Source organism: Sorex fumeus, unplaced genomic scaffold, assembly GCF_029834395.1.
Source record: "Sorex fumeus unplaced genomic scaffold, SorFum_2.1 ptg000095l, whole genome shotgun sequence".
Classification (NCBI taxonomy): domain Eukaryota; kingdom Metazoa; phylum Chordata; class Mammalia; order Eulipotyphla; family Soricidae; genus Sorex; species Sorex fumeus.
The window spans coordinates 19,490,338-19,562,426 of record NW_026606152.1 but is presented as its reverse complement, the minus strand read 5'-3'; the positions used below and the strand labels follow the sequence as shown (position 1 = coordinate 19,562,426).

The window sequence follows — 72,089 nt, the reverse complement described above, 5'->3', positions numbered from 1 at the left end:
TACCTTTTCATATGTTCCAGCACTAGCTCCTCCCACATTAATTACTATATATATGACCTCCTAAGGAGTCATTTGCTTTTTTCACTTTGTTTTAGTCCTTCTCTCTCTATTTTCAAATGTGAGTTATCTGTATCAAATCAAGGTGCATGTATTTGGTGTGGCAGTTTTAATCTTTATTAGTGATTTATATTTTATTCATTTATTTTTTAATTGAATCACCATAAGATGGGCCATTACAAAGCTTTTTTTATGCAATTTAATTTTTAATCCTCTCAGTTAAGCCAGGGAAAATCTCTTACTCGGGAAATTCAGAATTTCCATATTTCAAGTGAATCAAAACTGATTGTTTTTGTATTTTTTTTATTTTTTATTATTTTTTTGATAGAAACGGGACCACCAAATAATGGGTGTTGGGAGGATCCTCCCAGGATGCATGCTGTTCTTTCAAGAAGCCAGAGAGACGTCTTCAGGCAGGAAGAGAGCTCAGCAGCAGGGTCTCTTGGATGGGTTTGGTGCCATCTTATTTCAGAAATTGATTTAGGGTTTCTTACCAATCTGAAAATGCCTTGGGATTTAAAATGAAGGTCACATAAAGAACTGAGTGCTGAAAGGAGGAAAAGGATAAGCATGATAATCTTTCAGTACCTGTATTACAAACCATAATGTGCAAAAGGAAAGAATGGGGGGGGCAGGAGAAAGAGACAGACAGCGAGACATACAGACACAGAGACAGACAGAGAGAGATAGACAGAGTCAGAGAGAGAAGAAAAGAGTCTGCCATAGAGCACAGAGGCTGGCTGTGGGTGGGTGGCAGGAGGGAAAATGGGGACATTATAGGTTGGAAATGTACACTATCATGAAGGAATGGGTGTTGGAACACTATGATGGAAACTCAATCACAACTTTGTAGCTGTGTATCTGTGTAATTGTGCATTTAATTTAAAAATTTTAAGGAAAAAAATAAGATTTCAAATGAAAAATTTGAGAGATTTCTGACGAAACAGGCATTCTGGCAGAAACCTCACTGCTTGAGCAACAATACTTTCAGAGAGGTCAATTTCAAAATTTCAAAAATTCCCATATTGAAGCAGTCAGAAGCAAAACCCCTGTTGTGTCCCCAGCCATAAGAGTGAGCTGCACACACTCTTTACGATAGCCAGAATCTGGGAATAACCTGAGTGCCCCATAAATGAAGACTGGTTAAAGAAACATTGGTACATTGCCACAATGGAGTACTATGTAGGGGTTAGAAAAGATGAAGTCATGAAATTTACATACAATTGGTACTACATGGAGAGTATCATGTTAAGCAAAACGAGTCAGAAAGAGAGGAACAGACAGGGCAAGATTGCATTCACCAGGAGAACATAAAATAACAAAATAGGAGACCAACTCCAAGGGTGGCCGAGGTTAGTGTCAGGAATTTTTCTTCATAGCTTGGAGACCAACCACACTCGCTAGCAGAAAAGGCAGCTCAGATAGAGAACGGAGCACCAAATAAAGGGTGTTGGGAGGATCCTCCCAGGATGGGAGAGCATGCTGAACATAGACTATTAGACCAAACCTGATTGTCACTCAATGCCTCTTTTGCAAACCACAACACCTAAAAAGGAGAGAGAGAACCAAGGGGAATGCCCTGCCACAGAGTCAGGGTGGGATGAGGGGATGGGGGATTGAAGCTATACTGGGACCCATTGGTGGTGGGAAATGGGCACTGGGGGAGGGATGGGTATTTTATCATTGTATAATTGAAACCCATGCACAAAAATTTGTAAGTCTACAACTGTACCTCATGGTGTCTCAGAAATAAAAATTTAGAAATTAAAAATAAAAAAAATTGGAACATAAAGTAAAAATAAAACAAGAGAAAGATCTAACAATAGCAAAGAGGACTATAGTACTCAAAACGTTGAGAAACAGGTACTTTGGCAAGAATTTTTAAATAAGTATCCAGGAGAGAATATAGCATTGTGAGTGAACAAATCTACTCTATGGATTCCTCTCATCCTTGAAATGGAAAAGGACAATGTGTTAAAGTTACCAATTTGCAAATAAGATATATGCCACCTATTGCTTGCTAGTTTTCTATGCTTTACCAAGTATTATTCTAATTTTTAAATTTAATGATTAAAACCGTATTTGCCTGCATTAAACTTTTAAATTAAAAGTTTTATTAGAAATGATTTTTAATTATTAAAAATGCTTTATTCACATGTAATTTTCTAAAAGAAACATATAGGCCAAAGAGCTAGTGCAGCATGTAGAGGGTGTTTACCTTGTATGCAGCTAACCTGAGTTCAAGTCCCAGAACCCTGAGCCCACCAGGGGTGATCTCTGGATACAGAGTCAGAAGTGAGCCCGGAGCTCATCTGGGTGCGGTCCTCTCCCCACATAAAAGGAAGAATAGAAAAGAAAAACATATAACTGATTCTTGAGCAACTCAGATCTTAAGGGTGCTAACTCCTCTATAACGTTTGAAAACCCCCAAATTTAATAGATAGTCAACTATTGACCAAGAAGATGGTTTTCTAATAGTATTTAATTCCATTGTCTGCAAGTACTGATATGTGTGGCCTGTCAATCTGTGAATTTTGATACATTTAAAAACTTATAATGGATTTTATAATAGACTTTAAAATAAATTTGTATTTTATGATAGTAAGTGATAATTTATAATTCTATTTTTGTGGGGTATTTCGGCCAAAGTATGTGTTGCTTGGGACTTCAGACTCTGTGCTCAAGGGTCATTCCTGGTGGTGCCAGCCATTAATTTGGTTGACTGTGTGCATGGTAAGTGCTTTAACCCCTATAATAAATCTGGGTTTCAATCAAATAAACTATCTGAATATATTTTATACATGCATGGCATAATTTTCCTTAGACTTTTTATATTTCTAGGATATATCGAGAAGTTCTACATGGAGCTAGAGAAGTTCTATAAAGAAGACCACACCTTCTACAAGATCATTGTGGGTGATTTTAATGCCAAGATAGAACCGAGAAGATCAGCTGAAGAACTTCACATTGGGACCCATGGCCTAGAATGGAACGAACAGGGTGAGAGACTGTCTGAGTTCATCATGTCGACCAAGACCATTCATGGTAACTCACAGTTCCAGAAGGCAGAGTCTAAACGATGGACATGGGAGTCTCCCGGTGGACGATTCCACAATGAAATAGACCACATCATATTCAATCGACGGTTTTGCCTGACTGATGTCGCTGTTGTCCCAAAATTTCGAACGGGATCGGACCACCATCTCCTTCGTGCAAAATTCTACTTCACAGAGCAGGGAGAAAGGACTGCAAAGTTCAAAAAGAGAACTCCCAGAATGACCACGAACTGGGAACTCTTTGGTACTATTGCGGCAACATGGGAAGATGCCATTGTTGACAACATTGACGAGGAATACGATCGATTGGTTCAGCACCTCCATGAATGTGCGAGGAACGCCAAGAGAGAGATAGCCACAAAAAGTCGCCTATCTTCGAAAACTCTAGAGCTAATTCGCCAGCGTGGTTTGGCGCATGCCTCAGGCAACCGCAAGCTAACGTCCGAGCTTGCAAAGCAGTGCAGAGATGTGATCAAGGAAGACCTCAAAGAGAGAAGAGCAGAAGTACTGGTAGATGCGGCAGGAGCCGGGAAAAGTATTCGTAAGGCCCGCCTGTCCTTCGCCAACTATAAGACCAAGATGACTGCCCTCCGACGTCCTGATGGATCCATCACATCCTCCAGAACGGCAATGGAGAAGATTATCCATGACTTCTACTCAAATCTCTTCGATAGCCATGTCCACTTGCCGACATACCAAATTCCACAGGATGGGTATGTCATTCCTAACGTTCTCCCTTCCGAAATCCGACAAGCCATTTCGTTGGTAAAGAAGCAAACAGCACCCGGCCCAGACAAGGTCAGACCTGAACACCTGAAGAACCTGCCGTCAGTACTCATCAATACACTGGCTCGGCTCTTCACTCGCTACCTGTCTGAATGCAAGGTTCCGTCCCAATGGAAAACCAGCAGGACCGTACTACTGTTCAAGAAGGGAGACATCCATGACATTGGCAACTATCGCCCGATCTGCCTATTGTCTGTCACCTACAAGCTGTTCACTCGAGTCATCCTGAATAGGATTGGCAGAACACTAGATGAAGGGCAACCATGCGAGCAAGCCGGGTTCCGCAAAGGATTCAGCACCATCGACCATATCCACACGGTAACCAAGCTCATTGAGGTTTCTCGGGAGTTCAAGATGCCGCTCTGCTTAACGTTCATTGATTTAAAGAAGGCCTTTGCTTCTGTTGAGATGGAAGCGGTCATTGAAGCCCTAGCCAATCAGGGCATTCAAGCCCAATACATCAGGATCCTCCATGAGCTGTATTGCGGATTCACTACCAGGATCTCACCATTCTACAAAGAAGTGATCGTTGATGTCAAGAGAGGGGTGCGGCAGGGTGATACCATTTCACCGAAACTCTTCAGTGCCACCCTCGAGAACATCATGCGACGACTGGAATGGGAAGGAATGGGAGTGAAGTTAGATGGTCGGCAACTACACCACCTCCGCTTTGCTGATGACATTGTTTTAATAACACCAAACATCAGCCAAGCGGCACAAATACTGGCCGACTTTGACCGTGAGTGTGGAAAGGTAGGACTACAGCTGAATCTTACGAAGACAATGTTTATGAGAAACAGCCTTGTTCCTGACACCCCATTCGCTCTCAATGGAACGACCATCTCCGAATGCAACAGCTATGTCTACCTACGTCGAGAGGTCAACATGACAAATGACCTGGCACCCGAGCTGCGCAGGAGGAAGAGAACGGCTTGGAACGCCTTCAAGAACGTCGAAGAAATAGCTAAGAGGACGAAGAACCTCTGGCTCCGGGCACATCTCTTTGATTCCACTGTTCTTCCTGCATTAACATATGCCTCAGAGACCTGGGCCCTATGCAAACAAGATGAGAACGCCATTCAGGTCTCCCAAAGAAGAATAGAAAGAGCTGTGCTTGGAATATCACGTTTCACTCAAAGGAGAGAACGAATCCGGAGTTCTGACATCCGTGGACGATCAAGTATCAGGGACGCTGTCTCATAATCCAAGGTGTCGAAAATCAGATGGGCTGGTCATGTAATGAGATTTAAAGACGACCGTTGGACTAGAGCTGTTACTGATTGGATTCCACCGGATGTCAAGAGACCGCGTGGCCGCCCACCTACCAGATGGTCAGACTTCTTTGTCAAGATCATGAATGATCGGTTTGAGGCCCTCCATGTTCCCGGAGCGAAGAGATGCCATTGGGCTACACTAGCATGCGACAGGGACAAATGGAGACGTTACTGGTGCCCGCTCGAGCAAATCGAAGACTAACGGGAAGTTAAGTGATTAAGTGAAGTGAAGGATATATTGATCATCTTTAATTATTTCACATCCATACCAATGTCAAAAATTTTTTTTTTTTTTTTTTATTTTTTTTTTTATTTTTTTTCCCCTTTATTTTATTTTATTTTTTTTAAAGTTGTAGATTTACAATTTTTTGTGCTTTGGTTTCAATTATACAATGATCAGATACCCATCCCTCCACCAGTGCCCATTTTCCACCACCATGGATAATATCCCTCCCACCCCCATCCCCCCATCCCCCCATCTCTGTGGCAGGGCAATCCCCTGTGTTCTCTCTCTCCTTTTGGGTGTTGTGGTCTGCAAAAGAGGCATTGAGTGGCAAACATGTTCAGTCCATAGTCTACTTTCGACATGCATCTCCCCTCCTGGGAGGATCTTCCAAACATCCTTTATTTGGTGCTCCCTTCTCTATCTGAATAGCCCTTTCCTCTAGGATACCCGGCTGGCCTCTAAGTTATGGAGTAATCCTCCTGGTGCTGATCTCAGCTATTCTTGGGTATTAATCTCATACTTTGTTACTTTATATCCCCCAGATGAATGCAATCTTTCTATGTCTATCCCTCTCTTTCTGACTCATTTCGCTTAGCATGATACTTTCCATATTGTACCACTTGTTTGTAAATTTCATGACTTCATCTTTTCTAAGAGCTACATAGTACTCCATTGTGTAGATGTACCAAAGTTTCTTTAACCAGTCATCTGTTCTTGGGCATTCAGGTTTCTTCCAGTTTCTGGCTATTGTAAAGAGTGCTGCAATGAACAAACAAGTGCAGATGTCACTTCGACTATACATTTTTGCCTCTCTGGGATATATTCCCAGGAGTGGTATTGCTGGGTCAAATGGGAGCTCAATTTCTAATTTTTTGAGAATCGTCCATACTGTTTTCCAGAAGGGCTGAACCAGTGGACATTCCCACCAACAGTGAAGGAGTGTCCCTTTCTCGCCACATCCACGCCAGCATCGGTTGCTTTTGTTCTTTTGAATGTGGGCCAGTCTCTGAGGTGTGAGATGGTATCTCATTGTGGTTTTGATCTGCATCTCCCTGATGATTAATGATGTAGAGCATTTTCTCATGTGCTTTTTTGCCATTCGGATTTCTTCTTTGAGAAAGTTTCTGTTCATTTCATTGCCCCATTTTTGGATGGGGTTGGATGTTTTCTTCTTGTGGAGTTTAACCAGTATTTTGTATATCCTGGATATCAACCCCTTGTCAGATGTGTATTCGGTGAATATCCTTTCCCATTCTGTAGACTGTCTTTGTATTTTGGTCACTGTTTCTTTGGAGGTGCAGAAGCTTCTTAGTTTAAGATAGTCCCATTTATCTATCTCTGTTTTCACTTGCTCGGCCAGTGGCGTGGCATCTTTGAAGATACCATTAGCTTCAATGTCATGGAGGGTTTTGCCAACTTTATCTTCAATGTACCTTATGGTTTCTGGTCTGATGTTGAGGTCTTTAATCCATTTTGATCTTACTTTTGTACATGGTGTTAGGCAGAGTTCTGAGCCTATTTTTTTGCATGTAGCCATCCAGTGATGCCAACACAATTTATTAAAGAGGCTTTCCTTACTCCACTTCACATTACTTGCACCTTTATCAAAGATTAGATGAGCATATGATTGAGGAGAGATGTCAGTGTATTCAACCCTGTTCCATTGGTCTGCAGTTCTGCCTTTGTTCCAGTACCATGCTGTTTTAATTATTACTGCTTTGTAGTACAGTTTGAAGTTCGGGAGGTTGATTCCTCCCATTTTCTTTTTCCCAAGAATTGCTTTAGCTATTCGTGGGGGCTTATTGTTCCATATAAATTTCAAGAGTGTTTGCTCCATTTCTTTGAAGAATGTCATGGGTATCCTTATAGGGATTGCATTGAATTTATACAATGCTTTCGGTAGTATTGCCATTTTGACAATGTTAAGTCTCCCGACCCATGAGCAGGGGATATCTTTCCATTTCCTCATGTCCTCTTTTATTTCCTGAAGTAGCGTTTTGTAGTTTTCTTTGTACAGGTCCTTTACTTCCTTAGTTAAGCTGATTCCTAGGTACTTGATTTTCTGGGGCACAATTGTGAATGGGATTGTTTTTTTCATGTTGCTTTCTTCTCTCTCACTGTTTGCGTATAGGAAAGCCATGGACTTTTGAGTATTGATTTTATAACCTGCAACTTTACTATACGAGTCTATTGTTTCTAAGAGTTTTTTGGTGGAAGTTATTGGGTTCTCTAAGTAGAGTATCATATCATCTGCGAATAGTGAGAGCTTGATTTCTTCCTTTCCTACCTGAATGCCCTTAATATCTTTTTCCTGCCTAATCGCTATTGCAAGTACTTCCAGTACTATATTGAACAGCAGTGGAGAGAGTGGGCATCCCTGTCTCGTCCCTGATCTTAGAGGGAAGGCTCTCAGTTTTTCCCCATTGAGGATGATGCTTGCTGTAGGCTTGTGGTACATGGCTTTAATTATGTTGAGGAAGGTCCCCTCTATACCCATTTTGGCTAGGGTTTTCATCATAAAGGGGTGCTGGATCTTATCAAATGCTTTCTCTGCATCTATTGATATGATCATATGCTTTTTATCTTTTCTTTTGTTGATATGGTGGATTATGTTGATTGATTTCCGAATGTTGAACCATCCTTGCATCCCTGGGATGAATCCTACTTGGTCATGGTGTATGATCTTTTTGATGAGTAGTTGGATTCTATTTGCTAGTAGTTTGTTGAGGATCTTTGCATCTGTGTTCATCAGGGATATCGGCCTGTAATTCTCTTTCTTTGTGGTATCTCTGTCTGCTTTTGGTATCAGTGTGATATTTGCTTCGTAGAAACTGTTTGGAAGTGTTTTTGATATTTCAATTTCGTGGAAAAGCTTAAAGAGTATTGGGAGTAAATCCTCTTTAAAGATTTGGAAGAATTCACTAGTGAATCCATCCGGGCCAGGACTTTTGTGCTTGGGGAGACTTTTTATTACCATTTCAATTTCCTTGATGGTGATAGGTCTGTTCAGGTATTCCAGGTCTTCTTGGTTCAGCCTTGGGAGTCTGTAGGAGTCTAGGAATTTATCCATTTCCTCGAGGTTTTGATGTTCCGTGGCATAAAGCTTCTCAAAGTACTCCCTGAGGATCCTCTGAATTTCTGTGGTTTCTGTTGTAATGACCCCCTTTTCATTTCTGATTCGGTTTATTAGGGTTTTCTCTCTCCCTGTCTTTGTGAGTTTTGCTAGAGGCTTATCGATCTTGTTAATTTTCTCAAAGAACCAGCTCTTGGTTTCATTGATCTTTCGGATTGTTTTTTGGGTTTCCATCTCGTTAATCTCTGCTCTGAGTTTTATTATTTCCTTTCTCCTGTTCGGGTTTTGCTCCTTTTTTTGGTCCTTCTCCAAGCTCTTAAGCTGTGAGGTTAGGTTACTTATGTGTGCTCGCTCCTCCTTCCTTCTTTAATTATTATCTTTAATTATTTTACATCCATACCAATATCCAAAAATTTTTAAAATATAATTATTGAAAAAAAATCTCACAGAAGTGCAAATTTGTATTGTTCATGGGATAACTATATTAAGAAGAAAATAGAACCACAATAAACATATAAGTAAAATGGAGGTACATTTTTTGGAGTCTTTCAATTATGTATTTATATTAGTCTATATATAAATATGATTTTTAAATAATCAATGTAGTTAGTATAAAATGTTAATTGAGCTTTTATAATTGTAATGTTTTACTGAGAAGATAACATTGATGTGAACTCTATATCTATATCTATATGTGTACTTTTGTAATTGTTTAGTTAAGATCAATTATTAAAATATAACTTACTTGTGACGTGATATGTAGCTCAGGACAAAAGGACTTGGCTTGCATGTATGAAACTTTGGTTTCTATTCTTCGCACTATAGAAACAAAGGCAAAATCATGAACTGTGGTTGGAAATATGCCTCGGTGATAAAGTATTTGGCTCACATTTCTGAGGTTATGGGTTTGATCCCTGAATTTCCATAGACACACACAAAAGCTAACTTACAACAAAGTTTCACACTGGAGACCTAACTGGGCCCGCTCGAGAAAATCGATGAACAACGGGAGGACAGTGCCAGTGACAGTGACTTAAAGAACATTAAACTGCTTTAAACTATATATTGCCTAACTATTATACAGATTTAATTCTCAATAAAATAACTTTAAAAGGTCTATTTTCTAGCATCTTTGCTAGGGAAAGATAGCACCTGATTTTTCAATATTTGTAATTTGGGGGGACATTTTAATTTCTCATTTATTTTGTGCTCTTTGTCGACTAGTGAGCTTGAAAATTGCTCTTGTGTGGTACTACATGGAAAATATTATGCTATGGGAAATGAGTCAGAAAGAGAGGGACAGACATAGAAAGATTGCATTTTTCTGGGTAACATAAAGGAACAAAACAAGAGACTAACACCCAAGAACAGCTGTGATAAATACCAGGTTGTTCACTCCATGGCTTAGAGGTCAGCTGCACTGTCTAGGGGTAAAGGCAGCGCAGATAGAGAATGGAGTACACAATAAAGGGTGCTGGGAAGATCTGCCCAAGGTGGGAGATGCCTGCTGAATGTAGTCTATGGACCGAACAGGATTGCCACCCAATGTCTCTTCTGCAGACCACAGCACCCAAAGGGGGAGACAGAACAAAAGGGAGTTCCCTACCAAAGAGGCAGGCTGGGATGGGGGATGGGGGGTGGGACGGATACTGGGATTGGTGGGAATGGAGATTGGGCACTGGTGGTGGGATGCGTACTCGATCACTGTATAACTGAAACACAAGCAAAACAACTTGTAAGTCTATAACTGTACTTCATGGTTTTTCACTAATAAAACAAAACAAAACAAAAATAAAAAAAAAGAAAATTGCGCTTGTGTTTACTAGTCATTTACACTTTTTTCAATACAGATTATATGATCATGGTTTATGCTTATTTTTTCGATTCAAGTTTAATAGCTAAATACTGATTTTTTTAAAGCACAAATTTATTCAAAGCATTCATACTTGGCCCATCATATATCATATTAATTGCCAGTATTTGTTGGTTTTGCTTGTTTTTTGATTACTTAATTTGGTTTTTGTCCTTTTCTTTTAGATTGTAAAATTTTGAGACAAATGAGCGTATGTTTTTCTTTATCTTCTACAGTTTTAAACTGAGAACAACTGTTTGTTTTGTACAAATAAGATACCTGTGCATTTACTATTTCTTCTCATTTTATTTACTTTTTAACACATCTCGATTCATCTACAACTTATCCTAGTAAGTGTTGTCATATTGAAAGAAACCACCATTTTTTCAATCAGAGCACTGTAGCCCTGTCCTCCAGCGGTTCTTCCATTTGCTGAAGCAGGAACCAGTAATAACTTACAACAAATTGTGAGACTTGTTGTCACTGGTTTTGGCCTATCGAATAGGTCATGGGGAGCTTGCCAGGCTTTTGCTATGTGGACGAGATACTCTGGGTAGCTTGACCGACAGAGGAATCGGAATCAGGGCTGGCCTCCTTCAAGGCAAATGCCCGACCCGCTGTGCTGTGAACGTTATCTAAAATATACTAGTAATACCAAATTGTGTTTCTTTAGCAGTGCAATATAATCGATTATTTAGTAATTTTCTTGATTTGTTAATGAGATATTTAAGCTCTTGAGTATAATGGGAGTATTTTTCTAACAGAAGAGTCTGAGGAATGTGAAACTGTTATAACAGTCATGTAGGATTCCATCTCCCTAGCATGCTTCATTCTACCCCGCTCTCTATCCAATCCGGTCTTCTTGGGATTCTGACCTCCTGATTTGCTAGCCTCTACCTTTCAACTGCCTACTTTATGACATCATTTTTTCACCAAACCAACCACCAACTGGTAGAATCTTGGGGGTGCCATGCAGTTGTTTGTAAACAAATGTGAATCATCATGGCAAGAGATGAGTGACCAATGACCAATCACCAGTGAGCAGTCGTCTGTATTGAACTCTTGTGGTCTTAAGCCGCTTCAGTGCTCAGATGCACTCTCGTACCGTCTCCTCTTCTCGTCTACCTTTTATCGGTATTTCCTCTTCTCTGACCATGTCAGGTAAGGATTTATTATCCCTAAACTTAGCAGTCAAGTAAAAACAGCACGGAGTAATGAAAGAAAGTATTCAAGTAGAATTTTATAAGCCTCATTTTAGCTTCACTTTGACATTTGCTGTGTGATTTTAGACATTAGCTTACTTTCTCTCACATACAAAGTGTTTTTCCTCATTGATTACATTATATTTTAGACATACTTAGGAGCTCAAATACACACATTCATAAACACACACACACATATATATGAGTGTTGATTCTCTGTGTTTCTTTTTACTATTAATAGTAAATTTTACATGATATCCATTGAAAACAAGTAAATCAGAGACAGTATATTTACAGAAACAGAAAATATAGATGCTGTGGAAAACTGTCAATATATACTAGCATGAGTTCTCTGTAATGGTCTCTCCACTTGTATTTATACTTCAGTATTCTAAATATAGTGATATTACATAGTAATAATCATTGACCTTTGATTTTTCTATTTAAACCAGGTAATAAAAAATATGGGGCATTGGAAAGGTGTGGAGTGCTGAGTGGTAGGGAGGCAAGCCCTCAAAGGTAACAAAGTTTGGGATCACTTTCATCAAGAATTGACCAATAGTATCCAAGACGATATGAGGGACAATAAAATTGGAAAGAAAGAAAGAAAGAAAGAAAGAAAGAAAGAAAGAAAGAAAGAGAGAGAGAAAGAATAGGAACGTCAGGTATGAAGGAAAGGGAAAACGTTTGGAAAGTATGTTGAAGAGAACCAAAGATTTAAAATCAACAAAGAAAGAATATATATTAAATATTCTGATATAAATACACTGAGGGTAAGTCCAAGCAATATACTTCAATAAATGCCAGGACTAGAAAGGATACGATGCCTTGAATAGGGTAACATTAGGAAAAGCAGTTTATCAGAAAGCCATCCTTGCTGGTGTTTTCCCTTATTATCTCTTAGAACACAGTACTTGGTACTTGACAATTTGAGTACAAACATGCTTCAGAAATGATACTTCCCATGAATAGCTAATAGTGCTTCTCTAGGGTGGTGGAAGATACAGAATCTTCAATGTTTTTATTACTTTCTGGTTTTTAAGTACATGTACGCGCTGCCTGTTAAATAAAAAAATGGTATATTCTAACTTGAATCAGGAGATTTGATACATTTGTGTGGTAAGTAGGTTCCAGGTTAAAGCTGCTTGTCATATTTCCAAATATTATTTCATGTAATTTTTTCTTCCTAACATGAGAGTATTTTGATAATAGTCAACTTCTGTTTTTAGATCCTAAGAGGAAATAGAAAAATCAAGTCTCAAATATCTAATTACACATTTTTGTCATATTTGTTAATTATGATTTTTCCTACATTAAAGATATTTTATTAGATTTTGGTGCTCATTTATTAAACATTGAGAAGAACGTTTTCCTGGTTGATGAATATAATTCTAATCTAGGGGTTGAAAATAAATTTGCAATATTTTGTGATCACTTTTTAAATGGTCTTTTCTGTTTCTTGTGTGATCAAGTGAAATCCTCTGCTATGTTTAACACGTGTTGTTTGCTGGTTAATATTCAAAGGTTCTGATGAGAATAATTTTTCGTACTTTCGAAATTTCTTTCTGTATTTTACTCATTTCAAACATTTCTTGTCTCTGAAATACAATCACGATTACTCCTATTTTCTTTTTGTTATGTAGTTACTGGTAAATCCTTTCTCTTTAATGGAGTGCTAAAGTGTGCCCTCAAAAATCACCTTCTATCCCATTTTTTGGCTAGCAGTTTTTTCTAAAATAGAATACTGTCTTCATATTGTATATGTGGAACAATTTATTAATAACCTTATTGTACTGTTTTATTTGGTTTTGTTTGGAATCACATCCACTGTTATTCAGGGCTTTCTCTTGGGTCTGCTCTCCATAACTTACTGTACTATGCTGCTTGCTACAGAGCCCAGATTTCATTACTGTCTATATACTTCTTTTTCAGTTCTATGATACATATTTTTCATGATATTTTCTGTACACTTCCTCCTATGTAAATCATATGAAATAGAAAAATTATATTCATGTATGCATTATTATTCTCAGAATTATTAGTAACTTCACAGTAGATAAACAACGTAAGGCACAGAGTTTAAATAAAATTTTCCTTCCAAAAACATTTCTTGGGAGAAACTCAAGTAGTCATTTTTGAAGTGGATCAAAAATGAGGGTAACCTTCAGTGCATCCACATGATTAAGTCGTATGTGAACCGAAAGTAACAGGTACTCATCGCACAAGTCAAATGGAAACCTGATGATTACAATGGTAATAGTTGTAAAGACCAAAAATGCTTATATTAATGTAAGGTATCTTTCTTCCGGTTTCTGGCCTTGTAGTGATCATGCAGGGTCCTGGACAAAAGAACACATGCTTTAGTTTGTGTAACATGGAAATTCCTAAGGGACAGAGATATATAGTACTGGAGGGGATAATGCACTTGCCTTGTACACAGCCAATCCAGTTGAATCTCTGTCACAGCATACAATCTCCTGAATGTTATAAGGGGTTACTCCAGAGTGTAGAGCCAGGAAGAACCAAGATCACTGTCAGTTATTGGTCCATACTCTACACCACCCCATGCCCCTCCCAATAAAAATTATTGGAATATATGAAATCTTTTTGCCATTTCTGGGCCTCAGGTTTCTTCTTGTCCAGAGAATGTTTCCCATTCTCTTATACTTCCTAGTTTGAAAAAGCTTCCATTCTCAGAGATATCATAGGAGTCAATAGGATAGCAAGCTACAGGCTTTTCTAGGGTAAGGAGAGACTATCTGTAAGCAAGAAATCCAGATACAGACACAATCACCTGGTTCTTCTACAGTTCTGTGTTCACTTTGGGAGCACGATACCAAATACACAAAGTGCCAAAATGTTCCCGGCTTTGAATCACCCCAAATTGTTGGAATTTTGGAAATTCAGTTGACTGTTGTTACTAGAAGCATCTTGATGGCTTAAAATTTAAGTTCATATTGTTCCTCTCAGTGTTGAAGGAGATTATTATTCTCACAGATTTTGTTTATCACCCTCTTGTTCCTTACAGAAAATTTTCAAATTCCATCTTTATTGGGAAAAGCACATACTCTGCAGCTTTCCCTTCCCATGGTTAACGATGCAGCTTCCATAACAGGAAGTGTCTGCAAATACTCCAGTGTATCTGCTTCAGCTGGTATTTCTGCTTGGCTCCTGCCCTCAGCCTCTGGCACCTCTTTCCAACCACTGATGGGTAGTGCCTATCTTTACCAACATTTCAGCACAACAATGCTATCTGGAGTGTTTCACCAGAGTCATATATCCACCTCAGCTGCTTCCTACCCGAGTGTTTTGGAATGGGATATTGCAGTAAGTACTGAAGAGAGGTCTTCCATGGGAGACTTTACTGTGACTGTCCTTGCCCAAGACACCGCTGTCTCTTCCATGTCTATGGCAGCTCGCTATGAGAAAATCCTAGATACCAACAACACGGTGTCTGTGTACCCATCACTTTCTGCCAGTCTTGTTGAGAGAACACCATGTCTGGTTCCACGTCAGAGACGAAGCCTGTCACTTCCCTACCAGGAACGAAGCCAGGTGTATTACAATCATCAAGGCACTCTGGTAACTCTCCTTTCTGGCCTGCAGTCCTATGGCTCCATGTCATACATAGGTCAAAATGGCTCTGCCCCCCAAGCTTACAACAACTCATCTAGAGAAATATTTATGGCTCTGAAGGAGGTCCAGCCGCCAAATAACCAAATACCAGCCTCCTCCTCTGGAATCGACTTCTCTCTGTCTGCTCAACCCATCACAGAATCGAGTTATCAAGGTGAGTAAAACGGAGAGAAGGGAAGGAAAATTCAAAAATCGGGATCAAAAAAGAGGAAAACTGTCCTTAGACAGTTGGTATTCATATACACTGAGATTTTTAAGTTTATGAAAAGAACTTAACTAAACTCAGTTCATGCTTACTTCCGTAACTCCTTTTACAGCATGTTATTTTCACTCTCAACATAAGAGCTCCTAATAGAGATTGGAAGGTATGATGTTAAATAGACATCTAGGTTTCATATCATGAAACTTCAGGAGCACACAAAAGAATGCGACATTTTTCCCTAGTTATTTCATTTATTTTTTTAATTTTTATTAGTTAAACATAAGGAGGGACAGATGTAGACTTAAAATTATTGTGCTTGGTTTCATTTATACAATGATGTAGTGCCTATCCCTCCACCAGTGCCCATTCTCCAGCACCACGGTTCCCAGTATTCCTCCGACCACCATAACCCCCATCCCACTCAACCTCTGTGGCAGGGAATGCCACATTTTTCACATTCTATTTCAGCAGTCCTCAAGAATTACCACAATAAATGTAAAAAACATGTCTTAAACTAGTATTTCGTTATTTTCTTAAGAAGTTTCAGAACTCTTATTGTAATGGTACACTTTAACTTTCCCTTCCATTAATGAATAGCAAGGTTCTGAATACACTTATGGTTCAGAGATTCTGACTCAAATCATGAAACCTAGAATCTGTACTCCAGCACAAATATCATGCTGAAGTAGTGCTTCATTCACACTCTTATTCTATGATATTAACGTCCTCTTATTTTTCCATGAAAGTGAATAAATTGAGAGTACAATACATTACAATGCTAAGCTCTGTATGGCATTTATTAGTTTGAAAATCTATAATTTTTTAAAAAAAACCTTCTGTTTGGAGGACGTTGAAGTTGTGTCAGAGACCGAAGGGCTCAGGGATTACTCCTGGATCTGTGCTAGGGATCACTGCTGAAGATGCTTAGGAGATCATAAGTGATACGAAAGATCAAACTGAGGTCAGCTGTGTGCAGGGCCATTGCCTTACTAACTGTACTATCCCTCTGTCCCAAGTCTCTTATTTTTCAAGTTAGTTTACACAGAAACACTTTCAAAAACAAAGAAAACCAAAAAACAAGAGCACCACATGACAAACAGTAAGAACTACAATATTTACCTCCAATCTTCAAGCACAGGGACTTGTCCATTTTCCTTAGAATAGCCAGTAACAAAGCCTTGCCTATTGCTGGTAGGTGCACTGTTGTTGCACCATTAGTTTTGTGGAGTGAATATCTCATTTCGCAGGCACTGATTTCTTCCATGGTTCTTTTAAGTGTTGAATTTTCTGGGGAGGAAGACTTCCCAGGCATTGCAACCTTCAGGGAAGACATTTGGTCTGCAACAAATTTCCGAATTGCCCCCATGTTTCAGTAGCAGGATTCAAAGACCTGAGTGTAATCCAGCACCTGAGCTTCGGGAAGTTCCCATAATATCTCCAGCCAAAGTAACCTGGCGCTGACCCCAACTCCAACTCAGGAACAAAAAGTTAAGAAATTTGATCAAATGAAAACTGGGCTTTCAAAACCTCTGGAGACCTACCAGATGCCAGTAGACTTAGATCAATGCAAAGATCTGCAGGTAATGAACACCACTGACACAATCACTCTGAAGCAGGTGCAAGAAAACTCAAGTGGAACTAAGGAGACCTCCCATGCAAAACAGAACAACAAAAAGGAGGCTTCTGAAACTCTTGAGGGAGAACCCAAGGCCACAATCCAGCCAAACGTCCGAGAATGCATGCTAAGCAGAGCGGGGATTTTTCGTAATGCTGCAGTCCGTGATAGGTGTCCTAAGACCAAAGCCAAAACTAACAGCAAATCTCAAAAAGCTGCCTCCAGCAGTATCAGCAAGACAAAGAGCCATGGGCAGGAGAAGATAAAAAACACCAGTGAAAACTCTAAGAAAGCTAAGGAGTGTAAGCAGCCAGGGAACAAGGTCAAGGCAGAAGAAAAGCCCACCATTGGCAAGAGGAAACGCAAGGAAACTCAATCTGAGCTTTGCCAAGAGGCAGTTAAAAAGCCCTGCTGCTACCTAGGCATACACATGCTGGATTCTGTCCAAGTGTTTCATGCTTTGGGGAAGGAAAGTGATCCAAAACTTGGAATCTCTTCCTCCTAGGTCCTGAGTACTCAAAGAAGCCTAAAGATGGCAAGCCATCCTCAGCTGTCAAGCTATGGCTAGGTGCTACACAGGATGGAAAAGGCCTTGAGAAATCTCAGGTCAAAGCACATAAACCAAGTAGCAGTGCTGAAAAACGCTCATCGCCAGCAAAGTCTGACCTGCCATATCCTGGGAAGGTCAAATTGGTACCTTTGCCTTTTCTTACCATGGAGAATCCACAAGCTGGACCTCTTCCTCGGAGACGACAATCTGTGTCCTCACATGGTCCTGCTGCAGCTTACCATGCCAAGCCTGGCTCTACCAATGCAGCTCAGCCAACCGCTGCCAATTCTTCCTGGTCAACCACTGCATTTTTGTCGGGTTCTGCCAAACCTGCTCAGTCCATTTCAACCAACCCATCTCGACAAGGTTTGCAGAACCCTAGTAGCCGACCTATTCGTCTCCCCGCAGCTTCTAGACCTGCTCCCTACAACAGCACCTGGCACTTCTCTCCAGCGTGAACCTCCTCCAGTCTCTGTGAACCAGCGGCAGTAGCCACCCAAACGTCAGAGTCAGTTTCTCCTCCAAGACTTCCGTTTCCAATCGATTCCATGGAGAAAGCCCAATGTTCCCGAGCCAGACATGTCAAAGCCCATCACCAAAGAGCATAGACCAGAGCGTGAGGCTATGAAAAGGAAGGCTCAGCATGAGCGTGAGAACACTGCCAAACTCACCTCTTTGGGGGAAAGTGTAGTACTTTATTGAGAGGGAAAGGTAAAGGTAAAGGTAAAGGCCCTCCCGTTGATCGTCGATTTGCTCGAGCGGGCCCAGTAACGTCTCCATTGGAGACTTTGTTGTTACTGTGTCTGGCATATCGAATACTCTCGGTAGCTTGCCGGGCTCTCCGAGAGGGGCGGAGGAATCGAACTTGGGTCGGCCATGTTGGCCGCATGTAAGGCTAACGCCCTACCCGCTGTGCTATCGCTCCAGCCGAGATGGAAATCTCTCTCTATTATGGCTACGTAATGGGAGTAGCTGGAATGGTAGGTTCCATTTGAGGTACCAGATGGTTTTCCTAGGCAAACACTGACATGCCATACACCATTTATTTATTCTAATATATTTTTTCAAATTAAAGAGATGCATCATAGTTAATTCTTTGTTAATAAAAATTCTAAATTTTGAGATGCTGCCTATTGTGGTTGTTTTGGGGAGTGGCTGGGGGTCGAAGGATGGGATGGGAAAGAATGGGAAGTTAGAGACAGGAAAAAGGATGAATAGACAAGACTCTACGAAATACAAACTTAGTCCAGGGTTATAAAGCCCATCATAGGAGAAATTGCATGGGCCTGATGAAGAGTGGGGTAGGGTCAGAGGAAGAGTATAGCTGACAGGGCATTTTCTCTGCAACCAAGAAGTTCTCAGTTCATTTCTTGCAGACTTTGATGGTCCCCAGAGACCGACCAGATGTGGAACTTGAGCACAGAGCAGGGAGAAAGTACAGTCAAGTATGCCTATCCCTGGTGTCCTCGAAATAAAATTGGACAAATGGCACAGTCTGCAGTTTTCGGTTAATAGAATAAATTTGGAATAGGCTGAGAAAGTCTGATGAGTCTAAGATGACCAGAAGAAAAGTAAAAATTCTTCAATGGACGCTCTGTTTACGTCTCATGGCCACCTTTGGAAAATAACCAAATTTGAGACACATCACTAAAAGGTTTGGGTGGTCTATCAATAAATGATGGCTGGGGGATGCGAACACAAACACTGGGGAATAAACCTACCAGATGAGTGATCAATGCCCTCAGAGTCATTTAAGTATGACTCTTAACAGGGACAAAGCCAAGAGAACAGTTGCAGCTTTAAGCCTGAATATAGCTCCTGGGAAATGCAAAGATAAGTCACATGTCCTCAGGCCCTCTGTTCAGCACCCCTAGCTGCACAATTTCAATTATTCCCAACAATATTCAGAGTTGCTATCATGGTGACACTTTACTAGTGAGTTTCAACAATGCGGTCCACTGCCTTTATAAGTCTTTGGATTTGTAAACTCCCCAAGTTAGCCAAGCCAGCTTTCAGGAAATTTCTGGTGGGGGGAGCTCAAATTATATTAGCTTGAGGGGCTGGTCTTTGGTCTTCCATGGTTCCTGGTGCCTGTAGCTTTCTCTAAACATCGCTTTTAACTGCAGCTCACAGAAGAACCAACTTTATAAATAGCGTTGTGGCTGCATTGCCATAGGTACCGTACTAAGACATGCGTCCTAGGTCACCACTCCCAAAGCAGTTGGTACCGGTTGACCTTGAGCCTGGAAGGTTGTGGTGGAAAGAGATGGCCCTAGGAGAGTTAATGGAGTGATGGATGGATGGAAAGGAAACCGGGAAGGGTAGAGAAGTGGAAAATTGGTGATCATCATGGGATAGATTGTGGATGTTTTTCAAATAAGTTAAAATATTTTTTTGTAAAGGAGATTCAAGACAAACATACAAAAATAAGATAGGTTCCAAAGAACAGGTTACATATAAGACCGAGAGAGCTAAAAAGGGCTGGCATTCCTTCTGGAGCTTTCAATCATACCATTTACTAAAGATGTTATTTTCACATCACTTACCTGTGGAGAGGAATAGTGAGAAACAGAATGCCACCGGAAAAGCAAACTGGGAGACCACCTTCAATAAAAGCCAGGTGGAAGGTGTTCACATGGATCCCAAGTGCAAATATATGTCAACAGGATCACATATTTAACTAACTCTGCTTGGTACCAGTAACTACTTTGTTGAATATGGGGGGAAATGAACGCAGTTTATGATTGACCTGAGACTAACCAGTTAATACATTTTCCCAGGAAAGGGTAGTTGACTGGCTGGGAACAGAAAAACGTGAAGAGTGTTTTGCTACCTTTAATGTATGGCTGGAGGGAATTGATCTCAGTAATCTCTTAAAACTAACAAGCTTCAACTCTCTTGAAGGAATGTTGTATTCACTGAGGAAAAAATGTTGGGAGAAAAGTCTGAACTGATGGGAAAAGAGACAATAAGTGTGAAAGGAGGGCTTGAAATTTGGGTTCCTCTGAAAACAAAGCTTGAAACAAGAAGATCTGGGGGTAACATGATATACTGGGAATGGGATCTGAGCAGGAAAAGAGTGATATCAGGGATGTGAACAAGGGAAATCCAAGTTAAGGAAGACTTAGCTAGCTGACTACCCCATGGTCAACATGGTTCCAAGACTACAAGAAATTACAAGAAATTTACTTTAATTTTCTTTCCTTTATATGGTCAATTACAACATGAATTCTGTGCCTACTTCAAGCAGAATTTTTCTTTCTCAATATTCTGTTCATTTGTGTAAGCATCTTAAACAACTGCTGGATAACAGAATTATTTGATGAGACTTATTTTTTACTTTAATGTTTGGTTGAGATTGCTGAAAACTGTGCCTAAAGTGAAGTTTGTCCTGATTGGTACAAGTAGAGAATGGAGGTCTAGGGATGGAATTAGAGATTATAGGGTACCACATTCAGTTCCTAATAAAACAAGTAAAGGACAGTGTCCCAAATAGATTATTGAAAAAGATATTCCTCTCTATTTAACATGTAAATTCAGAATTTTCTATATTAAATTGAAAATGAAAGAATGTTCCTATATTTGGTCTTTTAAAGACATTCCAGGTTGGTTAAGGAAACAAACACTCCCTGTGAAATCATAACAACTTAATCATAAAAACCAGATTACTACATAAATTTCCAACAATGTCAGTGCTAAGAATTATTTCCCTGGATCTCACTAGTGTACATGATAGTCATATGAATACACCTGTGTGGATACATCGCTGGTATCTAATTTAGAGAATAGATATATAGAGATTAGATCACATAGCTGAGTGTGATCTCAACTTTTCTACACACTCCCATGCCCCACACACCCAAAGACTTGTACTGATCCTTATAGATCCATGACTTTTCCTCCTCCCCTCTCCCAGAGTCTATTAAAATTTCTTTTCAAGTACTAATGTAATACGCTTTAGAAAATATTGAGTTAAACTTAATTGTTGTCATTTAGCTTTTAGATAGAGAACCAAGAAAATCTTATTAAAAGTGTATTTTGGTATTCTTTGAAAATGGTAATAAGTACATTATCATTGAGTCCCTGAATATGCATTATATAAAGTATTTTGTGAGGAATTCCATATACAAATCAGTACTCGAAGAAATAAATGACTTCTCTGAATGAGAATGAACTGGGACATTTCAAAGTATCAATCAGTGAATCAAAGATGAATCATAGCATTCAATAGAAAAAATGATCTTGATGTAATCTAGTCAACACCATTACATTTTATACTTATACCAGCTCATAGTACTTTTAATTTTTTAATTTTTATTTATTTATTTTTATTAGTGAAACACCATGAGGTGCAGTTGTAGACTTACAAACCTTTCTGCTTGGGTTTCAGTTATACAAGAGTCAAGTACCCATCTCTCCACCAGTGCCCATTCTCCACCACCAAGGAACACAGTGATCCTCCCACCCCCCATCTCCCCCACTCCGCCCCACCTCAGGGCATTCCCTTTTGCTTTTTCTTTGTTTTAGGGTGTTGTGGTTCGCAATGGAGGTCAATACTATTACATTTTCAAAGAAGAACATAGGCTCCTATATGTTCAAGACACTACTACTGTCCTGCGGTTCTTCCCAGCATGTACCCTGCTCCAAGCCAGCCCTTTGGAAATATGCTGGGAAGGACAACTGGATGTTAATTTCCTCACTCTGACCTGGAAGACTCTTGCTGATTCTCAGCCACATCAACTATTTCATTTGTTGCCTGATATCACCTCCTGTCCTTTATTTTTTTTTAAATATTTGATTTGTTTCTGGAATATAAAGAAAAAAATTAAATGGACGAATAAAACAAAAGCAAAATCAAACCTTTACACTCTGACATCAAAATCGTCCTTATAGGAGGGAAATTAAATGACTGAAATGGGTAGGGGAATGTTGTTATTTGGTTGTGGACAGTAGCTGGATATTTGACAGTGCATGGAGTATGAATACAGAGTCGCTGAGATGAGGAACTCTGTACTTGAAGCGAATACAGTTTGTAAACTAGTCATCACAATTATATGTCCATATGAAATTTATCTACATATGCTTTGTGCCTGCCTTGCACGCATGTGTTATGCATTCCTTTATCATGGCCTCAGAAATGTATCTGAGGGCACTCGGAAATTAGTTGAGCACCAAGTATGGGGAGAGAAGTAGTAAAGAATTGGAGGAGGAAGAAATATGAGTTGGAGCTTAAGAGCCGTGTAAGAGGAATATGTAGATATGTATGTGTGTATAAATACACATATATATGTGTATATATATATATATATATATATATATATATATATATATATATGGGCTGGAGCCATAGCACAGTGGGTAAGACATTTGCCTTGCATGCGGCCAACCTGGGTTCGATTGCTCTGCTCCTCTCAGAGAGCCCGGCATGCTACTGAGAGTAACCCTCCCTCATGGCAAAGCCTGGCAAGCTACCTGTGATGTATTCAACATGCCACGAACAGTAACAAAAAGTCTCACCATAGGGACGTTTCTGGTGCCCGCTCGAGCAAATCAGTGAACAATGGGAGGACAGTGCTACGGTGCTATGGCTAATTCAAACGTTGTTTATGCAAAATTTGAAAGAATCCTATAAATATTCTATAAAACTGATTACACCTATTAAATTAATATAACTTTAAATAGTGTTTAGAAATGAGGTTGAAGAATTTTAAGGCTATAGAAAGATATTGACAATATATCAAGAAACACATGGATATTTGAGGAGGAAGAACACGTAGCAGTTGTCCATTCTTAAGGTTATTTTTTTGTCTTTAATAGCATATGCTTTCCCTGAGTTTTGTTAATAACTTCCGTTTTTTAGAAAGCATCATAATAAATTATATTTTTTAAAAAAGTAAAAAACTTTGTGTTTGTGAGTGGATTCGGTATGTTTGGAACCTGGGAAGTATTTTCCTATGTAAGTTACATTAAACATGATATTTATAACAGAAATACCATCTGCAGTACTATTCACAATGGCCAGAAGAAACTATGGTATACCTACACAATTGAGTACTACGCAGTTGGCAGGAAACTTACATCATGAAATTTGCTTCTAAATGGATGTACAGGGAAGATTATCATGCTCAATGAAATCAGTCAGAAGGAAAGGGGTATACTGATTGGACTGCCTCATTTTTTGGATATAAAAATCCAGAATATGAGACTAATACCCAAAGATAGCAGAAACACAGGCCAGGCCAGGAGAATTGGTCAATGGTTGGACGCTTGCCACAAGTGCTGAATGCGGCATTTGGAATAAAGAAGGGACCACTATGACAATGATAGTTGGAAGTGATTACTCTGGGTGGGAACTGAGTCCTGAAAGTAGGTAAAGGAATAAACGTGATAACCTCTCCCTCTCTGTATTACAATCCATAATGCTCAAAGGATGAGAGAGAGAGATAAAGAGAGAGAAAGAAGTGCCTGCCATAGTGTAGAGACAGCGTGCTGTCAGGTGGGGTTTGGGGTTGGGAGAGGGAGTGGTGGGAGAGAAACTGGGGACATTAGCAATGGAACTGTATACTAGTGGAGGTTAGGTGTTAAAATATCCTATGATTGAAACTGAATCATGAAAAGGTTTGTAATTTGTGTCTCCTGCAGATTCAATATAAAAACATGATATTTTGTTTCTACCACCATGACTAACCTATGAATTTGCTGAAATTTATTTTTATCACCTTGGCTGGGCTCATTTCATGGATGTCTGTATGGTAAATTTTTTTTTCATTTTATGCGGACTGAAGAGACAAAAATCATAGGGTAGGGACTTCTGGTGGAAGGAGAGAAGTGCACAAAACACCCTGTTGACCACACCTCAGCAGGGTCACCTAACTTGCGTGATGACAGACCTCCTTCACTGATTTCTTCTTTTGTAATGTGGAAAAATGAAAAGACTTTGCAGGCTGACAGGGGGTTGTCCCCTCCAGTTCACACTGTTTTCATTTCGATCAGAATTGTTTAAAGATTATTTGAAAAATTTGGAGCTTAATGATTTGTTCTCACATATTTCCCCTACATGGTGTCAGTGGGCATTGATCCAGGAAGGCCAGCATGAAAAAGTTGAGGTGTATGTCTTAACCACCAATGCCAACACTACTGTAAGTATGGAACCCAGAGTACAATAGTAAAACTTCAAAATGTGTTTGTCAAGAAAATCGGTGGGAATGCAGGGAGAAATGGGTAATTTGTTGGTGGAGGGATGCAGACACTGGTGGTGTGATTAGAATTGGAATATTGTATGACAAAGCTCCATTTTAAATGACTTTGAAAATCAAAATTGCCTAAATTTAAAATAAAAGAGAAGTCAACTTATGTCTATATTTCAAGAAAGCTTGTCTTGGCAAATTTTGGCAGGGAGACCATAGTTGGTAGAGAGAGAGAGAAAGAAAGGGAGAGTTGACAGTTGGGAAGAGAAGCCTGGATATAATGGAAGAGATAAAAGCTGATCTTAGAAATTTGGAGCCATCAGAGTTTAGAGAGTTAAATGGTGAGAACATTACAGTTTAGATACTTAAATAGTGAGATTGGTTTCAGTCATCAGCACTGTATACATATAAAGATTTCAAACACCTCACAGATATTCAGGCTATAGTAACTAACAAGGGAAGCCTTTTTTCCTGAAGCTCTATGTAAGGATAATATATTGCTAGGAACAACGATAAGAAGTCGGTTCTCTTTTTCACAGATTAATACATTAGAGATGAAAACTTTAATACAAAGGAATCCATCATCTTGTCCTGTTTCTCTGTTTTCCTGTCATCATTCCATTCTCCCCCATGACCCTACCTAATCATGGCTCTCCACATTACTCAGCAGTGTTACCACATAGCCTCAGATCATGTGTTAAATGCCCGTAGCTCACAGTTCTCATGTTTGCCCCCCATCCAAGCCAGAGCCATCCTTCTGAAACCAAGAATATTTGCTGAAGGCCCGTTCTTCCTTGAAATGGCAGTCATGGTTTACCTCTTCTTAATCATTGTGTTTACATATTTAGATGAATGTCACTCTACTAGTGACAGGTATTTTCCAAACTAAGAAAAGCATAAACTTTTCCCTTTCCCCCACGAATTTTGGGCAAGTTATTTTCTATCCACTGCTAATTATATGTGATAATAAGGAAATAGATCTGAGGTAAAAACAAGTACATTTGTCAATTTGGTGCCATGACTAGTCAGTCTGAGTATAAGTATATATTTCTAGAAAAAAAAAAGCAGAAGAAAAGGAGTTGGTTGCTAGCAAAGAATGCCAGACCTCTGCCAAGAAATCCTTTGAAAACAAAAATTCTGATTATGGACTGAACATGATTACCACTCAATGCCTCTTTTGCAGACCACTACACCCAAAAGGAGAGAGAGAAAAAAAGGGAATGCCCTGCCACAGAGGCAGGTTGGGATGGGGGGGATCTGTGTGGGAGGGTTACTGGAATACATGGTGGTGGAAAATGGGCACTGGCGGAGGAATGGGCATTTGATCATTGTATAATCGAAACCCAAGAACAAAAATTTGTAAATGTACAACTGTACATTATGGTGTTTCACTAATAAAAATTTTTAAAAAATAAAATAAAATAAAAATTATTTCGTCTGCCAGAGATCAGCAGATGGGAACCTGAGTGAAGGCAAAAGATTAAATCGGTTGACTTTTATTTTTCCTTGACTATATTAATTTGATTTTGGAGTCAATTTATATGACAGTTCATTAAGACACAGAAATTTCCAGCACTTCTCTTGTTTAAAAGTATAGTGTTACACCATATCTCTCTCACATTATTTTTATTTCTGATAGTTTGACACAAAAGATAAGTCAAAATCATAGATAAATGTAAATTATTTAAATACTGTATTGATTATTTAAAATTACATTATAGAATTACTAGAATTTCATGAATTTTAAGATTATGGATAATCAACATGCATGTATCACATTACACTCACAATTGAAAGGCCTCCTTTGTCATTCATTATTGTTCAGTTTTTCCACTTTGATAACACCTTTCCATCTGGTAACTAAATAGTCTTATAGTTCTAAAGTTTGTTTTTATGGCTTTGAAAAAATCCAAATTATACAATTTTTAACATTGGATGAAACTAGAGGATATCATGCATGTAAAGTTAGCCTTAAGGAAAGGAACAGATACAGAGAGATTTTTCTCATATGTGGGATGTAAATACACACAGCAAGGTCGCAACAAAGGTTCAAGGGCAATGTAAGGGGAGAACTGATCCACACAATTGAGTCAGGGGATTGGGACTGAGGGATTCTGGGGTTTTGGGGGGAGAGGGAGGGTTTATTTTTTGAGAGAATGAGGAGTGTCTTGTTGGAATAATGTGTATGAGGAACCATTGTTAATTGAATTATAAATCATAGAATATTAATATTGTTTTAGACGTTTTTCTGTCTCATTTTGTTCTTTTAATTTGTTTTCTCCATATGCCACATATGCATGAACTTGTATGATGCCTATCTCTCTCTGCCTGGCTTATGTCACTAAACATAATATCCTCATGTTATGCTTTTTTATACAAATAATAAGAATATTTCACTTCATACAACTGAGTAGGATTCCATTGCTTTACACCCTTTCATTTTCAAAATTTGGGGTTTAAAACATACAAATATTGATTTTAACAATGCTCTGGTGTTTTAAAATTTTTAGTTCAGTGAAGAAAAGGTAAAGGCCCTCCCGTTGATCGTCGATTTGCTCGAGCGGGCCCAGTAACGTCTCCATTGGAGACTTTGTTGTTACTGTGTTTGGCATATCGAATACTCTCGGTAGCTTGCCGGGCTCTCTGAGAGTGGCAGAGGAATCGAACTCAGGTCGGTCATGTTGACCGCTTGTAAGGCGAACGCCCTACCACTGTGAAGAAAAATAGATTTTATTGAACAACACTTAGAAACTTGTGAAACAGGCATTGGGTGGAATGGAATGGAATATATGTTCAAGAGAGACCACTCGTTTTACAAAGCAAGCAAAGAGTGACATACAGAAAGAAAGCACGGTATTTCTTTAAGGAAGAACACAAGCTTGAGGACCAAGCCCACTCTGGTAGTTTAGGAATAAGAACTTGGAGTGGTATGAACTTAACTTGTACACTTTAGGGGAGAACCTGAGTGAAACAAATAGAAGTACGTTCAGGAGAATGATAAACTGGAGTCTATACTTGGAGTGAGGAGGGTAGAGAGTTCTTTGGGGAGATCTGGACTATGGAGAACAGTAATATTATAACATTAATGATAGTATCTTACCGTGGGATTCCAAAAAAATCTTTAACAGTGGTGTCAGAAATGATAACATTCTTAGGTATTTGGATTTCCTGTGGAAACTACTGGGAAGCTGAGTTTATGCTCTGGATGCCTCTGCCTGAAACAAGGTCAACAAATCATGAATGAAAAATTACAAGTTACATGGATCAAGGATTCTGATACCAGTGGAAGGCTAGCTTTTGGGTGGACAATTTCTACTGCTGGCCTGATGTAGATTCTGATCCTGGGATACGTAACAGAAAGGAGGTAGTGACAGGTATCCTCAGAAGTGAAGCCTCTGAGACAGAATTCATTCATACCAACTTATGGCATGAATGTTTGCTCATGGCTGCTACCATTATAACATGCCATTCAATGATTCTGTGGTTTCAATTTACTGTGTCAATGTAAAGATGAAGTTTCTAAATCGAAGGTAAAAATCTGAGGCCCTCAAGATGATGAATTATGGAGGGGGGGTGGAGCTGGAGCTATAGTACAGCAGGTAGGGCATTTGCCTTGCACACGGCCTACCCAGGTTAGATTCCCAGCATCCTGTATGGTCCCCCCAAGCACCGTGAGGAGTAATTCCTGACTGCAGAGCCAGGAGTAACACCTGTGCATCGTCAGGTGTGACCCAAAAACGCAAAAACAAAAAGATGATGCCTTACCTTTAGATATTTTGCAGTCAAATAGAAACAGCCAGGAAGCTCACCAGAAAAGAGTTCTCCTGGGTCGAAAACATCATCACCTCTGGCGTGAGAGCATAGAGAAAATAACGTTTCCATTTTATGCCATGTTAAAGCAAGCCAGACATGATCTTGGAAAGTTTGTCAAAGGAAAGCATGGCTATAGGAAGGATAAGATGACAACTGAATCTTAGAGGTAAAATATACAAGTGAAGAAAAGGTCAAGAAGTAGGCGGTACGATGGTGACCAGGTATACTAAGAAAAGCATTTTTTAAAAAATAAAATGCAATGATACATCAAAAAAGACCTTTTTAAATGTTTAAGAACAGGGATATAACTCAGGGATAGAGCATTTGTCTTCCATTGTATGATGATCTGGGATTGATCCTTAGCATTGCAAACAGCATTATTTTTTAATTTTTAATTTCTTTCTTTCTTGCTTATTTGCTTGCTTGTTTTTCTTGTTTTTTTTTTTTGGATCGCACCTGGCTATGCATAGGGGTTATTTTTAATTTTAAAAAATTATAATTTTTATTTTTTACCTGTGGTTTAAAATGAAATCTAAAATATTTTAGAGTAAATATATGTGAAGAAGAATAAAATTCACGGGAACTATTTAGTGTTCTTAACGATACAGCAGTCAGAATTTTGAGGTTAATTTTATGGGTAGTGCATAAATAATTTTTCCCCATTATGTGGGCTGTCTTTTTATGATGGTCACCATTTTTTCTAAGTTGCAGCAACGTCTTAGTTTAATGTAGTCTCATTTGTTTATCTTCATTTCCTCTTCCTTGGTCAGTGGTGTTTCATTCCAGAAGTTTCCCTTAGCTTAAATGTCATGGAGGGATCGTCCCACATTTTTCTCCATATATCTTAAGAATTCAGGTATGTGCTTATAATAAAGTTGTTTTGAAATTTTTATCTTTGGAGATAGCTTGAAATTCAAGTGATAGTGGTGGCATTGGAATTATAGGTGATAGTGATGGTATGTTTGATATTCTTTTTCTTTAAAAAATTTATTATAGGTAAGGTCATATATTTAAAATGGTATTAACATTTATAGTCTTGGTATAAAGTTACCTCATAGCACCACCAGCAAAGTGTCTATTACTCTTCACCCCCGTGATACTATATCAGACCCTATCCTAATAAATGCCTGTATCAGTCCTTTAGAGACCAAGTTGATGAAAATGGTACATATCTAAGTTTATGTACAAGATCCATTCTGCAAAGGTGCTACTTTGAGAATCTATCTCTAAACTGGAGCCAGTTTCAATATATCACTGTTATATATTTTTTCTTTGCTTTTGGAAGTCGTAGGAAGCAAACATTCCCTCCACAGTAGAGTTCCATTCTTGTATACTTGACAAGGAAGGAACTTGACATCATGCTCCTTATAAGATAGTTCACATGAGATGTAGGAGGGGAATAAGTCTTTGAAGTATTTGTCTGGAAAAAGCAAAAACGTGAGAGTGTGAAAGGAAGAGAAAGATAGAGAGAGAGAGACATAAAGAGAGAGAGAGAGAGACAGAGGGGGGATGGAAAGAAAATGTCTGCCACAGAGCCTAGATGTAGGTTGGGGAAGTTGACAGGAGGGAAACTGGGGCCATTGGTCGTGGAAAATGGGCACTGGGAGAGGGATGGGTGTTGGATTATTGTATGACTGAAACCTGATTAGGAATAGCTTTGTATCTGTATCTCATTGGTGACTCAATTTAAAAAAATAAAAAAATAAATATATAAATAAAAACAACAAGAACAAAAAAAATTTTAAAAAGATTAGGATCAATGTTGAAGTTAAAAAATTCTTGTCATGGGAAAAGTGATTAGATATATTAAATAACCAGAGTTTATGTGAGGATGATATAGCAGCAAAGTTCTTATGTTCTTGAGGGTGAGGGTATATACTTCTCTGTTTTATCATTTATAGTAGCAGTTCATCTCTCCTTGTTTGCACACCTGAAGCAATATGACTTTTCAGTCTTTTCTCTCAAGATGTGTATTCTATTAAGTCATCTCTTGTTTCTATAACGTTTCCAGAGCTGAAGAAAACTTGTGACCACATTCAGGAGGCCCCAAGGGTACCAGCTAGAGGAAATCCAAATAAAAATACCCCACAACACATCCTGATCAAAATGACCAAAACCTTAGACAGAGACAAAATTCTGAAAGCAACAAGATCAAAGAAAGAAATCTCTTACAAAGGAGCATCCTTAAAATTTACAGCTGATTTTTCTGATGAAACCCACATGGCCCGAAAACAGTGGTGGGACATAGTGAAAAAACTCAATGAAATAAAGTTTAAATAAAAAAAAAGAATGTAGGTATGATATTGAGGTTTTTAATACATTTGATCTGACTTTGTGCCTGGCACTATAAAGAGGTCTGAGTTCAATTTTTTTTTTTTTTTTTTGCCTGTTGCTGTCCAGGTTTCCCAGCACCACTTGTTGAAGAGACTTCCTTGCTCAACTTCATATTTCTTGAGCCTTTATGAAAGATTAGGTAATAATAATCTGAGGGCCAGCGTCAGGATATTTGACTATATTCCATTGATGTGAGGCCTGTATTTATCTGAATATCATGATATTTTGATTACTACGACTTTGTAGTAGGGTTGCAAGTTGGGGAAGCTGTTCCCTTCTTCTTTTTAACAAATATTGCTTTAGCTTTTCATGGGAGTTTATTGTTGTGTATGAGTTTCAAGAGTATTTAATCTATTTCTTTGAAAAATGTTATGGCTATCCTTATAGGAAGTGCAGTAAATCTTTATAGAGCTTTGGTGTGTATTGCCATTTTGACAGTGTTAATCCTCTCAATCCATGAGCATGGGATGTGATTCCATTTCCTCATATACTCTATTATTTCGTGAAGTAGAGTTTTTAGGGGTTTTTTTTGTATAGTTCCTTAAAATTTTATCATTTATCACTTAACATCCCCTTAGTCGTCGATTTGCTCGAGTGGGCGCCAGTAACATCTCCATTTGTCCCTGTCGAGTGCTAGTGTAGCCCAATGGCATCTGTTCGAACCGGGAACATGAAGGGCCTCAAACCGATCGTTCATGATCTTGACGAAGAAGTCTGACCATCTGGAAGGTGGGCGGCCACGCGGTCTTTTGACATCCCGGGGAATCCAGTCAGTAACAGCTCTAGTCCAGCGGTCGTCTTTAAATCTCATTACGTGACCAGCCCATCCAATTTTCGACAACTTGGCATAAGAGACAGCGTCCCTGATTCTTGATCGGCGAAAGATGTCAGAACTCCGGATTATCTCTCTCATTTGAGTGAAACCTGATATTCCAAGCATAGCTCTTTCTATTCTTCTTTGGGAGACCTGAATACCATTCTCATCTTGTTTGCGTAGGGCCCAGGTCTCTGAGGCATATGTTAATGCAGGAAGAACAGTGGAATCAAAGAGATGTGCCCGGAGCCGGAGGTTCTTCTTCCTCTTAGCTATTTCTTCGACGTTTTTGAAGGCATTCCAAGCCACTCTCTTCCTCCTGCACAGCTCGGGTGCCAGGTCATTTGTCATGTTGACCTCTCGACTTAGGTACACATAGCTGTTGCATTCGGAGACAGTCATTCCATTGAGAGCGAATGGGGCATCAGGAACAAGGCTGTTTCGCATAAACATTGTCTTCGTAAGATTCAGCTGTAGTCCTACCTTTCCACACTCACGGTCAAAGTCGGCCAGCATTTGTGCTGCTTGGCTGATGTTTGGTGTTATTAAAATAATGTCATCAGCAAAGTGGAGGTGGTGTAGTTGCCGAGCATCTATCTTCAGTCCCATTACGTCCCATTCCAGTCGTCGCATGATGTTCTCGAGGGTGGCACTGAAGAGTTTTGGTGAAATGGTATCACCCTGCCGCACCCCTCTCTTGACATCAACGATCACTTCTTTGTAGAATGGTGAGATCCTGCTAGTGAATCTGTAATACAGCTCACGGAGGATCCTGATGTACTGGTCTTGAATGCCCTGATTGGCTAGGGCTTCAATGACCACTTCCATCTCAACAGAATCAAAGGCCTTGTTTAAATCAATGAACATTAAACAGCGGCATCTTGAACTCCAGAGAAACCTCAATGAGCTTGGTTATCACGTGGATATGGTCGATGGTGCTGAATCCTTTGCGGAACCCTGCTTGCTCGTATGGTTGTCCTTCATCTAGTGTTCTGCCAATCCTATTTAGGATGACTCGAGTGAACAACTTGTAGATGACAGACAATAGGCAGATCGGGCGATAGTTGCCAATGTCATGGATGTCTCCCTTCTTGAACAGTAGTACGGTCCTGCTGGTTTTCCATTGGGACGGAACCTTGCATTCAGACAGGTAGAGAGTGAAGAGCCGAGCCAGTGTATTGATGAGTACTGACGGCAGGTTCTTCAGGTGTTCAGGTCTGACCTTGACTGGGCAGGGTGCTGTTGGTTTCTTTACCAACGAAATGGCGTGTCGGATTTCGGAAGGGAGAACTTTGGGAAGGACATATCCATCCTGTGTAATTTGGTATGTCGGCAAGTGGACATGGTTATCGAAGAGATTTGAGTAGAAGTCATGGTAATCTTCTCCATTGCCGTTCTGGAGGATGTGATGGATCCATCAGGACGTCGGAGGGCAGTCATCTTGGTCTTATAGTTGGCGAAGGACAGGCGGGCCTTACGAATACTTTTCCTGGCTTCTGCCGCATCTACCAGTACTTCTGCTCTTCTCTCTTTGAGGTCTTCCTTGATCGCATCTCTGCACTGCTTTGCGAGCTCGGATGTTAGCTTGCGGTTGCCTGAGGCATGCGCCAAAACACGCTGGCAAATTAGCTCAAGAGTTTTCGAAGATAGGCCATTTTTTGTGGCTATCTCTCTCTTGGCTTTCCTCACACATTCATGGAGGTGCTGAACCAGTGGATCGTATTCCTCGTCAATGTTGTCAACAATGGCATCTTCCCATGTTGCCGCAATAGTACCAAAGTATAGTTCCTTAACATTTTAGTTGATTCTAATATAATATACTCGATTTTCTGAGGTATTATTGTGAATGGGATTGTTTTTCTCTATCTCTTTTTTTCTCTTTCATTTGAAATATATGGGAAAGCCATGGACTACCGGATATTCATTGTGTAATATGCTACTTTACTAAACAAATCTATTGTTCCCAGGAGCTTTTTTGTAGGTTCTTTGGGATTTTCCAAGTATAGTATCATGTTATCTCCAAATAGTAAAAGCTTGAGTTCTTCCTTTTTTATATGGATGCCCTTGATATCTTTTCTTTTTACCGAAATCCTATGGCAAGTACTTCAAGTACTATGTTGAATAGGTGTGGTGAGAGTGGGTAACTTCTTTTGTGCCTAATTGTATTCTGGGATTCTAGCTCATTGATTTCTGCTCCAAACCTTTAGTTTTCTCCCCGTTGAGAATAATGCTTGCTGTGGGTTTGTGGTAGTTTGCTTTGACTAGATTGAAGAAAGTACTTTCAACTCCCATTTTCTTGAGAGTTTTTCACCATGAATGGGTGCTGGATCTCATCAAATGCTTTATCTACATCTATCGATATGATGATATGACTTTTATCTTTATTTTATTGAGATGGTGTATTCTGTTGATTGACTAGAGAATGTTAAGCCATCCTTGCATCCCCAAGATAAACCTACTTGGTCATAGTGTGTGATATTTTGTTGAGTTTCTGGATTCTCTTTGCTGGTATTTTCTTGAGAATCTGTGTATCTGTATTCATCAAGGAAATAGGTCTGTAATTTTCATTTTTTGTGGTGTCTCTGTCTGTTTTGAGTATTAGGGTGATCTTTGCCTCATAGAAGCTATTTGGGAGCATTTCTGTTTCTTCAATTTCCTGGAAAATCTTAAAAATGTTGTCAGGAGTTCCTCTTTAAAGGATTGAAATATTTCACTATTGAATCCATCTGGGCCAAGGATTCTGTTTGGGGGGATATTTTGACCATCATTTCAATTTCCTTGGTAGTGATAGGTTCAAGTATTCCAAATCTTCTTGGTTCAGCCTTGGGAGGTAATTGGAATCCATTAATTTATCAATTTGTTAAAGATTCTCTCATTTCCTGCTGCAAAGATTCTCAAAATAATCTCTGATGATCCTATGGATTTCTGTAGTTTCTATTAGGATACCCCCCTTTGCATTTCTGATTCGATTTATTAGAATTCTTTCTGTTTCATTGAGAGGCTTCTAGAGGTTTATTGATCTTGTTTATTTTCTCAAAGAACCAGCTTTTGCTTTTATTGGCCTTCTGGATTGTATTTTGGGTTTCTAGCTCATTGATTTCTACTATAAATTTTATTATTTCCTTGCTCCACCCTAGTTTCCACTCCTTTTGTTGGTCATTTTCCAAAATCTTGAGCTCTAATTTATTCATGTAGGCCCTTTCTTTCTTCCTGATAAATTCTGGCAGAGGTATAATCTTTCCTCTTAACACTGCTTTTGCTGTGTCCCACAAGTTCTGGTAGCTCGCGTCCTCATTCTCATTTGTTTCTGGAACCTTTGTATTTCCTCTTTGATTTCTTCTCTAAGCCAACGCTTGTTCATTATTTCAATTAAGTAAAATATTTCCTTGCTGAGATTTATTCTGTTTGATCTATTGAGAAGTGACAAAGTAGTGTTGAAATCTCCACCTAGTACTGTTTTGCTATCAATGTTTTTCTATAAGTCTATTAGAAGTTGTTTTTAAGTATTTTGCTGGTCTGTCATTGAGCATCTACATTGAGGAGGGTGAGTTCTTTCTGATGTAAAGATCCCATGATCATGCAGAAATGACATTCACTGTCTCTTATAACCTTTAGCCTGAAGTCCATGTGCTCTGATACTAGTATGGCTACTCCAGCTTTGTGGAGGTGTTCTTTTCTTGAATACTTGTTTTCCAGCCTTTTATTTTTAGCCCATGGTTGCTTTGATTGCTCAGATGTGTTTCTTGCAGGTATCAGAATGTTGGGTTCAGTGTTCTAATTCATCTTCCTATTCTGTGCCTTTGAATTGGCACATTTAGTCCATAGACATTGAGAGAGATTGTTGTTATGGGGATTTGTGCTATCTTTATGTAGAATTTTTGTACTTGTGCCTTAGCTTAAATTAGCCATGTTAGTTCTTCTTGCAACAAAAATATGGAACTCTTTACAAGTTTGCATGTCATCTCTGTGCAAGGACCATGCTCATCATTGTATCATTTCAATTTTAGTATATGTGTAACCAAACCTAGTAGGAGTTATTTTTTCTGTTCTGATTAATTTGAGTGTTGTCCTTACTTACCCTATGGCAGACAGTGGTACCTAATCAAAGAAAGTATTTCAAAGCAGCTTGATAGATTTAGAACTTTAATGTCCCAGAAAGAAAAATATGGTTTTTACCATATTATCTTTTACCATAATCAAGGCATCAGTTTTACAAAATAATTCTTTTGGAAGATGTTATATGAGTCCTGTTTAATGCACTTCCCTGAAACCTTCATTAAGATCATTAAACTAGAGCCTTTTGCTGTTCTCACCTCAGTCCCGTGTACATCTCCAGGAAAAGGTGGATGGTGTTGTCTGCACTTTGACCACCTTGAATATAAGTAGGATTTTTCTCCTGAAGGAAGAGGTGAGGATCATATTGATGATTTCATTCCACATTATTATAAGTTCAACTTGAATGGAAGTTGACACTCATGAGGCTCCTGTAAAGGACAGAATAAAGGGTCTCAGTGAAGTTTAATGGCCAACACACATTAACAACACAGATGACTCAAAGCAGCCTGTGTGCATCTTTGTGTATAGTGAGTTTCATATCTAATGATAGTGATTCTCAGTCATGACACACAGGCAAAACAGACCTATAATTAAAAATCTAGTTATCTGAGCAGAGTGGGGTTTCTTAGGTGATTGAACAAGTGTGTTGTAATTTATTACTAAGCACATACGTAGTTAGAATGATGTGTACTTTTTGATATAAAATTAATTCCAAATATGTCTAAAATGACAGTCTCCTGACCGCACACCTGGCTTTCTTCACCAGGGTCCCTTGGAGGCGGTGTGTTGAGTTTCCCTCACCGCGCCGAGCAGAGCCCCGGCACGTGAAGACCTCTGCAACCAGCCATAGGTACGCTTTAGACCACTCTCCCCAAGCTTGAAGGAGCCTCATGCATGAACGAATCTGACAGAGGAACCCAGGTGTGCGCAACCGGGGGATGAGATCTCCAAGGCTACTCAGATCAAGACTGGGCCCCCTCCAACCAGATCCCCCATCTCCTAGTAGCTAAGTGTTACAACCATGAACTGCCCCTGGAGCCATGTAATCCCATCAATGGCCAAGATACAGAGACTGGATTTTGTTGATAAGACAACAATTATTGTCCAGTTCTCACTCTGAGAGAACCTGGTAGGCATTTGCGAGTGTCTTGCCCTTGTGTTTACCAGTCATTTACACTTCTTTCAATACATTTTATATATGATCATGGTTTATGCTTATTTTTAATATTGAAGTTTAATAGCTAAATACTGATTTTTTTCACAGCACTAATTTATTAAGAACATTCATCCTTTGCCTATCATATTAATTGCCAGTATTTGTTAGTTTTGCTTGTTTTTTGATTACTTAAATTGGTTTTGGTCCTTTTCTTTCAGGTTGAAAAATTTTGACACAAATGAGTATATGTTTTTCTTTACCTTCTACAGTTTTAAACTGAGAACAACTGTTTGTTTTGTACAAATAAGATACCTGTGCATTTACTATTTCTTCTCATTTTATTTACATTTTCACACATCTCGATTCATCTACAACTTAACCTAGTAAGTGTTGTCATATTGAAAGAAACCACCAATTTTTTCAATCATAACACTGTAGCACTGTCCTCCCGCAGTTCATCCATTTGCTCGAGCGGGAACCAGTAACATCTTACAACAAATTGTGAGACTTGTTGTCACTAGCTATGGCCTATCGAATACGTCATGGGTAGCTTGCCAGGCTCTTGCTATGTGGACGAGATATTCTGGGTAGCTTGCCGGGCAGAGGAATCGGAATCAGGGTTGGTCTCCTACAAGGCAAATGCCCAACCCGCTGTGCTGTAAACTTTATCTAAAATATACTAGTAATAACAAATGTTGTTTCTTTAACAGTGCAATATAAACAATTATTTAGTAATTTTCTTGATTTGTTAATGAAATAGCTAAGTTCTTGAGCATCATGGGAGTATTTTTCTAACACAAGAGTCTGACGAAGGTGAAACTGTTATAACCGTCTTGTAGAATTCCATCTCCCTAGCCTGCTTCATTCTACCCCACTCTCTATCCAATCCGATCTTCTTCTGGGATTCTGACCTCCTGATTGGCTAGCCTCTACCTTTCACCTGCCTACTTTATGACATCATTCTCCCACCAAACGAACCACCAACTGGTAGAATCTTGGGGGTCCCATGTAGTTGTTTGTAAACAAATTTGAATCTTCATGGCAAGTGACGAGTGACCAATGACCAATCACCAGTGAGCAGTCGTCTGTACTGAACACTTGTGGTCTTAAGCTGCTTCAGTGTTCAGACGTAATCTCCTACTGTCTCCTCTTCTCGTCTACCTTTCATCGGTATTTCCTCTTCTCTGACCATGTCAGGTAAGGAATAATACTTTTCAAAGTTTTTCATTAGATTTATCATCCCTAAACTTAGCAGTCAAGTAAAAACAGCACGTAGTAATGAAAGAAAATAATCAAGTAGAATTTTATAAGCCTCATTTTAGCTTGACTTTGACATTTGCTGTGTGATTTTAGACACTGGCTTACTTTCTCTCACATACGAAGTGTTTTTCCTCATTGATTACATTATATTTTACACATACTTAGGAGCTCAAATACACAAACAAACATACACACACACGAACATATATATTTATATATATGTATATATATATATATGAGGTTTGATTCTCTGTGTTTCTTTTTCCTTTTAATATTGAATTTTACATGATATTCACTGAAAACAAGTAAATCAGAGACAGTATTTTTACAGAAATAGAAAATATATATGCTGTGAAAAACTGTTAATATATACTAGCATGTGTTCTCTGTAATGGTCTCTCCACTTGTATTTATACTTCAGTATTGTGAATATAGTGATATTACAAAGTAATAATCATTGATCTTTGAGATTTCTATTTAAACCAGGTAATAAGAAAATATGGGGCATGGGGAAGGTGCGGAGTGCTGAGCATTAGGGAGGCAAGACCTCTAAGGTAAGCAAGTTTGGGATCACTTTCATCAAACATTGACCAATCGACACCAAGACAATATGAGGGAGAAAAAAATAGGAAAGAAAGAAAGAAGGATAGAAAGAAAGAAAGAAAGAAAGAAAGAAAGAAAGAAAGAAGGAAAGAAAGAAAGAATAGGGACTTCGATTATCAAGGAAGAGGAAAACGTTTGGACATAAAATTGAAGAGAACCAAAGACTTAACATCAAAAAAGAAAGAATATATATATGAAATATGCTGAGAATAATTCACTGAGAGCAAGTCAAAGAATTTTACTTCAATAAATGTCAGGACTAGAAATATACTATGCCTTCAATAGGGTACCAGTAGGAAAAGCTCTTTATCAGAAAGCCATCCTTCCTGGCTTTTTTCCTTATTATTTCTTAGAACACAGTACTTGGTACTTGACAATTTGGAGTATAAACACGCTTCAGAAATGATGCTCCCCATAAATAGCTAATAGTGCTTATCTAGGGCGGTGGAAGACACAGAATCTTCAATGTTTTTATTACATTCTGGTTTTTAAGTTCATGTATGCGCTGCCTGTTAAAATAAAAAAAAATGGTATATTCTAACTTGAATCAGGAGGTTTGATTCATTTGTGTGGTCAGTAGGTTCCAGGTTAAAGCTGCTTGTCATCTTTACAAATATTATTTCATGTGATTTTTTCTTCCTAACATGAGAGTACTTTGATATTAGTCAAGTTTTGTTTTTAGATCCTAAAAGGAAATAGAAAAATCAAGTCTCACATGACTATTTACACATTTTTGTCATATTTGTGAATTCTGAGTTTTCCTACATAAAGATATTTTATGGGATTTTGGTGCTCATTTATTAAACATTGAGAAGAAAGTTTTCCTGTTTGATAAAGATAATTCTAATCTAGGCGTTGAAAGTAAATTTGCATTATTTTGTGATCACTTTTTAAATGGTCTTTTCTGTTTCTTGTGTGATCAAGTGAAATCCTCTGCTATGTTTAACACATGTTGTTTGCTGGTTAATATTCAAAAGTACTGATGAGTATAATTTTTTGTAATTTCGAAGTTTCTTTCTGTGTTTCACTCATTTAAAACATTTCATCTCTATGAAATACAATCACGTTTATTCCTATTTTCTTTTTGTTATGTAGTTACTGATAAATCCTTTCTCTTTAATGGACTGGTAAAGTGTCACTCAAAAATCACCTTCTATTCCATTTTTTGGCTAGTAGTTTTTACTAAAATAAAATAGAGTCTTCATATTGTATATGTGGAACAATTTAGTAATAACCTTATTGTACTGTTTTATTTGGTTTTGTTTGGGATGCCATCCACTGTTATTCAAGGCTTACTCTTGGGTCTGTTCTCCATAACATACTGTACTATGCTGCTTGCTACAGAGCCCAGATTTCATTAATATCTACATAATTCTTTTTCAGTTCTGTGATACATATTTTTCATGATGTTTTCTTTACACTTCCTCCTATGTAAATCACATTGAATAGAAAAATTATATTCGTGTATGCATTATTATTCTTAGAGTTATGAGTAACTACATTGTTGATAAACAACTTAAGACACAGAATTTAAATAAAGTTTTCCTTCCAAAAATATTTCTTGGGAAAAACTCAAGTAATGATTTTTGAAGTGGATCAAAAATCAGGGTAACCTTCAATGCATCAACAAGATTAAGTTGTATGTGAACCATAAGTAACAGGTACTCACCTGATCTTGGGGAAGTTCCCATAATATCTCCAGCCCAAAGTAACCTGGCGCTGACACCAACTCCAACTCAGGAACAAAAAGGTAAGAATTTTGATCAGATGAAAAGTGGGCTTTCAAAACCTCTGGAGACCTACTAGATGCCAGTAGACCTAGATCATGCAAAGATCTGCAGGTAATGAACACCACTGACACCATCACTCTGAAGCAGGTGCAAGAAAATTCAAGTGGCACTAAGCGGACCTCCCATGCAAAAGGGAAGAACAAAAAGGAGGCTTCTGAACCTCTTGAGGGATAACCCAAGGCCAAAATCCAGCCAAAAGTCTGAGAATGCTTGCTGAGGGGAGCAGGGATTGTTTGTAATGCTGCAGTCAGTGAGAGGTGTCCTGTGACCACAGCCAAAACTAACAGCAAATCTCACAAATCTGCCTCCAGCAGGATCAGCAAGACAAAGAGCCATGGGCAGGAGAAGATAAAAAACACCAGAGAAAACTCTAAGAAAGTTAATGAGTGTAAGCAGCTAGGGAACAAGGTCAAGGCAGAAGAAAAGTCCACCATTGGCAAGATGAAATGCAAGGAAACTCAACCTGAGTTTTTCCAAGAGGCAGTTAAATAACCCCGCCGCTACCTAGGCATACACATGCTGGATTCTGTCCAAATGTTTCATGCTCTGGGGAAGAGTGATCCAAAACTTGGAATCTTTTCCTCCCAGGTGCTGAGTAGCTCAAAGAACCCCAAGGATGTCAAGCCATCCTCAGCTGTCAAGCCATGGCTAGGTGCTACACGGGATGGAAAAGGCCTTGAGAAAACTCAGGTCAAAGCACAGAAACCAAGTAGCAGTGCTTATAAATGCTCATCTCCATCCCAGTCTGAGCTGCCACCTCCTGGGAAGGTCAAATTGGTACCTTTGCCGTTTCTTACCATGGAGAATCCACAAGCTGAACCTGTTCCTCGGAGACGAAAATCTGAAGCCACACATCTTCCTGCTGCAGCTAACCCTGCCAAGCCTGGCTCTACCAATGCAGCTCAGCCAAATGCTGCCAATTTTTCCCCGTCAACCACTGCATTTTTGACTGGTCCTTCCAATCCTGCTAAGTCCATTTCAACCAACCTATCTCGACCAGGTTTGCAGAACCGTAGTAGCCGGCCTATTCATCAGCCTGCAGCTTCTAGACCTGATCCCTACAAGACAGCAGCTGGCACTTCTCTACAGCGGGAGGCTCCTCCTGTCTGTGTGAACAAGCGCCAGTCTCCACCCAAACGTCAGAGTCACTTTCTCCTCCAAGACTTCCGTTTCCAACCTAAACCATGGAGAAAGCCCAATGTTCCCGAGCCAGTCATGTCAAAGCCCATCACCAAAGAGCAGAGACCAGAGCGTGAGGCTATGAAAAGGAAGGCTCAGCAGGAGCGTGAGAACGATGCCAAACACACCTCTTTGGGGGAAAGTGCAGTTCTTTATTGAGAGGGAAAAAGAGTTGGACATCTCTCTCTACTATGGCTACGTAATGTAAGAGCTGGAATGGTAGGTTCCACTTTAGGTACCAGATGGTTGCCCTAGGCAAACACTGAAATGCCATACACCATTTATTTATTCTAATTTTTTTTTTCAAATTAAAGAGATGCATCGAACTCGGGTCGGCCATGTTGGCTGTGTGCAAGGCAAATGCCCTACCGCTGTGCTATCACTCCAGAGATGCATCATAGTTAATTGATTGTTAATAAATGTTCTGAATTTTGAGATGCTGTCAACTGTGGTTGATTTTGGGAGTGGCTGGGTGTTGAAGGAGGAGCTGGGAAAGAATGGGAAGTTAGATAGAGGAAAAAGGGGGAATAGACAAGACTCTAAGAAATACAAACATGGTCCAGGGCAGGGGAGATACCATGATCATGTAGGTGGTTTTCCCTGGGTGAGGCCCATCCATTGCACTTGGGATGTGCTGACCCCTGCGATTTCCCCAAATGTGGGAAACTCGACTGCATAAAGCCCTTAAGAGGAGAAATTGCATGGGCCTGATGAAGAGTGGGGTAGGGTCAGAGGAAGAGTAAGCTGACAGTGCATTTGCTCTGCAAGCAAGAAGTACACAGTTCAATTCTTGCAATCTTTTATGGTCCCCAGAGACCCACCAGATGTGAAACTTGACCACAGAGCCAAGAGTAAGACTAGAGCACAGTCAAGTATGCCCATCACTGGTGTCCTCGAAAAAAATGGGAGAAATGGCACGGTTTGCAGTTTTCGGTTAAAATAATAAATTTGGAATAGGCTGAGGAAGGCAGATGAGTCTAAGATGATGAGAAGAAAAGTAAAAATTCTTCCATAGAGGCTGTGTTTACACCTCATGGCCTCCTTTGGAAAGGAAGCAAATTTGAGACACATCACTAAAAGGTTTTCTGTGGTCTATCCATAAATGATGGTTGGGGAATGCGAACACATACACTGTGGAATAAACCTACCAGATGAGTGATCAATGCCCTCAGAGTCATTCAAGGATGACTCTTAACAAGGAAAAAGCCAAGAGAACAGTTGACGCATGAAGCCTGAAGATCAGCTCCTGGTAGATGCTAAGATAAGACACCATGTCCTCGAGCCCTCTTTTCAGCACCCCTAGCTGCACAATTTCAATTATTCCCAACAATATTCAGAGTTGCTATCGTGGTGACACTTTACTAGTGAGTTTCAACAATGCGGTCCATTGCCTATGTAAGTCTTTGGATTTGTAAACTCCCCAAGGTAGCCAAGCCAGCTTTCAGGAAATTTCTGGTGGCGGGAGCTCAAATTATATTAGCTTGAGGGGCTGGTCTTTGGTCTTCCATGGTCCCTGTTGCCTGTAGCTTTCTCTAAACATCGCTTTTAACTGCCGTTCACACAAGAACCAACTTTATAAATGACGTTGTGGTTCCATTGTGGTAGGTACCATACAAAGACATGCATCCTAGGTCACCACTCCCAAAGCAGTTAGTACGAATTGACCTTGAGCCTGGAAGGTTGTGGTAGAAAGAGATGGTCCTAGGAGAGTTAATGCGGTGATGGATGGTTGGAAAGGAAACCGGGAAGGGTAGCGAAGTGGAAATCTGGTGATCATCATGGGATAATTGGTGGATTTTTTTCAAATACGTTAAAATATTTTTGAAAATGAAATTCAAGACAAACATACGAAAATAAGATAGGTTCCAAAGTACAGTTTACATATAAGACCCAGAAAGCTGAAAGGGCTGGCATTCCTTCTGGAGCTTTTAATCATACCGTTTACTAAATATGTTATTTTCACATCAATTACCTGTGGAGAGGAATAGTGAGAAACAGAATGCCACCAGAAAAGCAAACTGGATGACCACCTTCATTAAAAGCCAGGTGGAAGGTGTTCACATGGATCCCAAGTGCAAATATATGTTAACAGGAACATATATTTAACCAACTCTGCTTGGTACCAGTAATAACTTTGTTGAAAATGGGGGGAAATGAAAGCAGTTTCTGACTGACATGAGACTAACCAGTTAATAGATTTTCTCAGGAAAGGGTAGTTGACTGGCTGGGAACAGAAAAACGTGAAAAGTGTTTTGCTACCTTTAATGTATGGCTGGAGGGAATTGATCCCAGAAATCACTTAAAACTAACAAGCTTCAACTCTCTTGAAGGAATGTTGTATTCTTAATCACTTAATCACTTAACTTCCCGTTAGTCTTCGATTTGCTTGAGCGGGTGCCAGTAACATCTCCATTTGTCCCTGGCGCGTGCTAGTGTAGCCCAATGGCATCTGTTCGCTCCGGGAACATGAAGGGCCTCAAACCGATCGTTAATGATCTTGACGAAGAAGTCAGACCATCTGGAAGTTGGGCGGCCACGCGGTCTTTTGACATCCCGAGGAATCCAGTCGGTAACAGCTCTAGTCCAGCGGTCGTCTTTAAATCTCATTACGTGACCAGACCATCTGATTTTCGACACCTCGGTAAATGAGACAGCGTCCCTGATTCTTGATCGGCGATGGATGTCAGAACTCCGGATTCTTTCTCTCAATTGAGTGAAACGTGATATTCCAAGCATAACTCTTTCTATTCTTCCTTGGGAGACCTGAATACCATTCTCATCTTGTTTACGTAGGGCCCAGGTCTCTGAGGCATATGTTAATGCAGGAAGAACAGCGGAATCAAAGAGATGTGCCCAGAGCCGGAGGTTCTTCATCCTCTTAGCTATTTCTTCGACGTTCTTGAAGGCATTCCAAGCCGCTCTCTTCCTCCTGCACAGCTCGGGTGCCAGGTCATTTGTCATGTTGACCTCTCGAACTAGGTGCACATAGCTGATGCTTTCGGAGATGGTCGTTTCGTTGAGAGCGAATGGGGCATCAGGAACAAGGCTGCTTCTCATAAACATTGACTTCATAAGATTCAGCTGCAGTCTTATCTTCCCACACTCACGGTCAAAGTCGGCCAGCATCTATCTTCGTTGTCTACGCACCAACATCTTATTATGATGAAAGAGAAATCGAGAAGTTCTACATGGAGCTAGAGAAGTTCTATAAAGAAGACCACACCTTCTACAAGATCATTGTGCGTGATTTTAATGCCAAGATAGGACCGAGAAGATCAGCTGAAGAACTTCACATCGGGACCCATGGCCTAGAATGGAACGAACAGGGTGAGAGACTGTCTGAGTTCATCATGTTGACCAAGACCATTCATGGTAACTCACAGTTCCAGAAGGCAGAATCTAAACGATGGACATGGGAGTCTCCCGGTGGAAGATTCCACAACGAAATAGACCACATCATATTCACTTGACGGTTTTGCATGACAGATGTCACTGTTGTGCCAAAATTTCGAACGGGATCGGACCACCGTCTCCTTCGTGCAAAATTCTACTTCACAGAGCAGGGAGAAAGGGCTACGAAGTTCAAAAAGAGAACTCTCAGAATGACCACCAACTGTGAACTCTTTGGTACTATTGCGGCAACATGGGAAGATGCCATTGTTGACAACATTGACGAGGAATATGATTGACTGGTTCAGCACCTCCATGTATGGGCGAGGAATTCCAAGAGAGAGATAAGCACAAAAAATTGCCTTTCTTCAAAAACTCTTGAGCTAATTCGCCAGCATGGTTTGGCGCATGCCTCAGGCAACCGCAAGCTAACATCCGAGCTCGCAAAGCAGTGCAGAGATGGGATCAAGGAAGACCTGAAAGAGAGAAGAGCAGAAGTACTGGTAGATGTGGCAGAAGCCGGGAAAAGTATTCGTAACACCTGCCTGTCCTTCGCCAACTACAAGACCAAGATGACTGCCCTCTGACGTCCTAAATGGATCCATCACATCCTCCAGAATGGCAATGGAGAAGATTATCCAATTTCTGTTACTATAAATTGTTTATTGAGATATTATAATTGTAATGTTTTCAAGCTAAGATTACATTGATGTGGACATTTATATCTATTTGTCTACTTTTCTAATTGTTTCCTTAATATCAATACTTAAAAGCTAACTTACTTATGACTGGATATGTAGCTCAGGACAAAAGAACTTGGCTTGCATGTATGAAATTTTGGTTTCTATTTTTAGCACTATAGAAGCAAAAGCAAAATCATTAACTGTGTTTGGAAATATGCTTCAGTGGTAAAATATTTGCCGCACATTTCTGAGGTTATGAGTTTGATCCTTGAATTTTCTTATACACACACGAAAGCTAACTTACAACAAAGTCTCACACTGGAGACCTAACTGGGCCCGCTCAAGAAAATCGATGAACAACGTGAGGACAGTGACAGTGACATTGACTTAATGAACATTAAACTGCTTTAAGCTATATATTGCCTAACTATTATACAGATTTATTTCTCAATAAAATAACTTTAAAAGGCCTATTTTCTAGCATCTTTGCTAGGGAAAGATAGCACCTGATATTTCAATACTCATAATTTGGGGGACATTTTAATTTATCATTTTATTTTGTGCTCTTTGTCTACCAGTGAACTTGAAAATTTCTCTTGTGTGGTACTACATGGAAAATATTATGCTATGGGAAATGAGTCAGAAACAGAGGGACAGACATAGAAAGATTGCATTCATCTGGGTAATATAAAGTAACAAAATAAGACACTAACACACAAGTACAACTGTCATAAATACCAGGTTGTTCACTCCATGACTTAGAGGCCAGCTTTACTCTCTAGGGGTAAAGGCAGTGCAGATAGAGAATGGAGCACCCAATAAAGGGTGCTGGGAAGATCTGCCCAGGATGGGAGATGCCTGTTGAAATTAGTCTATGGACCGAACAGGATTGCCACCCAATGTCCCTTTTGTAGATCATAGCACCCAAAAGGAGAGATAGAACAAAAGGTAGTGCCCTACCAAAGAGGCAGGGTGGGATGGGGGATGGGGAGTAGGAGGGATACTTGGATTGGTGGGAGTGGAGATTGGCCACTGGTGGTGGGATGGGTACTCGATCACTGTATAACTGAAACCCAAGTGCAACAACTTGTAAGTCTAAACTATACCTCATGGTGTTTCATAATAAAACAAAACAAAACAAACTTCAAAAAAAAAGAAAATTGCTCTTGTGTTTACTAGTCATTTACACTTCTTTCAATAGACATTATATGATCATGGTTTATGCTTATTTTTTCTATCAAGTTTAATAGCGAAATATTGATTTATTTCACAACACTAATTTTTTAAAACCATTCATCCTTGGCCTATCATAATAATTGCCAGTATTTGTTGGTGTTGCTGGTTTTTTGATCACTTAATTTGCTTTTTGTCCTTTTCTTTCAGATTGTAAAATTTTGGACAAGTGAGCATATGTTTTCCTTTATCTTCTACTGTTTTAAACTGAGAACAATTGTTAGTCTTGTACAATTAAAATACCTTTGCATTTACTATTTCTTCTCATTTGATTTACTTTAATACATCTAGATTCATCTACAATTTATCCTAGTATGTCTTGTAATATTGAAAGAAACCACCATTTTTTTCAATCATAGCACTGTAGCACTGTCCTCCCGCGGTTAATCTATTTGCTGTAGCGGGAACCTGTAACATCTTACACCAGATTGTGAGACTTGTTGTCACTGATTTTGGCCTATCGAATAGGTCATGGGGAGCTTGCCAGGCTTTTGCTATGTGGACGAGATACTTTGGGTAATTTGCCGGGCAGAGGAATCGGAATCAGGGTTGGCCTCCTGCAAGGCAAATGCCCTACCCGCTGTGCTGTGAACGTTATCTAAAATATACTAGTAATACCAAATGTTGTTTCTTTAACAGTGCAATATAAACGATTATTTAGTAATTTTCTTGATTTGTTAATGAAATAGCTAAGCTCTTGAGTAACATGGGAGTATTTTTCTAACACAGGAGTCTGAGGAAAGTGAAACTGTTATAACTGTCTTGTAGGATTCCATCTCCCTAGCCTGCTTCATTCTACCCCGCTCTCTATCCAATCCGGTCTTCTTCTTGGGATTCTGACCTCCTGATTGGCTAGCCTCTACCTTTCAACTGCCTACTTTATGACATCATTCTCCCACCAAACCAACCACCAACTGATAGAATCTTGGCAGTCCCATGTAGTAGTTTGTAAACAAATTTGAATCATCATGGCAAGTGACGAGTGACCAATGACCAATCACCAGTGAGCAGTCGTTTGTACTGAACACTTGTGGTCTTAAGCCGCTGCAGTGTTCAGACGTACTCTCGTACCGTCTCCTCTTCTCGTCTACCTTTCATCGGTATTTCCTCTTCTCTGACCATGTCAGGTAAGGAATAATACTTTTCAAAGCTTTTCATTAGATTTATCATCCCTTAACTTAGCAGTCAAGGAAAAACAGCACATAGTAATGAAAGAATATATTCAAGTAGAATTTTATAAGCCTCATTTTAGCTTGACTTTGACATTTGCTGTGTGATTTTAGACATTGGCTTACTTTCTCTCACATACAAAGTGTTTTTCCTCATTGATTACATTATATTTTAGACATACTTAGGAGCTCAAATACACACACATACATAAATACATATATATATGTATATATATGAGTGTTGATTGTCTGTGTTTCTTTTTCCTTTTAATAGTGAATTTTTCATGATATCCATTGAAAACAAGTAAATCAGATACCGTATTTTTACAGAAACAAAATATAAATGCTGTGGAAAACTGTTAATATATACTAGTATGTGTTCTCTGTAATGGTCTCTCCACTTGTATTCATACTTCAGTATTTTAAATATAGTGATATTACAAAGTAATAATCATTGATCTTTGAGATTTCATTTTAGCCAGGTAATAAGAAAATATGGGGCATGAGTAAGGTGTGGAGTGCTGAGGGTAGGGAGGCAAGCCCTCAAAGGTAAGAAAGTTTGGGAACACTTTCATCAAACATTGACCAATCGAAAGCTAGACGTGATGAGGGAGAAATAAATACGAAAGAAAGAACGAAAGAAAGAAAGTAAGAAAGAAGGAAAGCAAGAAAGCAAGCAAGCATAGGGACGTCGATTATCAAGGAAGGGGAAAACGTTTGTTCAGAATGTTGAAGAGAACCACAGATTTAAAATCAAAAAAGAAAGGTACCAGTAGGTAAAGCAGATTATCAGAAAGCCATCCTTGCTGGCATTTTTCCTTATTATCTCTTAGAACACAGTACTTGGTTCTTGACAATTTGAGTATAAAGACGCTTCAGAAATGATGCTTCCCATAAATAGTTAATAGTGCTGATCTAGGACGGTGGAAGACACATAATCTTCAATGTTTTTATTACGTTATGGTTTTAAGTACATGTACACGCTGCCTGTTAAAATTAAAAATTGGTATATTCTAACTTGAATAAGGAGATTTGATTCATTTGTGTGGTAAGTAGGTTCCAGGTTAAAGCGGCTTCTCATCTTTACAAATATTATTTCATGTGATTTTTTCTTCCTAACATGAAAGTATTTTGATAATAGTGAACTTCTGTTTTAAATCCTAAGAGGAAAAAGAAAAATCAATTCTCACAGATCTAATTACACATTTTTGTCATATTTGTGAATTAAGATTTTTCCTACATTAAAGATATTTTATTGGATTTTGGTGCTCATTTATTAAACATTGAGAAGAACGTTTTCCTGGTTGATAAAGCTAATTCTAATCTAGGGGTTGAAAGTAAATTTGCAATATTTTGTGATCACTTTTTAAATGGTCTTTTCTGTGTCTTGTGTGATCAAGTGAAATCCTATGCTGTGTTAAACACGTGTTGTTTGCTGGTTAATATTCAAAGGTACTGATGAGAATAATTTTTTGTACTTTCGAAATTTCTTTCTGTATTTTACTCATTTAAAACATTTCTTGTCTATGAAATACAATCACGCATAATCCTATTTTCTTTTTGTTATGTAGTTACTGATAAATCCTTTCTCTTTAATGGACTGGTAAAGTGTGCACTCAAAAATCACCTTCTATTCCATTTTTTGGCTAGAAGTTTTTTGTAAAATAGAATACTGTCTACATATTGTATATGTGGAAAAATTTATTAATAACCTTATTGCACTGTTTTATTTGGTTTTGTTTGGGATAACAGCCACTGTTTTTCAAGGCCTACTCTTTGGTCTGCTCTCCATAACATACTGTACTATGCTACTTGCCACGGAGTCCAGATTTCATTAATATCTATATTCTTTTTCAGTTATGTGATACATATTTTTCATGATGTTTTCTTTACCCTTCCTCCTATGTAAATCACATGAAATAGAAAAATTATATTCATGTATGCATTATTTTTCTTAGAATTATTAATAACTACATTTTAGACAAACAGTTTAAGACACAGAGTTTAAATAAAGTTTTGCTTCAAAAACATTTCTTTGAAAAAACTCAAGTTGTCATTTTTGAAGTGGATCAAAAATGAGGGTAAACTTCAATGCATCCACAAGAGTAAGTCGTATGTGAACAGTAAGTAACAGGTACTCATGGCACAAGTCAAATGGAAACCTGATGATTACAATGGTAATAGTTGTAAAGACCCCAAATGTCTAAATTAATGTAAGGTATCTTACTTCTGGTTTCTGGACTTGTAGTGATCATGCAGGGTCCTGGCCAAAAGTCCACATGCTTTAGGATGTGTAACCTGGAAATTCAAAAGGCACTGAGAGAGATAGTACTGGAGGGCATAAGGCACTTGTCTTGTACACAGCCAATCCAGTTGAATCTCTGTAACGGCATACACTCTCCCGAATGTTCTAAGGGGTCACTCCAGAGTGCAGAGCCAGGAAGAACCCAAGATCACTGTCAGTTGTTGGTCCAAACTCTACACCACCCTACGCCCCGCCCAACAAAATTTATTGGAATATAGGAAATCTCTTTGCCATCTCTGGGCCTCAGGATTCTTCTTGTCCACTGAATGTTTTCCTTTCTCTTAGACTTCTTAATTTGAAAAAGCTTCCATTCTAGGAAACAGCATAGGACTCAGTAGGAGGCAATCTACAGGAATTTCTAGGGTAAGGAGAACTGTCTGTAAGCAAGAAATCCAGGTACAGACATGATCACCTGGCTCTTCTACAGTTCTGTGTTCACTTTGGGAGCACGATACAAAATGCACAAAGTGCCAAAAAGTTCCAGGCTTTGAATCACCCCAAATTGTTGGAATTTTGGAAACTCAGTTGACTGTTGGTACTAGAAGCATCTCGATGGCTTAAATTTTAAGTTCATATTGTTCCTCTCAGTGTTGAAGGAGATTATTAGTCTCACAGATTTTTTTCATCACCCTCTTGTTCCTTACAGAAAATTTTCAAAATCCATCTGTATTGGGAACTGCACATACTCTGCAGCTTTCCCTTCCCGTGGTGAACAATGCAGCTTCCCGAACAGGAAGTGTCTGCAACTACTCCAGAATATCTGCTCCAGCTGGTAGTTCTGCTTGGCTCCTGCCCTCAGCCTCTGGCACCTCTTTCCAACCGCTGATGGGTAGTGCCTATCTTTACCAACATTTCAGCACAACAATGCTGTCTGGAGTGTTTCACCAGAGTCATATATCCACCTCAGCTGCTTCCTACCTGAGTGTTTTGGAATGGGATATTGCAGGAAGTGCTGAAGAGAAATCTTCCATGGGAGACTTTTCTGTGACTATTCTTGACCAAGACACCGCTGTCTCTTCCATATCTATGCAGCTCGCTATGAGAAAATCCTAGATACCAACAACACGGTGTCTGTGTACCCATCACTTTCTGCCAGTCTTGTGGAAAGAACACCATTTATGGTTCCACATCAGAGTCAAAGCCTGTCACTTCCCTACCAGGAAGGAAGCCAGGTGTATTACTATCATCCAGGCAATCTGGGAACTCTCCTTTCCGGTCTGCTGTTCTATGACTCCATTTCATACACAGGGCTAAATGGCTCTGCCCCCAATCTTACAGCAACTCATCGCGAGAGATGGTTATGGGTCTCAAGGAGGTTCAGCCCTCAAATAACCAAATACCAGACTCCTACTCTGGAATGACTTCTCTCTGTCTGCTCAACCTATCACAGAATTGAGTTATCAAGGTGAGGAAAACGGAGAGAAGAGAAAGAAAATTCAAAAATTGGGGTCAAATAAGAGGAAAACTGATCGTAGAGAGGTGGTATTCATATACACTGAGATTTTTAAATTAAAAAAAAATCTCAGTTCATGTTTACTCCCCTCACTCATTTTACAGCATGTTATTTTCACACTCAATATAAGAGCTCCTAATGGAGATTGGAAGTTATGATAGTATAATGGACATCTAAGTTTCTTATAATGAAATGTCAGGAGCAGAGAAAAGAATGCCACATTTTTTCCCTTGTTATTTCATTTTTTTAATTTTTATTAGTTAAACGTCGTGAGGGACAGTTGTAGACTTACAAATTATTGTGATTCGATTTCATTTATACAATCATGGAGTACCTATCCCTCCACCAGTGCCCATTCTCCAGCACCACGGTCCCAGTATTCCTCCTACCACCCATACCCCCCATCCCACTCAGCCTCTGTGGCAGGAAATGCTACATTTTTCACTGTTCTATGTCAGCAGGCCTCAAGAATTACCACACTAAAAGTAAAATACATTTCTTAAACTAGTGTTTTGTTATTTTCTTAAGAAGTTTCAGAACTCTAATTGTAATGGTACCACTTTAACTTTCCCTTCCATAAATGAACAGCAAGGTTCTGAATACACTTGTGGTTCAGAGATTCTGACTCAAATCATGAAACCTAGAATCTGTACCTCAGCACAAATATCACGCTGAATTAGTGCTTCATTCATACTCTTATTCTATGATATTAACGGCCTTTTATTTGTTCATGAAAGTGAATAAATTGACAGTACAATACATTACCAAGCTAAGCTCTATATGGCACTTATTAGTTTGTAAAAGTAAAGTAAAGGCCCTCCCGTTGATCATCAATTTGCTCGAGCGGGCCCAGTAACATCTCCATTGGAGACTTTGTTTTTACTGTGTCTGGCATATCGAATACTCTTGGCAGCTTGCTGGGCTCTCCGAGAGGCGCAGAGGAATCAAACTCGGGTTGGCCATGTTGGCCGCGTGCAAGGCAAATGCCCTACCCGCTGTGCTATCGTTCCAGCGGTATTAGTTTGAAAATCTATAATTACTTAAAAAAAAAACTTTTGTTTGGAGGACGTTGAATCTGTGTCATAGAACGAAGTGCTCAGGGATTACTCCTGGATCTGTGCTGGGGATCACTGCTGAAGATGCTTAGGAGATCATAGGTGATGCGAAAGATCAAAGTGAGGTCAGGTGTGCGCAGGGCCATTGCCTTAACAAATGTACTATCACTCTTCCCAAGTCTCTTATTTTTCAAGTTAGTTTACACAGAAATTCTTAAAATACAAAGAAAACCAAAAAACAAGAGCACTACATGACAAACAGTAAGAACTACAACATTTACCTCCAATCTTCAAGCACAGGACTTGTCCATTATCCGTTGAATACCCAGTAACAATCCACTGCCTATTGCTGGTAGGTGCACAGTTGTTGCACCACTAGTTTTGTGGACCGAATATCTCATTTCGCAGACACTGATTTCTTCCTTGGTTCCTTTTTAGTGATAAATTTCCTGGGGATAGAGACTTCCCTGTTATCACAACTTTCAGGTAAGACATTTGGTCTGACACAAATTTCCGAATTGCCCCCATGTTGCAGTAGCAGGATTCAAAGACCTGTGAGTAATCCACCACCAGAGTTTCGGGAAGTTCCCATAATATCTCCAGCCAAAGTAACCTGGCGCTGACCCCAACTCCAACTCAGGAACAAAAAGTTAAGAATTTTGATCAGATGAAAACTGGGCTTTCAAAACCTCTCGAGACCTACCAGATCCCCGTAGACCTAGAACAATGCAAAGATCTGCAGGTAATGAACACCACTGACACCATCACTCTGAAGCAGGTGCAAGAAAATTCAAGTGGCACCAAGGGGGCCTCCGATGCAGAAAGGAAGAACAAAAAGGAGGCTTCTGAAACTCTTGAGGGAGAAGCCAAGGCCAAAATCCAGCCAAAAGTCCTAGAATGCTTGCTAGGGGGAGGGGGGATTGTTCGTAATGCTGTAGTCAGTGATAGGTGTCCTGTGACCACGGCCAAAACTAACAGCAAACCTCACAAAGCTGCCTCCAGCAGGATCAGCAAGAAAAAGAGGCATGATCAGCAGAAGACAAAAAACACCCGAGAAAAGTCTAAGAAAGCTAATGAGTGTAAGCAGCCAGGGAACAAGGTCAAGGCAGAAGAAAAGTCCACCATTGGCAAGATGAAATGCAAGAAAAGTCAACCTGAGTTTTTCCAAGAGGCCGTTAAAAAGCCCCGCCGCTACCTAGGCATACACATGCTGGATTCGGTCCAAGTGTTTCATGCTCTGGGGAAGAAGAGTGATCCAAAACCTGGAATCTCTTCCTCCCAGGTCCTGAGTAGCTCAAAGAAGCCTAAAGATGTCAAGCCATCCTCAGCTGTCAAGTCATAGCTAGGTGCTACAGGGGATGGAAAAGGCCTTGAGAAAACTCAGGTCACAGCACAGAAACCAAGTAGCCGTGCTGAAAAATGCTCATCTCCATCCAAGTCTGAGCTGCCACCTCCTGGGAGGTCAAATTGGTACCTTTGCCGTTTCTTACCATGAAGAGTCCCCAAGCTAGACCTGTTCCTCAGAGACGACAATCTGTGGACTCACATCATCCTGCTGCAGCTTACCCTGCCAAGCCCGAATCTATCAATGCAGCTCAGCCAACTACTGCCAATTCTTCCCGGTCAAACACTCCATTTTTGTCGATTCTCCCAAACTTGCTCAGTCCATTTCAACCACCCATTTCGACCAGGTTTGCAGAACCCTACTATCCGGCCTATTCGTCACCTCACAGCTTCTAGACCTGATCCCTACAATAGCAGCTGGCATTTCCCTCCAGCTGGAACCTCCTCCTGCCTTTGTGGACAAGCGGCAGTGGCCAACCAAATGTCAGAGTCAGTTTCTCCTCCAAGACTTCCGTTTCCAACCGATTCCATGGAGAAAGCCCAATGTTCCCGAGCCAGTCATGTCAAAGCCCATCACCAAAGAGCAGAGACCAGAGCGTGAGGCTATGAAAAGGAAGGCTCAGAAGGAGCGTGAGAACGCTGCCAAACACACATCTTTGGGTGAAAGTTCAGAACTTTATTGAGAGGGAAAAAGAGATGGACGTCTCTTTCTACTATGGCTACGTAATGGGAGTAGCTGGAACGGTAGGTTCCACTTGAGGTACCAGATGGTTTTCCTAGGCAAACACTGACATGCCATACTCATTTTATTTATTCTAATATATTTTTTCAAATTAAAGAGATGCATCATAGTTAATTGGTTGTTAATAAAAGTTATGAATTTTTAGATGCTGTCAACTGTGGTTGTTTTTGGGAGTGGCTGGGGGTTGAAGGATGGGATGGGAAAGAATGGGAAGTTAGAGATAGGAAAAAGGGTGAATAGACAAGACTCTACGAAATACAAACTTGGTCCAGGGTTATAAAGCCCATCAGATGAGAAATTGCATGGGTATGATGAAGAGTGGGATAGGGTCAGAGGAACATTATAGCCTACAGGGCATTTGCTCTGCAAACAAGAAGGACTCAGTTCATTTCTTGCAGTCTTTTATGGTCCCCAGAGACCCACCAGATCTGAAACTTGAGCACAGAGCCAGAGATAAGATCATAGCACAATCAAGTATTCCCCATACCTGGTGTCCTCCACAAAAAAATTGGGAGAAATGGCACGATCTGCAGTGTTTGGTTAAAAGAATAATTTTTGAATAGGCTGAGGAAGGCAGATGAGTCTAAGATGACCAGAAGAAAAGTAAAAATTCTTCCATGGAGGCTGTGTTTACGCCTCCTGGCCACTTTTGGTAAATAACCAAATTTGAGACACATCACTAAAAGGTTTTGGTGGTCTATCCATAAATGATGGTTGGGGGATTCGAACTCATACACTGGGGAATAAACCTACCTGATGAGTGATCAATGCCCTCAGAGTCATTCAAGGATGACTCTTAACAGGGACAAAACCAAGAGAACAATTGAAGCATGAAGCCTGAAGATCAGCTCCTGGGAGATGCAAAGATAAGTACCAATGTCCTCGGGGCCTCTGTTCAGCACCCGTAGCTGCAACATTTCACTTATTCCCAGCAATATTCAGAGTTGCTGTTACGGTGACACTTCACTAGCGTGTTTTCACAATGCGGTCCATTGCCTCTGTTAGTCTTTGGATTTGTAAACTCCCCAAGGTAGCCAAGCCAGTTATCAGGAAATTTCTGGTGCGGGAGCTCAAATTATATTAGCTTGAGGGACTGGTCCTTGGTCTTCCATCGTGCCTGGTTCCTGTAACCTGCTCTAAACATCGCTGTTAACTGCAGCTCACACAAGAACCAACGTTATAAATGGCTTTGGGGCTGCGTTGCCAGAGGTACTGGACTAAAACATGCGCACTAGGTCACCACTTCCAAAGCAGTAGGTACCGGTTCTCCTTCAGCCGGGAAGTTGTTGGTGGAAAGAGATGGCCCTAGGAGTCTCAATCGGGTGATGGATGAATGGAAAGGAAACCGGGACGGGTAGAGAACTGGACAGCTGGTGATCATCATGGGATAGTTGGTGGATGTTTTTCAAATACGTTAAATATTATTTGTAAATAATATTCAAAACAAAAATACGAAAATAAGATAGGTTCCAAAGAACAGGTTACATATAAGACCGAGAGAGCTGAAAGGGCTCACATTCATTCTGGAGCTTTCAAACATACCATTTACTAAATATGTTACTTTCACATCACTTAGCTGTGGAGAGGAATAGTGAGAAAGAGAATGCCACCAGAAAAGCAAACTGGATGACCACCTTCAAAAAAAGCCAGGTGGAAGGTGTTCACATGGATCCCAAGTGCAAATATATGTTAACAGGAACATATTTTTAACTAACTCTGTTTGGTACCAGTAAATACTTTGTTGAAAATGGGGGGAAATGAACGCAGTTTCTGACTGACCTGAGAAGAACCAGTTATTAGATATTCCCAGGAAAGGGTAGTTTACTGGCTGGGAACAAAAAAACGTGAAAAATGTTTTGCTACCTTTAATGTATGGCTAGAGGAAAATGATCCCAGTAAACTCTCAAAACTAACAAGCTTCAACTCCCTTGAAAGAAAGTTGTATTAACTGAGGAAAAATTGCTGGGAGAAAAGTCTGAAATGATGAGAAAAGAGACAATAAGGGTAAAAGGAAGGGCTTGAAATTTGGCGAAAACAAAGCTTGAAACAAGAAGATCTAGTGGGAACATGATCTACTGGGAATGGGATCTGAGGAGGAAAATAGCAATATCAGGGATGTGAACAAGGAAAACAAAGTTAATGAAGACTTAGTTAGCTGACTACTCTATGGGCAACATGGTTCCAAGAATACCAGAATTTACCAAGGAATTTACTTTAATTTTCTTTTTTTATATGGAAAATTACAACATGTATTTTTGCCTTCTTAAAACACAATTTGGAGTGTTCATTTCTTTCTCAATATTCTGTTCATTTGTGTAAGCACCTTAAACAACTGTTGGATAACAGAATTATATGATCAGACTTATTTTTTACTTTAATGTTTAGTTGAGATTACTGAAAACTAGGTCTAAAGTGAAGTTTGTCTTGATTGGTACAAGTAGAGAAGGGAGGACTAGGGATGGAATTAGAGATTATAGGGTACCACATTTAGTTCCTAATAAAACAAGTACAGCACAGTGTCCCAAAGAGACTATTGAAAAAGATATTCATCTCTATTTAACCTGTATATTCAGTATTTTCTATATTAAATTAAAAATGAAAGAATGTTCCTATATTTGGTCTTTTAAAGACATTCCAGGTTGGTTAAGGAAACAAACACTGCCTATGAAATCATAACAACGTAACTATAAAAATCTGATTACTACTTAAATTTCCAAGAATGTCAGTGCTAAGAATTATTTGTCTGGATTTCCTTAGTGTACATGATCACTTAATCACTTAACTTCTCGTTAGTCGTCAATTTGCTCGAGCGGGTGCCAATAATGTCTCCATTTTTCCCTGTCACGGGCTAGTGTAGCGCAATGGCATCTGTTCGCTCCGGGAACATGAAGGGCCTCAAATCGATCATACGTGATCTTGAGGAAGAAGTCTGACCATCTAGTAGGTGGGTGGCCATGCGGTCTTTTGACATTCCGTGGCGTCCAGTGGGTAACAGCTCTAATCCAGCGGTCGTCTTTAAATCTCTTTCCGTGACCAGCCCATCTGATTTTCGACACCTTGGCAAAAGAGACAGCGTCCTTGATTCATGATCGTCGACAGATGTCATAACTCCAGATTCTTTCTCTCATTTGAGTGAAACGTGATATTCCAAGCATAGCTCTTTCTATTCTTCTTTGGAAACCTGAATAGAGTTCTCATCCTGTTTGCGTAAGGCCCAGGTTTCTGAGGCATATTTTAATGCAGGAAGTACAGTGGAATCAAAGAGATGTGCCTAGAGCCGGAGGTTCGTCGTCCTCTTAGCTATTTCTTCGACATTCTTGAAGGCATTCCAAGCTACTCTCTTCCTTCTGCACAGCTCGTATGCCAGGTCATTTGTCATGTTGACCTCTCGACCTAGGTACACATAGCTGTTGCATTCGGAGATGGTTGTTCCATTGAGAGTGAATGGGGCGTCAGGAACGAGGCTGTTTCTCATAAACATTGTCTTGGTAAGTTTCAGCTGTAGTCCTACATTTCCACACACACGGTCAACGTCGGCCAGCATATGTGCCGCTTGGCTGATGTTTGGTGTTATTAAAACAATGCCATCAGCAAAGCGGAGGTGGTGTAGTTGCCGACCATCTATCTTCACTCCCATTCCTTCCCATTCCAGTCATCGCATGATGTTCTCGAGGGTGGCACTGAAGATTTTCGGTGAAATGGTATCACCCTGCCGCACCCCTCTCTTGACGTCAACGATCACTTCTTTGTAGAATGATGAGATCCTGGTAGTGAAGCTGCAATACAGCTCACAGAGGATCCTGATGTATTGGGCTTGAATGCCCTGATTGGCTAGGGCTTCAATGACCGCTTCCGTCTCAACAGTATCAAAGGCCTTTTTAAATCAATGAATGTTAAACCGAGCGGCATCTTGAACTCCCGAGAAACATCAATGAGTTTGGTTATCGTGTGGATATGGTCGATGGTGCTGAATCCTTTGCGGAACATGGCTTGCTCGCATGGTTGTCCTTCATCTAGTGTTCTGCCAATCCTTTTTAGGATGACTCGAGTGAACAACTTGTAGATGACAGACAATAGGCAGATCGGGCGATAGTTGCCAATGTCATGGATGTCTCCCTTCGTGAACAGTAGTACGGTCCTGCTGGTTTTCCATTGGGACGGAACCTTGTATTCAGGCAGGTAGCGAGTGAAGAGCCGAGCCAGTGTATTGATGAGTACTGACTGCAGGTTCTTCAGGTGTTCAGGTCTGACCTTGTCTGGCCCGGGTGCTGTTTGTTCCTTTACCAACGAAATGGTGTGTCGGATTTCGGAAGGGAGAACTTTGGGAATGACATGTCCATCCTGTGGAATTTGGTATGTCGGCAAGTGGACATGGCTGTCGAAGAGATTTGAGTAGAAGTCATGGTAATTTTCTCCATTGCCGTTCTGGAGGATGTGATGGATCCATCAGGACGTCGGAGGGCAGTCATCTTGGTCTTGTAGTTGGCGAAGGACAGGCGGTGTTACGAATACTTTTCCTGGCTTTTGCCGCATCTACCAGTACTTCTGCTCTTCTCTCTTTGAGGTCTTCCTTGATCGCATCTCTGCACTGCTTTGCGAGCTCGGATGTTAGCTTGCGGTTGCCTGAGGCATGCGCCAAACCACACTGGCGAATTAGCTCAAGAATTTTCGAAGATAGGGGATTTTTTGTGGCTATCTTCTCTTGGAGTTCCTCACACATTCATAGAGCTGCTGAACCAGTCGATCATATTCCTCGTCAATGTTGTCAACAATGGCATCTTCCCATGTTGCCGCAATAGTACCAAAGAGTTCCCAGTTTGTGGTCATTCTGGCAGTTCTCTTTTTGAACTTTGCAGCCCTTTCTCCCCGCTCTGTGCAGTAGAATTTTGCACGAAGGAGGCGGTGGTCCGATCCCGTTCGAAATATTGGGACAACAGAGACAGCTGTCAGGCAAAACCGTCAATTGAATATGATGTGGTCTATTTCGTTGTGGAATCTTCCACCGGGAGACACCCATGTCCATCGTTTAGATTCTACCTTCTGGAACTGTGTTACCATGAATGGTTTTGGTCGACATGATGAACTCAGATAGTCTCTCACACTGTTCGTTCCATTCTAGTCCATGGGTCCCGGTGTGAAGTTCTTCAGCTGATCTTCTCGGTCCTATCTTGGCATTAAAATCACCCACAATGATCTTGTAGAAGGTGTGGTCTTCTTTATAGAACTTCTCTAGCTCCATGTAGAACTTCTCGATTTCTCTTTCATCATAATGAGATTTTGGTGCGTAGACAAAGAAGATAGAAACTGCAGGCAGTGAGCCACATCTATTCAAATGTAAACTTCCGATTCGGGTTGTTATTCATTCCAATGAATCAATGCTCTTGGCCAAGTTTGTGTTGACAAGGACACTTATACATCCAACACCTCTTTTATCGCAAGTTCCCAGGAACAATTCTTCTCCAGTGTCGAAAACGGCATCGTGAGATTCTTGTCTTCTTGTTTCAGTCAGACCAATGATGTCGTACTTGATCATTCGCGCTTGTACCATCAGGTCCTCGATGGATGCATCTGATGCTAGCGTATATGCATTGAAAGTACAGACGATCATTTTTGTCTTCCTTCGTTGTGGCAGCCTAGGTCGGCCTTGAGATTTTGTCGGCCTCTCCTTTCTCATCCTTCTCAGTGCTGCCATGTCGCTGAAGCCTTTGGGATTAGGTGAATGTACATGATACAGGGTTAGTGTACATGATAGTCATATGAATACACCTGTGTGAATATATCGCTGGTATCTAGAGAATAGATATATAGAAATTAGATCACATAGCTGAGTGTGATCTTAACTTTTCTACACACTCCCATGCCCCACACACCCAAAGACTTGTACTAATCCTTATAGATCCATGACTTTTCCTCCTCCCCTCTCCCAGAGTCTTTTAAAATTTCTTTTCAAGTACTAATGTAATGCGCTTTAGAAAATATTGAGTTAAACTTAATTGTTGTCATGTAGCTTTTAGATAGAGAACCAAGAAAATCTTATTAAAAGAGTATTTTTGTATTCTTTGAAAATGGTAATAAGAACATTATCCTTGAGTCCCGCAATAGACATTATATAAAGAATGTTGTGAGGAATTCCCTGTACAAATCAATACTCGAAGAAATAAATGACTTCTCTGAATGAGGATGAACTGGGACATTTCAAAGTATCAATCAGTGAATCAAAGATGAATCATACCATCCTATAGATAAAAATGATCTTGATGTAATCTAGTCAACACCATTACCTTTTTTTCTTATACCAGCTGATAGCACTTTTAATTTTTTAATTTTTATTTATTTATTTTTATTAATGAAACACCATGAGGTGCAGTTGTAGACTTACATACCTTTGTACTTGATTTTCAGATATACAAGAATCAAGTACACATCTTTCCACCAGTGAACATTCTCCACCACCAAGGAACCCAATGACCCTCCCACCCCCCATCTCCCCCATTTTGCCCCAACTCAGGGCATTCCCTTTGCTTTTTCTTTGTTTTAGGGTGTTGCGGTTTGCAATGGAGGTCAATACCATTACATTTTCAAAGAAGAAAATAGGCCCCTATATGTTCAAGACACTACTACTGTCCTGCGGTTCTTTCCAGTATGTACATTGCTCCAAGCCAGCCCTTTGAAAATATGCTGGGAAGGAAAACTGGATGTTCCTTTCCTCACACTGACCTGGAAGACTCTTGCTGATTCTCAGCCACATCAACTATTTCATTTGTTGCCTGATATCACCTACTGTCCTTAATTTTTTTAAAAAAAATATTTGATTTGTTTCGGGAATATAAAGAAAAAAATTAAATGGACTAATAAAACAAAAGTAAAATCAAACCTTTACACTCTGACATCAAAATCGTCCTAATAGGAGGGGAAGTAAATGACTGAAATGCGTAGGGGAGTGTTGTTAGTTGGTTGTGGACAATAGCTGGATATTTGACAGTGCATGGAGTATGAATACACAGTTGCAGAGATCAGGAACTCTGTACTTGAAGCGAATACAGTTTGTAAACTAGTCATCACAATTATATGTCTATATGAAATTTCTCTACATATGCTTTGTGCCTTCCATGCATGTATGTGTTATGCATTCCTTTATCATGAGCTCAGAAATGCATCTGAGGACACTCGGAAAATTAGTTGCGCCCCAAGTATGGGGAGAGAAGTAGTAAATAATTGGAGGAGAAAGAAATATGAGTTGGAGCTTAAGAGCCATGTAAGAGGAATATATAGATATGTATGTGTGTGTAAATACACATATATATGTATAAATATATATATGGGCTGGAGCCATAGCACAGTTGGTAAGACGTTTGCCTTGCAAGCGACCCACCTGGGTTTGGTTGCTCTCCTCCTCTCAGAGAGCCCGGCAAGCTACTGAGAGTAACCCTCCCTCATGGCAAAGCCTGGCAAGCTACCTGTGATATATTCAACATGCCACGAACAGTAACAAACAGTCTCACCATAGGGACGTTTCTGGTGCCCGCTCAAGCAAATCAGTGAACAATGAGAGGACAGTGCTACAGTGCTATGGTTAATTCAAACGTTGTTTATGCAAAATATGAAAGAATCAAATAAATATTCTATAAAGCTGATTTTACCTATTAAATTAATATAACTTTAAATAGTGTTTAGAAATGAAGTTGAAGAATTTTAAGGCTATAGAAAGATATTGACAATATATCAAGAAACACATGGATTTTTGAGGAGAAAGAACACGTACCTGTTGTCCTTTCTTAAGGTTATTTTTTTGGCTTTTATAGAATATGTTTTCCCTGAATTTTTGTTAATCGCTTCCGTTTTTTAGAAAGCATCAAAATAAATTATATTTTTTAAAAAAGTAAATAAAGTTGTGTTTGTGAGTGGATTATGTATGTTTGGAACCTGGGAAGTATTTTGCTAGGTAAGTTACATTAAACATGATATTTATAACAGAAATACCATCTGCAGTACTATTGACAATAGCCAGAAGAAACTATGGTATACCTACACAATTGAATACTACACAGTTGGCAGGAAACTGACATCATGAAATTTGCTTATAAATGGATGTACAGGGAAGAATATCATGCTCAATGAAATCAGTCAGAAGGAAAGGTGTATACTGATTGGACTACCCCATTTTTTGGATATAAAAAACCAGAGTATGAGACTAATACCCAATGATAGCAGAAACACAGGCCAGGAGAATTGGTCAATTGTTGGATGCTTGCCACAAGTGCTGAAGGCGAGCATTTGGAATAAAGAAGGGACTGCTATGACAATGATAGTTGGAAGTGATTACTCTGGGTGAGAACTGAGTCCTGAAAGTAGGCCAATGAATAAGCGTGAGAACCTCTCTCTCTCTGTATTACAATCCATAATGCCCAAAGGATGAGAGAGAGAGAGAGAGAGAGAGAGAGAGAGAGAGAGAGAGAGAGAGAGAGAGGTGACTGCCATAGTGTAGAGAAAGCAGGCTGTCAGGTGGGGTTTGGGGTTGGGAGAGGGAGTGGTGGGAGAGAAACTGGGGACATTAGCAATGGAACTGTATACTAGTGGAGGTTAGGTGTTAAAATATCCTATGATTGAAACTGAATCATGAAAAGGTTTGTAATATGTGTCTCCTGCAGATTCAATACAAAAATATGATATTTAGGTTCTACCAGCATGACTAACCTATGAATTTGCTGAAATTTACTTTTATCACCTTGGCTGGGCTCATTACATGGATGTCTGTGTGGTAAAACTTTTTCCATTTTATGCGGACTGAAGAGACAAAAATCATAGGGTTGGGACTTCTGGTGGAAGGAGAGAAGAGCACAAAACACCCTGTTGACCACACCTCAGCAGGGTCACCTAACTTGCCTAATGACAGACCTCTTTCAATGATTTCTTCTTTTGTAATGTGGAAAAATGAAAAGACATTGCAGGCTGACAGGGGGTTGTCCCCTCCAGTAAACACTGTTTTCTTTTTGATCAGAATTGTTTAAAGATTATTTGAAAAATTTGGAGCTTACTGATTTGTTCTCATATATTTCCCCTACATAGTGTCAGTGGGCATTGATCTAGGAAGGCCAGCATGAAAAACTTGAGGTGTATGTCTTAACCACCAATGCCAACACTACTGTAAGTATGGAACCCAAAGTACAATAGTAAAACTTCAAAATGTGTTTGTCAAGGAAATCGGTGGGAATGCAGGGAGAAATGTGTAATCTGTTGGTGGAAGCATGCAGACACTGGTGGTGTGATTAGAATTGGAATATTGTATGACAAATCTCCATTATAAATGACTTTGAAAATCAAAATTGCCTAAATTTTAAAAAAAAGAGAAGTCAACTTACGTCTATATTTCAAGAAAGCTTGTCTTAGCAAATTTTGGCAGGGAGACCATAGTTGGTAGAGAGAGGGAGAAAGAAAGGGAGATTTGACAGTTGGGAAGAGAAGCCTGGATATCATGGAAGAGATGAAAGCTAATCTTAGAAGATTTGGAGCCATCAGAGTTTAGTGAGTTAAATGGTGAGAACATTGCAGTTTAGATACTTAAATAGTGAGATTGGTTTCAGTCATCACCACTGTATATATAGAAAGAGTTCAAAGACCTCACAGACATTCAGGCTATAATAACTAACAAGGGAAGCGTTTTTTTCCTGAAGCACTATGTAAGGATAATATATTGCCAGGAAAATGATAAAAAGTTGGTTCTATTTTTCAGAGATTAATACATTAGAGATGAAAATTTTATACAAAGGAATCTATCATCTTGCCCTGTTGCTCTGTTTTCTTGTCATCATTCCATTCTCCACCATGACCCTACCTAATCAGGGCTTGCCACATTTCTCAGCAGTATCACCACATAGCCTAAGAGCATGTGTTAACTGCCGGTAGCTCACAGCTCTCATGTTTGCCCCCCATCCAAGCCAGAGCCATCCTTCTGAAACCATGGATATTTGCTGAAGGCCTGTTCTTCCTTGAAGTGGCAGTCATGGTTTACCTCTTCTTAATCATTGTGTTTACAAATTTAGATGAATGTCACAATACTAGTGACAGGGATTTTCCAAACTATGGTAAGCATAAACATTTCCCTTTCCCCCACGAATTTTGGGCTAGTTATTTTCTATCCACTGCTAATAATTTGTGATAATGAGGAAACAGAACTGAAGTAAAAACAGGGACATTTGTCAATTTGGTGCCATGACTAATCAGTCTTAGTATAAGTATATATTTCTAGAAAAAAAAAAGCAGAAGAAAAGGAGTTGGTTTCTAGCAAAGAATGCCAAACCTCTGCCAAGAAATCCTTTGAAAATAAAAATTCTGACTATGTACTGAACATGATTGACACTCAATGCCTCTTTTGCAGACCACAACACCCGAAAGGAGAGAGAGAACAAAAGGGAATGCCCTGCCACAGAGGCAGGGTGGGATGGGGGGTATTGGTGTGGGAGGGATACTGGAATCCATGGTGGTGAAAAATGGGCACTGGCGGAGGAATGGGCACTTGATCATTGTATAATCGAAACCCAAGCACAAAAATTTGTAAATGTACAACTGTACATCATGGTGTTTCACTAATAAAAATTTTTAAAAAAATAAAGTAAAATTTTTTTTTTGACTGCGAGAGATCAGCAGATGGGAACCTGAGTGAAGGCAAAAGATTACATTGGTTGACTTTTATTTTTCCTTGAGTATATTAATTTGATTTTGGAGTCAATTTATATGAGAGTTCATCAAGACACAGACATTTTTAGCGCTTCTCTTGTTTAAAAGTATAGTGATACACCATATCTCTATCTCACATTCTTTTTATTTCTGATAGTTTGACACAAAAGATACGTCAAAATCTTAGATAAATGTAAATTATTTAAATACTTTTTTGATTATGTAAAATTACCTTATAGAATTACATTATAGAATTTCATAAATTTTAGAATTATGCAGAATCAACGTGCATGTATCATATTACACTCACTACTGAAAGGCCTACTCTGTCATTCACCATTGTTCAGTTTTTCCACTTTGATTATACTTTTCGATCTGGTAACTAAATAGTCTCATAGTTCTAAAGTTTGTTTTTATTGCTTTGAAAAGATTAAAATTATGCAATTTTCAACATTGGATGAAACTAGAGGATATCATGCATGTAAAGTTAGCCTTAAATAAATGAACAGATACAGAGAGATTTTTCTCATATGTGGGATGTAAAGACACACAGCAAGGTAGAAACAAAGATTCAAGAGCAATTTAAGGGGAGAACTGATCCACACAATTGAGTCAGGGGATTGAGAGTGAGGGATTATGGGGGATTGGGGGAGAGGAAGGGTTTATTCTTTGAGAGAATGAGGAGTGTCATGTTGGAATTATGTGTATGAGAAACCATTGTTAATTGAATTATGAATTATAGAATATAAATAATGTTTTAGATGTTTGTCTGTCTCATTTTATTCTTTTAATTTGTTTTCTCCATATGCCACATATGCATGAACTTGTAGGATGCCTATCTTTCTCTGCCTGGTTTATGTCACTAAACATAATTTCCTCATGTTATCCATTTTATATACAAATAATAAGAAAATTTCACTTCGTACAACTGAGTAGTATTCCATTGCTTTACCACCTTTCATTTTCAAAATTTGTGGTTTAAAAGATACAAATATTGGTTTTAACAATGCTCTGGTGTTTTAAAATTTTTAGTTTAGTGAAGCTAAATAGATTTTACTGAAAAACACTCAGAAACTTGTGAAACAGGTGTAGGGTGGAATGGAATAATTGTTCAAGCGAGAACAGTCATTTAACAAAGCAAGCAAAGAGAGACATAGAGAAAGGAAGCACGGTATTTCTTCTTATGAGATCAAATCTTGAGGACCAAGCCCACTCTGGTAGTTTAGGAATAAGAACTTGGAGTGGTATGAACTTAACTTGTGCACTTTAGGGGAGAACCTGAGTGAAACTATTATAAGTATGTTCAGGATCATGATAAACTGGAGTCTGCACTTGGAGTGAGGTGGGTAGAGAGTTCTTTGGGGAGATCTGAACTATGGAGAACAGTAATATTATAACATTAATGATAGTATCTTACCGTGGGATTCCAAAAAAATCTGTAACAGTGGCATCAGAAATGATAACATTCTTAGGTATTTGGATTTCCTGTGGAAACAACGGGAAAGCTGAGTTTATGCTCTGGATGCATCCACCTGAAACAAGGTCAACAAATCATGAATGAAAAATTAAAAGTTACATGGATCAAGGATTCTAATCCCAGTGGAAGGCTAGATTTCGGGTGGACAATTTCTACTGATGGCCTGATGTAGATTCTGATCCTGGGATACGTAACAGAAAGGAGGTAGTGACAGGTATCCTCAGAAGTGAAGCCTCTGAAACAGAATTCATTCATGACAACTTATGGGTTATCAAAATTTGCTCATGGCTGCTACCATTATAACATGCCATTCAATGGTTCTGTGGTTTCAATTTACTGTGTCAATGTAAAGATGAAGTTTCCAAATGGAAGGTATAAATCTGAGGCCCTCAAGATGATGAATCATAGTGAGGGGGGAGCTGGAGCTATAGTACAGCAGGTAGGGCATTTGCCTTGCACACAGCATACCCAGGTTAGATTCCCAGCATCCTGTATGGTCCCTCCAAGCACCGTGAGGAGTAATTCCTGAGTGCAGAGCCAGGAGTAACCACTGTGCATCGCCACGTGTGACCCAAAAACGCAAGAAAATGATGATCTGGGATTGATCCTTAGCATTGCAAACAGCATTATTTTTTAATTTTTAATTTTTTTCTTTCTTTCTTTCTTGCTTGCTTGCTTTTTTGTTTTCCTTAGCTTTAATGTCATGAAGGGATCTTCCCACATTTTTCTTCATATATCTTAAGAATTCAGGTATGATAGTGAGGCCTTTAATACATTTGATCTGACTTTGTGCCTGGCACTATAAAGAGGTCTGAGTTCATTTTTTTTGCATGTTGCTGTCCAGTTTTCCCAGCACCAGTTGCTGAAGAGACTTCCTAGCTCAACTTCATATTTCTTGAGCATTTATGAAAGATTAGGTAATAATAATCTGAGGGCCAGCGTCAAGATATTTGACTATATTCCATTGATCTGAGGCCTGTCTTTATCTGAATATCATGGTATTTGGATGACTACAACTTTGTAGTAGGGATTGAAGTTGGGGAAGGTGTTCCCTTCTTTTTACCAAAGATTGCTTTAGCTCTTCATGGGAGTTTATGGTTTTGTATGAGTTTCAAGAGTGTTTAATCTATTTATTTGAAAAATGTTATGGGTATCCTTATAGAAAGTGCATTAAATCTTTATAGAGCTTTGGGGTGTATTGCCATTCTGACAGTGTTAAACCTCTCAATCCATGAGCATGCGATGTGATTCCATTTCCTCATATACTCTCTTATTTTGTGAAGTAGTGTTTTGTAGGTTTTTTTTTTTTGGTATAGTTCCTTAAGTAAACCCTGAGTATTGCTGGATGTACCTTCCAAAACAGAAAGAAAATGTCAATACTGATTGAATGGTATTAAGAAATTGTTTTTAATTTTTAGACGTATTGTATTATGTATGCGTGCACATACACATGCATGCTCAATTCTTATCTATTGAAGAGAAAGCTGAAATTATTTGAAATTTCTTTCAAAATGGAGAGAGGACATAAGGGTTGATAGCACAGCGGGTAGGGCGTTCGCCTTACAAGCGGTCAACATGGCCGACCCGAGTTCGATTCCTCCGCCCCTCTCGGAGAGCCCGGCAAGCTACCGAGAGTATTCAATATGCCAGACACAGTAACAACAAAGTCTCCAATGGAGACGTTACTGGGCCCGCTCGAGCAAATCGACGATCAACGGGAGGGACTTTACCTTTACCTTTACCTTAACCTTTTTAGTTGATTCCAATATACTCGATTTTCTGAGGTATTATTGTGAATGGGATTGTTTTTCTCTATCTCTTTTTTCTCTTTCATTATTAATATATGGGAAAGCCATGGCGTACCAGATATTGATTTTGCAATATGCTACTTTACTAAACAAATCTATTGTTCCCAGGAGCTTTTTTGGAGATTCTTTGGGATTTTCTATGTATAGTATCATATTATCTCCAAATAGTAAAAGCTTGAGTTCTTCCTTTTTTATATGGTTGCCCTTGATATCTTTTTTTTTTTTTTACCAAAATCATATGGCAAGTACTTCAAGTACTATGAAGAATAGGAGTTTTGAGAGTGGGTAACTTGTTTTGTGCCTGATTGTATTCTGGAATTCTATTTCATTGATTTCTGCTCCAAGCCTTTGGTATTTCCCCCTTGAGAATAATACTTGCTGTGGGTTTGTGGTAATTTGCTTTGACTATATTGAGGAAAGTACTTTCAACTCCCATTTTCTTGAGAGTTTTTCATCATGAATGGGTGCTGGATCTCATCAAATGCTTTATCTACATCTATTGATATGATCATATGACTTTTATCTTTATTTTATTGAGATGGTGTATTCTGTTGATTGACTAGAGAATGTTAAGCCATCCTTGCATCCCCAAGCTAAACCTACTTGGTCATAGTGTGTGATCTTTTGTTGAGTTTCTAGATTCTCTTTGCTGGTATTTTCTTGAAAATTTTTGTATCTGTATTCACAAAGGAAATAGGTCTGCAATTTCCTTTTTTTTGTGGTGTCTCTGTCGATTTGAGTATTAGGGTGATCTTTGCCTCACAGAAACTATTTGGGAGTATTTCTGTTTCTTCAATTTCCTGGAAAATCTTAAAAATGTTGGAAGCAGTTCCTCTTTAAAGGTTTGAAATAGTTCACTATTGAATCCATCTGGGACCTGGATTCTGTTTGGGGGTATAATTTTGACCATCATTTCAATTTCCTTGTTAGTGATAGGTCAAGTATTCCAAATCTTCTTGGTTCAGCCTTGGGAGGTAATTGGAATCTAATAATTTATAAATTTTTTCAAGATTCTCTCATTTCCTGCTGCAAAGTTTCTCAAAATAATCTCTGATGATCCTATGGATTTCTGTACTTTCTATTAGGATACCCCCTTTGCATTTCTGATTCGATTTATTAGAATTCTTTCTCTTTGTTTCTTTGAGAGGCTTCTCATGGTTTAATGATCTTATTTATTTTCTCAAAGAACCAGTTTTTGTTCTTATTGGTCTTCTGGATTGTATTTTGGGATTCTAGCTCATTGATGTCTGGTACAAGTTTTATTATTTCCTTCCTCCATCCTAGTTTGGACTACTTTTGTTGGTTATTTTCCAAAATCTTGAGCTCTAATTTATTCTTGTAGGCCCTTTCTTTCTTCCTGATGAATTCTGGCAGAACTATAATCTTTCCTCTTAACACTGCTTTTGCTGTGTCCCACAAATTCTGGTAGCTCGTGTCCTCATTCTCATTTGTTTATGGAAACTTTTTATTTCCTCTTTGATTCTTCCCTAAGCCATCGGTTGTTCATTACTTCCCTTAAAGAAAATATTTCCTTGCTGAGCTTCAGTCTGTTTGATCTATCGAGAAGTGACAAAGAAGTGTTTAAACCTCCTACTAGTATTGTGTTGCTATCAATGTTTTTCTATAAGTCTATTAGAAGTTGTTTTAAAGTATTTTGCTGGTCTGTCATTAGGATCATATACATTGAGGAGGGTGAGTTCTTTCTGATGTACATATCCCATTATCATTAAGAAATGACCGTCACTGTCTCTGATAACCTTTAGTCTGAAGTTCTTGTGGTCTGATACTAGTATGGCCACTCCAGGTTTGCGGAGGTGATATTTTCTTGAAAACTTGTTTCCCAGCCTTTTACTTTTAGCCCATGGGTGCTTTGATTGTTCAGACATGTTTCTTGCAGGCAGCAGAATGTTGGGTTCAGTTTTCTAATTCATCTTCCTATTCTGTGCCTCTGAATTGGCACATTTAGTCCATTGACATTGAGAGAGATTGTTGTTTTGGGGATTTGTGCTCTCTTTATGTATAATTTTTGTACTTGTGGGGATTGTCTTAGCTTAAAGTATACCTGTTAATTCTTCTTGCAACAAAAATATGGAATGCTTTACAAGTTTGCATGTTATCTCTGTACAAGGACCATGCTCATCATTGTATCATTTCAATTTTAATATATGTGTTATCAAACCTATTAGGAGTTAATTTTTCCATATTTTTCTCTTCTTATTACTTTGACTGTTGTCCTTCCTCACTCCTATGGCAGACAATGATTCCTAATCAAGGAATGTATTTCAAAGCAGCATGAATAAATAGATTTAGAACTTTAATGTCCCAGAAATAAAAATATGGTTTTTACTATATTATCGTTTACCCTACCCCCTAGGCATTAGTTTTACAAAATAATTCTTTTGGAAGATGGTATATGAGTTTGTTTAATGTTGTTCCCTGAATCCTTCATTAAGAACATTAAAATAGAGCCTTTTGCTGTTCTCACCTCAGTCCTGTGTACATCTCCAGGAAAAGGTGGATGGTGTTGTCTGCACTTTGACCACCTTGAATGTATGTAGGATTTTTCTCCTGAAGGATGAGGTGAGGATCATATTGATGATTTCATTCCACCTTATTACAAGTTCAACTTGAATGGAAGGTGAGACTCATGAGGCTCCTATAAAGGACAGAACAAAGGGTCTCAGTGAAGTTTAATGGCCAACTCACATTAACAACATAGATGACTCAAAGTAACCTGTGTGCATCTTTGTGTGTAGTGAGTTTCATATCTACTGATAGTGATTGTCAGTCATGACACATGGGAAAAACAGACCTGTAATTAAAAAATCTAGTTCTCTGAGCAGAGTGGGGTCTCTGAGGTGATTGACCAAGTGCGTAGTAATTTATTACTAAGCACATAAGTATTTTGAATGATGTGTACTTTTCGATCTAAAATTAATAACAAATATGTCTAAAACGACAGTGTCCTGACCTCGCACATGGCTTTCCTCACCGAGGCCCCTTGGAGGTGCCGGGGTGAATTTCCCTCACGGACC

At 39.3% G+C, this 72,089-nt stretch overlaps 3 pseudogenes; 1 reads left to right on the top strand and 2 right to left on the bottom strand.

The window, feature by feature from the left end:
• Positions 1–35,604: 35,604 nt before the first annotated feature.
• Positions 35,605–35,701, bottom strand: LOC130041043 (uncharacterized; annotated as a pseudogene).
• A 6,584-nt stretch (positions 35,702–42,285) lies between these two features.
• Positions 42,286–42,396, top strand: LOC130040947 (uncharacterized; annotated as a pseudogene).
• Positions 42,397–71,136: 28,740 nt separating this feature from the next.
• On the bottom strand, positions 71,137–71,233 carry LOC130040983 (uncharacterized; annotated as a pseudogene).
• Between the last annotated feature and the right edge of the window lie 856 nt (positions 71,234–72,089).